Raw genomic sequence first — 65696 nt, 5'->3', positions numbered from 1 at the left:
CCCACCTGTGACCTCCTCCTCACTAACCTGCACAGGGGGAGCAAGCCGCGATGCTGGTGATACGTCGACCAGCAACCAGCTAACTTCAGGGCTCCTTCCTGGGCTCAAATTCCCCTTTTTGGTGGAGCTGAGCTCCCTAGGGGGTGGCTCCTTTCCCGTGCCCTGTCTCCTACCTGGCTTTAGGGCCTGGGGTGGTGTCCGGCTGGGAGCTATCAGGGCAACGGCCGCCAGTGCCTGGTTTGGGAGGCCCTGGGGGAGCGAAGAGGTGGGGAGGCCCTGGGTGCCTGGAGTCTTGGGCAGCAGAGAACCAGCAGGGCCCGGGGAGGGGACCTGCGTTTCATTCTATCTGGGGTGGGAGACTACCGCTGCCCCCTCCCACAGGAAGCCCTGGCACACGTGGAGATTTCCTTCAGATTTGCTTTCTTGTTGGTGCCTGTGAGCTGTGCAGAGGGGCGGGCTCCACGGAGGCACGTTCACAGGCACATCAAAACCCAGTCGGATCAACCTCACCCAAAGACCTCCCCAACATGTACAGGGTCGATGGGAAAGCCGGGCCCCTCGTGTGCTCGGCCAGCTCTCCAGAGCTCTGCGGCCCCCACGGCTGCTGGCCATTTCCTGGAACAGTGTAGACAGGCCATGTCCATCTGCAGAAGTTCAGTGTTACCCTAGAGGGTCCAGAGGCAGGCCAGATCGGGGGTGCTCTCTTGGGGCCTCTGGCTCTGCATGGGCCAGAGGGCCGACTGGGGCAGGGCCTGGCCAGACAGTTGTCCTACGGCTCTGCTGCCCTGAGCTGTGGGCAGGGGCTGAGGACAGGGCCAGCAGGACAGGCTAGTGGGCCCATGCCATGTGTGATGGGGGAATGGAGTGGGCACAGGGTCCCCCAGGAGATAAGGAAGAGGGGATAGGAGCCAGGGTAGAATTGAGACCTCTGTGATGCCTGGGGTGTGTCCCAGGAGGCTGGGTGCCACATCTGGAGATGGGGCCGGGGGAGAGTTGGGGCTGGAGGCCATGGTGACCCAGGCCGCTTGCTGAATGTGGGTTCCTTGCTGACCTGCTGCAGGGTAAAACGAAAGTCCACCTTCCCACCCCACAGGGGCCGGGCCCGAGGATGAACAGGCAGGTCTTTGCAGCTGAGCTGGGCGTCTGTTACTGGAGGTCAAGCTGGTCTCTGGGTTTGGGCGCCCTGGGCTGGCCCAGCCTCAGCACCAGTTTTGTGACTTGGAGGCTTGGCGGGGTGGGGGGGGAGCACCCCGGGAGCACCCCATAGACCCAGGTCTGGGCCAGCAGGACCTCCTGACTTCCATCTGCACCTTCCAGACCTGGCTTTGCAGCTGCTGGCCGTACGAAGGAAGAGTGGACAGCCAGACCCTGGCCTGCAGCAGGCCCTGCGGGGCCGGCTGCGCCTGCTGGAGAACGAGAGCCAGGAGGTGGCCCGCGTGCTGGGGGTGAGTCAGCCCTGGAGCCTGGGGAGCAGGGGAAAGGAGCTCCCTCAGTAAAGAGAATAGGCACAGAGGGGATGTCACAGAATGAGAACAGTCCAGGAGACAGGGCCCCCTCTGCCACAGGGCTGGGATGGGGGCAGCACGGACTTGGGGTCAGACTGCCCTGACAGTGGCCACCTAGCCTGTGTGAAGACACCTTTGTCCGCTACACTGGAGACGCTCAGACGTGGGGACCAGGTAAATACCTCACCAAGTGCCCGGCACAGAGATTGGCTCAGACTGCTCCTCCAACAGGGCTCCGCCCGGGATCTGGGCCACAGAGGTGGGCCATGGTGGGCCCTGGGGTCCAGTCAGCGGCACCAGCTGCCCAGGGTCTGAGCTCAGAATCAGGCCTGGCTTTTGTTGGCCGCCCCCGCTTTAGTCAGAAGAGCTCCCAGATGTGCGATTGTTCCCAACATGGTCAGCGTCACCCCAGAGGACAGAGGCAGGAGTGCACTCAGCCTTGGTGGGAGCTGCAGGTGCAGCGAGGCAAGGCGGGTCCCAAGGCAGCGCTGTGGCAGGGCTGAGGGCAGCTGCTGATGGCAGTGGCCGCGGGGGAGACTTGGAGGGCGAGAGAGCAGCGCGGGGTGGCCCCTGGGCTCTGGCAGGTGCTGGGCTGTATTCTGCAGGTGCCGGAGCCACGGTCGGCTTGTGAGCAGGAGAGGATCAGCCAGGGCTGCAAGGAATCGCCCTGAAGTCAGATGCCCCGAGGCCACTGGGACTGTCCCTAAATTCTATTTCTTTCCTTTAAGGAATTGTCAGCCAGGCTGTTGTCTATCCACAGTGACCAGGATCGGATCATGGTGACGTTTAAGACTTTTGAAGAAATCTGGAAGTTTTCCACCTACCACGCTCTTGGTAAAGCGGCCACCCTCCCAGGGCTGATCCCAGGGCCCCCTCAGAGGACCCGTAACTCACCCTGTGTCCAATCGGGGCTGGAGAATAGGTCGCTTCACAGCGGTCTCTCCAGAAAAACAGGGAGGGCCCAGGGTCCACCTTGTTCTGGGGGTGGGGAGGCGCTGTGCTGGGCTGTGCTGGCTGCAGCCGAGGTGGACAGTCTGAGCTTCCAGGTCCCTTCCCTACCGCTTGGTCCTTACCTCCGTGGGGAGGGAGCTGGGCTCCCACTGGCTCTGGAGGCCCAAGGAGCCCAGACAGGAGGCCAGCAGCCTGGGGTGGGGCCCAGCTAGGGGAGCCTTGTGAGCCCACCTCCATTTGAGGGCCGAGAAGCTGGAGGAGGAGACCCCTTGTTGGCACCCTCGGCAGGTCTTGTGGATCTCTGTCCTGTCTCCTGGGAGGAGACAGTCCTCAGAGGAGCCAGTTTGTCCTCAGTCCTCCCTGCAGGACAGCCGCGGGTACTGTGGTGCTCAGAAGGCAGTGTCCTCTGGCCCTGTCCTCAAATGTCCACACTTCAGCTAGAGTACTGAAGGACTTGCTCGCCACCTGCTGGGCCCTAATGGGAGCAAGGCTGGTGCTGCCTGCTGGCCAGGCGTGGGAGCGTCACAGCACCCTGACGGCAAAGCACTGTCTCCATGGAAACAGATAACATGGGCCAGTAGCGCCAGGCCAGGGCTCCCTGGCCTGTTCTGTGTCCATCCTATTGATGGTCAACGTGGCCTGTAACCTCTGACTTAAGAATGCAAACACAGAGGCACACAGAGGCCCTTAACTTGACCATGGTGGTGGTGGGTGGGTGAGGGTCTGGACATGGCCACTGGCAGCCAGGATGGTCAGACCAGTGGACCGTGCACAGGTAGGCTCCCAGGGCAGGCGTCCCATGCTGGGGCCTTCCCTGGCCCTTCCAGAGCCTTTGGGTGACCAGGCCTGGCCTTGCAGGCTTCACACATCACTGCTTGGAAAACCTGCTGGTGGACCGGGCCTTCTGGCTGCTCTGGCCAGGCGAGGAGGAGGAGACGGCCATCCAGGTGCACGTGGAGGAGGACGCCTTGAGGCGGACGCACCAGAGCCTGCTGGCCCAGGAAGGTGGGTGTCGTGCGTGGGGACAGTGACCTTGGTCTGGGGCTGTGGCAGGAGGCAGCTCTGGAGCCAGGAGGTCTGCTCCAGGCGGTGGCTACCTGGCGCCCCCTGGCAGACCCTGGCAGTAAGCGGCCGGGGCAGCAAAGACCATGGCTGGCCCCCGGGGAGATGAGGTGTCTGGGAAGTGGCAGAAGAGGCTGTCTGGTGTCCCCACCTCCAGCCCTGATTCTTGCTGGGCTTCGAGGCCCGATTCTAGAGGAGGGAGGGTAAAACAGCCTTCCCCACGGCTCTCAGCCTGAGCTGCCTGGCTGGGGCTGGACTCCCAGTGGCCGTCCAAGCAGGAAGTGCTGGGGACCATCCGTCTGGCCTTCGTGATACAGGGAGGACACTGAGGCCCAGAGAGAGTCTGAGTTTGAGCAGGCCTCAGAGGCCAGTGGAGGCAGAGCTGGGGCCCACCCCGGGTGGCTGGCCTCCTGTCTGGACTCCTTGGGCCTCCAGAGCCAGTCCACTGGTTCCTGGGGCTGAAGCAGCTGATGGGGCCTCCCCCCCAGGCTGCCTTCACAGTGGGTCCTGTAGGGGCGGGGTGGTCCTGCTGGCAGAGTTTCAGCTGCCCGGTCCAGCCACCTGGATGACCACTGTTTTCCTTTCAAAGGGCCTTTCTTTGTCCTGTGTCCTGACCACCATGTGAGACTGACGACTGGCCGCCAGAGTGTGGGGAAGGGCCCCCAGGTCCTCAGGAAGGCTTCGGGGCACTCCCTGGGGGACGTGGCCTTGGAAGTGGACTCTTCAAGCCCCATTCCCACCACGTCTGGGGCGGCAGCAGCAGCGGCTGCCCTGGAGCCCTTGATTCCGTTCCATCAGTAGGTACCGGACTCTTTGTCGTGCCTGTGGTGCTGGGTGGTGCGGGGCCTCACAGATGGTCCCTGGGCCTGGCAGGTCGACTGCCCAGCGGGGTGGGAGGACAGGCAAGGTGGGCACCTCTTCTGAGGCTTCCTCTCTGGGCCTCAGGCAGCGCCTCGAGGTGGGCCCGTGGGCTCTCCCTGGCAGGGCTGCCCGGGACTCAGGGCACAGGAGTGTGCAGCACACAGCCCTCATCAGCCCACTCGGGAGCCCTCCAGGGAGGCTCAGGACAGTCGCACCCGCAGGAAGGAGGCCTACGGAGATTTGCACACATAGAAACTGAGTGCAGGTAAAGCTAGTGAGGACGGTGACCCAGAAGATCCTGCTGGCTTGCTGAACGGCTCGTAGACTAGGCTGGGAGCTTCCTAGAAGCCAAAGCAGAGAGAGAAACTCAACCTCCTGATTGACAGCGATGGTGGGGTGGCGGTCAGTGGCCGCTCATGTCTCCTACGAAGACCAGAGGAGTTTCTAGTTTCTCCAAGAAACTCCCCTGTTTGCTGTGCCCAGTGAGGTCCTGGCTGGTGACACAGAGCACGTCCGTAGGCCATCCTCCAGGGTCAGGTTCCAGAGGTTAGATGGAGGAGGATGGTCAGTCTCCACTACAGTGTTCTTGCCATCTGTCTGAGGAGCAGAGGCCCAGACAGGGTCATTTGTGCAGGCCCATGGTGACGGACAGTAGGGTCAGGGCCGGAGGCCAGGCTCCTGCAGCCCCACAGCACTGAGCTGCTCCTGGAAGCAGTGGGGCAGGTGCTTATGGGGGGTGGTCTGCAGGGGTCCAAAGCAGTGATGCAGTCCCTGGGCTGGGTAGTGCCACCGGCCCCAGCAGGTACCTGTGACCAGGAGGTGAGGGTCTGCTCAGCTTGCTGGGGCTGGACACCTGCCCAGAAGGCGCTGCCCCAGCCTGAGGTCCACGGCACAGACCTCCTCTCTCCTCTCTAGGTGGGCCCTTAGGGCCCCCCGGGGCCCCGTTGACGACTCCGTGGGTGGACCTGTGACGTCTGACAGCTCACTGATGGGTAAGAGTTTCCACCGGCCTCTCTTTCCTGGGGGAGAGGTAGCCCATGAGTCATGGGCACCAGCATTCTGGAAGTCTCTGTGTTTGCCCTGACCCCTCCCCAAGCCCAGGGACAAGGCTGTGGTCCCTCCTGTCTGCAAGATGAAGGCTGAGGCTCAGAACTCCAGGGCTGATCCAAACTTCACAGCCCCCGGGAAGGTGGGCTGGCACCTGTCATCGTCCCCAGGAGCCTGGGATGTGGCTCACAGACACCTCAATGAGCTGTCCCCGGTCTCAACACCCTGGAAGACCTGGGAGGAGGCGGCCAGCCTCTGGCTGAACCTGCTGTGGGTGCCAAGGAGACCCCGAGGCTCAGCCTGGCCCTGTGCTGGGTCTTTGTGAAAAGCTGCCTGCAGCTCCCGGGCTCAGGGGCACCAGAGCTCTCTGCTTGGCCCCCAGCGGCTGGCGTTTGCTTGGCTTCTGTGCCAGCTACGTGGACACAGGCCCTGGGGGCAGGAGGGACAGGTCACAGTCTCCCTGGAACCTGACGACCTGGCTGAGCGAGAGTCATGGCCGCCGTTTCCCATGTTTAGTTTAGGGATAAAAGCACCTCTCTCTGAGGTCCACTTAGATGTCCAGCCCTGCACTGCAGGGCCTGAGCTTCCCTTCACCTCCCCCAGGGGCAAGGCATATTTTCTGCCAGAAGTCCCGGCCTCTGCCCACCGGCCCCAGCTCTGACCGCGTGGTCTCCTTCACAGGGCTTGGCCAGGCCTCAGCGGTGGTGGACTTCCAGGGCTCAGGGCCTGAAGAGGTGTCTTTCCATGCCGGCGACCTCATCGAGATCCTGGGTGCCCAGGTGCCCAGCCTGCCCTGGTGCGTGGGCCGGCACGTGGCCTCAGGCCAGGTGGGCTTCGTGCGGACCAGCCACATCAGCATGCAGGGCCCGGTGTCTGAGTGAGTGGACGAGGCCCCCCTTTTCTAGGCTGATCCCCACCACTCCCGGGGGGACCCTGCCACCACATCCACAGAGCTTCCCAGGTGACCACCTGGATGCTGGCCTGGACAGCTCCTTCCCCCTTGCGGGACTCAGGTCACCATTGCCTCTGCCCCAACACCTCTCCAAGATGCTGCCAGGAGGGCATCCTCTGAGAGGGGACGTGCCCATGCACGACACCTCCTGGTGCTTGTCCCACAGGCGACTGGCCCTCAGGCCTGGAGCCAGGGGCAGAGAGCAAGGTGAGGGCCCTTCGGCTGCCTCCCCAGCTCGGGGCCCTTGTGCCCTCCAAGCTTCGGCTGCCAGCAGCGCCCCTTGGCTGGTGACTGTGTCCCTCCAGCCCCACCCAGTGTCCACAAGGCCTCCTCCCCTGTGTCTGTGACTGTTTTCTCTAAGAAGGACACTTGCTGTCATGTTACACCCCCCTCCAGTGGGTCCCACCTTGACCAGTTACATCTGCAAAGACCTCATTTCCAAAAATGTTACCTTCCAAGGTTCCTTGGAGTTTGGAGTTTGGAGGGTCACTCCTTAACTCAGCACCCCAAGTCACTCCCCTCCATGAACCCCTTTCAAGTTTCAGCCTGGACTTCGAGGGCCCTCACGACCCTGGTGCCTCCCATTCCAAGGGCCACCGCTTGCTGAGTCCCCCGGAGTCCAGTTGTGGGGAGGCTGGCTCCTGGCTCCTTGGCTCTCATGGGTTCTGAGTCTTGTCTGTAATGGCTTTTCCCGGGGACAGTCTTCCAGTCCCCTAGCCCCCAGCCCCAGCCAAGGGACTTCCAGGGACAGATGCTGGTCAATTCTGTGTCGCTGCTGCCCAGCCGTGGCAACAGTGAGGGTCCTTGGGGAGTGTCAGGGGGCACAGCTGTGCCTGTCCTTGTGGTCTCTTCCCTGGACTTGGCCTCTCATTGTTAGAACCCAGTTCAGAGCCTGGAGAATGTGGGTGTGAGGAAAGTGTCCTCCACTCCGGTCCTGTCCCCTCTGTGGGCTCACCTCCCACTCCCACAGGTGAGACACACGTTTTGGGTGGCCCTGTTCTGGGCTGGGCGCTGCGACTGACCCATAAGCTATATCCAGAGGCCCATGTCATACAGGCCGTTTAGTCCTGTAGCTACCTCCCCGCTCCTGCCTCCTTCCTGTCCCCTTCCTGGACTTGGTGGCCGCCCTCCAGCCCTGTCCCTGGCTGAGCACTCTGGGACCCTGCAGAGGCTGCGTGAGGAGCACAGTTGGCACAGCAGCTGCAGGGGACATGGAGGGGGGCTTTGAAAGCTGCCGGGAGCCCCCTTCCCAGGCACAGTGGTTTGGCGCTGGCTTCCCGGTCTTCGCTGCCGTGCATGGGGACTGTCTCAAATGAGGGAGTAGAAATGGTCTCACTGTGAAATGTCACTGTCAAAAGACACAATCACAACCAATTCAGCTGAAGATCCAATTGGCTGTGTCCACGAGTCACGCATCAGGTGGCCGAGTCCAGCAGGGGCGGGACAATGGCGTGTGTTAGGTGGGACTAGGAAACCCCGCGGCAGCGGAAGAGCCTTCCCATTGGCGCCAGGTCCCTGCAGGTCACTGTTTTGTAAGGGGTAAGGCAGCGGGGCCTCGTCCTCACCCTGCCCCTAAAACTGGCCCATTGGAGACATGGCCCTCTCTCGCTGGTGTCCTCAGAGGCCAGCGGAGCCGTCCCAGTATGGTGACGCAGAACCGCTGTGCCGGGGCCTTTGGTGGGGTCCTTGGGGCCCTGCAGAGCAGCCCCGGTCAGCGGCCTCCTGTTTGATTGACACCTGCGTCATGGCTCCCAGGTTGGAGAGCGTGGTCTTCCTGGACGAGGGAGAGAGGGTGTTCTTCAGCAGCGAGGGGCACCTTTCGGAGGACACCGCCCAGCGCTTGCTGAGCAGGATGGCGGGCACCGAGGTCTGCTCCGTGCACAGTCTGGGTAGGTGTGGGGCCTGGCTGACTGGGTCCCCGCAGGGGACCTGGGAGGGTGCTGGGTGGATTCCTGGAAGGACGGTGACTGCGCCCACGGTGGAGATAAAGGCTTGGGACTGGGTGAACCGGGTGGCATCCGGCCAGTGCTGAGGCCACCCGTCCCCCACCCTATTGGCACTGGGTTTGCAGGTCTCCCGGTGAGTCCTTGGGGGCAGGTGTTTCTGCTCCCCCCTCCTTTCCCAGCAGCCCCCAGCTGCCCACTCCTCATGCCTTCATGTGGGCAGAGAAGGCCAAGCCCTGGGTGCCCAAAGGTGAGCAGGCGACAGATGGCCGCTGCCTCTGGGCATGTGGGGTAGGCACAGAGAGAGAGGCGTGGCGAGCTGGGGACGCAGGAGGTGCTGAGGCCCCTGTTGCCCAAGGAAGCCTTTCCCCACTGGTCGCAGGCCCCAGCCCAAGGCACAGGCACCCTTGGCCTTGGCTGGGACATGGAGCTTGGCTTGGCTCTAGGGGGACAAGCTCCAGCGGGGTCCCATCCTGGCGTCCTCTGCCCAGCCTTGCCACCCCCCGTGGAGAAGGAGCTGGAGCTCTGCCACCGTGGAGGCTACCCAGCCTGGCTGCTGGGGAGGCAGGCAGGACCCAGGGTGCCCACCTACGGAGCAGTGCCACTTCCCACCCCCACAGACTGCGTGGGAAAGTGTCTCCCTGAGGCCCAAGGTGCAGTGCAGCGGAGGAAGCCAGCCGTCCACACCAAGAGCAGCGAGACTGAGCCACGGACACATGCACGCCCACTGGTGGGCCCTGATGCCCGAGCCCAGCAGAGGCACGCAACCCACGCACACACTCACACCCACATTCATGAGGCACGGGTATACACATGCACATGCACGCCCCATGCACACGCAACCACACGTGTACACACTCACATGTATGCACACACAAACACACTCATGCACGCACACCCGCACGTACTCATGTAGCATGTGCATACGCACACAGACGTTTCTACACATATTTTTCTTCCTGCTCAATGATAGGCATCGAAACACCTTCCCACCCACATTAGGTTGAAGCTTTCTAGGGCCTACAGAAGAATGTCCTCCTGAACAGACTGCCCCTTGACCACGGCCTCTCCGGGCTCCAGCCCCCGACATGGGCTGTCTTTCTCGGGGAGCAGACGCTGTGGGCTGGGTATCACAGTGACCTCTGTGCCCTCCCTGCCGGGCACCCAGGAGCACATGCCTGCCGTGTCAGGTCCAGGCACCCTCAGGTGCCCGTGATTACAGCTCTCTTCATCCCTGCCCGCTGTGGTCCTGGCCAGGGGACGTCAACCCCAGTCTGAGCAGGGACGTGCCCACAGTGGGTGGCTCCGCCCCAGCCTGTGGGACTTAGGGCTGCTGTGGCTCCACCCACCCTGCTCCTCAGTGGCCTCATAGGGCCAGGGCACCCCTCCGTGGCCACGGCCCCCTGTCCAGAGGGCAGGCTGGAGTTCTGCTTGGGCAGGGGAGGGCAGGGGCAGACCACCATGCTCTGTCCTATCTGTAGGTCCTGGGGGACGTGGACTCCTGGCTCCTGAGCCACACCTCTCCCCCATGGGTGTTGGTGGCCAGAGGGTCCCTGCCCTGTGTCCACCTGCCTGGACATGGCCTGGGACCACAGGACACTGTCTGGAGTCCTGATGACCTCTCTTCCTCCCTCCCAGACCGCCTGGCAGAAGCAGAGGGTGTGCAGCCTGAGGAGCGAGGTGGGTGCTGCCCACAGCTTGGGGTCCGGGGTCTTGTGGCCAGAGGCGGGGCCCCGTGGCAGGAGTGCAGGGCAGAGGTGGCAGTGCTGGGCACCAGGTGCTGGGCACCAGGTGCTGGTGGGGGTGCCACTCCTCTGCCGTGAGGGTGCAGGCGGGTGTGGGAGGTTTATGGGGTGGGCCTGAAACCCCCCTTGCACCTCGAGGCGCTGGGCCCCGCACTTCCTCTGACGGATGTGTCAGCCCCACTGGGCCCCACAGGGCAGCCCACTCTCGGCTATGGCTTCCTCTGGGTGACTCAGAGCAGCTGAGGCCTGTCCTGCTCTGTGCCAGGCGGCCAGGTCACACTGCCCGCAGGGAGCGGGGACAAGGAGGGTGGAGCTGGAACATTGCTCTGGAGAGGAAGCCCTCCCCCAGTCAGGTCCCTACAGGTCTCCCGAGGGCCTTCTTGGCTCAGGGACACCCTCTTTTCTCCCCTCTGCAGCTCAGCTGGCTCCCTGCACCCCTCCCCAGGGGTCTGCATGGCAGGGCGGGGGCATTTGGAAATTCCCTGGGAGAACCAAGCACAAACTCACAACGGCTGCCCTGGGGTGCAGACAGGGGGGCCCTGAGATGGGGCCTGCGGGAGGCTGGTGTGGGAGGCTGGGCCTGCATCCTTCCCACCTGGAGCCTCTGCAGACCCTCCTGGCTCCTGAGCAAAGGCCCCATGGGCCCCTTAGCTGCCTGCGCTGGGCTGGCAGTGGAGGCCAGTCATGGGGGCTCTGTGGGGGGCAGATTCCTAGATGATCCAGGGCAGTCGGGTCGGCAGGACCTCTGCCCCTAAACTGAATTTAATTTTTCTTGTTCTAAGTCTTTGCCAACTGACAAAGAGTTTGCTCTGGGAGCCCTTCCCGATCCCTCTTGCCAGAGACGGTCCCTTTCCTGTGGTGGGGAAGGGCAGATGGCCAGCCCTCCTCTCCAGCTGGCTGGTTCCTGGGGATGGAGCCGGCCTGTCTCCCCCGTGGAGCTGCACCCGGCCGTTCTGCCCGTTCTGCATGACGACTTCAGTGGGCAGATCAGTAGTTCTGACTGGCAGTTGGGGCTTCCTGGATGGGGCGGGCCCAGCAGGCTGAGCAAATCACACCTTTGGGGCTAGCCCAGAGGGTGGACAGGACTCCTTATGTGGTTTCTATTCTTTCTGAAGGGAAAGGGACCCGCCAGCCACGGCTGAGCTCTGAAGCATGGGTCTCCCACGAGGGAGCTCTCAAGAGGGCGGAGATGGAGGAAAGAGGGTCAGGGGAAGGAACATGGAGCCACCAGACCCTGCTGTCCCTGGAGCAGCCTGGGGAGGCGTCCCTGGGTGGTGCTGCTCCAGGGACGGCGGGGGAGGGGAGAACTGTGCAGGCCAGTGGCCTTCACACTGGACGCTAATCCCACTGGGCCTTTTTGTGACTTGCAGAAATGCCTCTACCCGGCCTCAACCCCGAGCCCCAGGAGACCCTGCGGACGGTGAAGGATGTTCTAGAACAATGCAAGACCCTCCCAGGCTGCCCTGAGGAGGAGCCCGAGGCCAGGGGTCTCCAGGAGGCTTCTGGCAGTGTGAGCTCCCCCGAAACTGAGGAGCCCCCCTTCTGCCTGGTTCCCGAGGACAGTGGGACGGACCCAGAGGCCCTGGGCTCACTGCTGCAGACCCTGAGTGCCCCTGGGTACCAGGCCTGCTTCCGTGGCCTGTATGACGCCTGCCTGCCGTGGCTGGGCAGCGTGTTCTGCAGCTTTGCCGATGAGGAGGAGCTGGCCGGGCTCCTGGCACGGGCCCGGGAGATGGCCAAGAAGGCTGGCCTTGGCATGGCACTGGCCAGACTCTGCTTCCTCCTGGGACGGCTGTGTGCCCGGAAGCTCAAGCTCTCCCAGGCCCGCGTGTACTTTGAGGAAGCCCTGAGGGCCCGCGGGGGCTGCTTTGAGGACCTCTTCCTGGTGGTGGCCGTGTATGCAAACCTGGCCACCATCTACCTGAAGCAGAAATCCAGGGAGAAGTGTGCCCAGGTGGTGCCCAAAGCTGCGGCCCTGCTCCTGGGCACGCCCAGCCACATCTGCAGCACTGAGGCAGAGGCGGAGCTCCTGCGGTTCGCGCTGCGGAGGGCCATCAGCGGTGGGAGCCCGCAGGCCGAGGCCCGGGCCTGCTTCCTGCTGGCCAAGCACCACACCCACCTCAAGCAGCCGGAAGAGGCCCTGCCCTACCTGGAGAGGCTGCTGTTGCTGCACAGGGGCCTGGGCGCCCCACCCGCCGCCTGGCCTCTGAGCTGCTACCTGCTCCTGGCCGACACCTACAGCAGGAAGTGCCTGCCCCACCTGGCTCTGAGCTGCATCAGGGTGGCCTCACTGCGGACCCCAGGCTCGCTGGCCAGCTCCCTGAGGAGCGTGGACCTGGTCCTCTGGAATGCCCCCCGGCTGCACGGCCAGAGGACGGCGGCTCACAGCCTCCCTGCCCAGGCCGCCCACTACCTCAGGCAGGCGCTGGCCTCCACGGCCACAGGCACGGGGCGGGCCCTTCGCGGCCTGCTGTATGCCAGCCTGGCCCAGCTGCACAGCCACCATGAACAGCACGGGCAGGCCATCGCCTTCATGATGCGGGCGGTGGAGGCCGACGCCACGGCTGGTGCGCACCCCGTGGTGGACCGCCTGGTGGTGCTGGCCTGGTTGCACCTGCTCCACAGGCAGAGCCTGGTGGCCCTGGACATCCTGCAGTCTATCCTGGATGCAGATGTGGCCAGCGAGGACCAGGAGGGTGTGATTGTCAACATGGCAGCCATCGCCCTGAAGAGGACGGGCAGGACCCGGCAGGCGGCCGAGGGCTACTACCGCGCCCTGCGCCTGGCTCGGGGCCTGGGCCAGCTGCGGAACCAGGCAGTGGTCCTGGCCAACTTCGGGGCGCTGTGTCTGCAGGTCAGTGCCATCGGGCTGGCCCAGCACTACCTCCTGGAGGCCATCAGACTCTTCTCACAGCTGCCCGTCGGGGAGTGTGGTCAGGACTTCACCCAGGTGCTCCTATGGACGGGCCACCTGTGCACCCGCCGGGCCCTCGCCCAGCAGGGCAAGTGTTACTACCAGTGGGCCTTTCTGGTCGCTGTGGAGACGGGCCACCTGGAGAGTAAGTGGTGACCGCAAGTGCCACCCGCGTCCCTCCTCCATGCCTCCCCGGCGTGCTTCAGCAAGCCGGCGTCCTGGAAAGAAAACTTCCCATCTTTGTTCAGAGCGCCTGGGTGTGAGTCTGAGGCCGGGGGCCTTGTCCCACCCAGAGAATGCTGAGTGCGGAAACCGCGGGTTCCCACGTCCAAGAAGGCGGGCAGGGGTGGTTCCCAGGGCTACCAGGTGCATACTCGGCCACGTTTGAGCCTAGTGGGTGTCGGAGGTGTCCTTCCTGGATCCAGCCGCCTCCCACGGTCATCTGACTTGCTGGCACAGCGCTCCTTACAGCCTTCCTCTCTCGGAGGTTGGCAGGAGGTTGGCCGCCACATCCCCTCTTCAATTCTGATTTTAGTAATTTCCATCTTCTTCGTTTTCTTTGTCAGTCTGATGAAAGATTTGTTAATTTTGTTAATCTTTTGGAAGAATCAACTTTTGAGTGGACATTGGTGGCACACACCTGTGATCCCAGCTACTCAGGAGGCTGAGGCAGGAGGATCACAAGTTCAAGACTAGTATGAGCAACTTAGCGAGACGCTGTCTCAAAGCAGGGCTGGGGACGTGGCTCAGGTTGAGTGCTCCCGAGCGCAATCCCTAGGAGGCAAAAACCCAAACAAACAAAAGCAAAAACCACCAGATTTTGGGTTAGTTGGTTTCTCTTCTATATTGTTTTGTTATTTCCACTCTATTCTTCATTATGTTCTTCCTCTTTGCTTGTTTTAGAATTATTTAACTCTTCTTTTTCTAGTTTCTTGCAGAGGAAGTTTAGGTTTGGCCTTTGAAATTTTTCTGAACAAAGGCATTTCCCTCTACACTCTTGCTTTAGCTGCACCCCCTAAGTCCTGGTATATTGTGCTTCTGTTTCTGTTCATATCAGAGTGGTTTTAGTTTCCCTTGTGAGCTCTTCTTTGACCCACTTGTTATTTAGGAATGTGTATTTTAATTTTCACATATTTTGGAATTTCCAAACTTCCTTCTGTTACTGATTTCTAACTATATTTCAAGGCAACTGAAGAACATATTTCTCAAAACTTCAACCCTTTTACACTTACTAAGGCTCGCTTTGTGGCCTGGCATATGGACCATCTTGGAGGATGTTCTATGACACTGAAACTGAGCTCTGCTAGTGTTGGGTGGAGTGTTTTGTAAGTACCTATGAGGTCTAGCTGGTTTATGGTGTGGGTGATTTCCACTTCCCTGTTTTCCTCTGGATTACTTTTGACAGTTGGAAGCTCCCCATAACTCCCAGCCCCTGGTTTGAGGAGAGGCCCACAGGCCTGTGGTTTGGAGCCTGCTCCTGGACAGAGTGCAGGCCTTGGGATGCCGGGGCACAGCGGAGTCCCATTCCATGTGCTCCAGGCAGACACTCTGGACTCTGTGTGTCCATCTGTAAGAGGACATCAGGTCAGGATGGAGGCCACCCCCGTTCTGGCTAGGAGCTCGGTGAGGCAGAAACAGGAGGCCTGATGGGACGGGACTCTGGACAGGATGGTCAGGGCTGTCTCTGGAGCCTCCGTAGCCTGCTGTTCCTGGGCTGTCCATGCTATGCCCCTGAGATGGCCATTGGACTATCCTGGCTCAGTTTCCCCATCTGAAGGACCTGGCTTATCGAGGTGTGGAAGAGGCGGACATTCAGCAAGGGGCCTTTGACCCTGCATATGGCCACTGTGGAGCCACAAGAGCGACATCTTCCTTTTGTTCTCCTCAGGCCAACTGCAAGCCGTCCAGCAGCTGTGCCACTTCTATAGCAGTGTCATGCCCAATGAGGCACAGAGCGTCATCTACCATGAGTTCCAGCTCACACTGGCCCGCAGGATAGCCGACAAGGTGTTGGAGGGACAGCTCCTAGAGGCCATCAGTCATCTGTACCTGTCACTGGGCACTGAGCGGTAAGGGTAGCACCTCAGTGTGGGGTGGGGGCAGCATGGAGACCAGGCCCCATTCCTGGGCAACCTCCCTTTGGTGACCGGGGGTTCCTTGGCATCGGCTGATGGGCCTGGGGTCACTCTGTCCATTACTCATGACTTGCGAGTCCCAGCTTGGGCACCCTCCCATCTGCTCTCACCTTCAGACAAGCCTTGCCCCACAGATGCAGGACAGCCATCGCTAGGTCACCCTTCCTGCCATGGTGGCTTTTGTGAGCTGAACTTTGCCTGCCCTGAGTCTTCAGTCACAGGGTGGCTGTGCCCTTGTCCCCCAGACATGACAGTGGCCATGTGTTCCCGAGGCTTTGCACCAGAGAAGCAGAGCCGATTGTTCCACCTGCTTCCCTGGGATAGCATCTTGGGACACATCCCTGTGTGGCTTACACTGACCAGCCCACAGGCCCCGTGGGGTCGCTGCAGTGAACCCCACCTGTCACGTAGGACTCACTGATAGCTGGGCAGGAGCCAGATGTCCATGAGGACTTGGGGGACAGGCTCCTGTCCAGGCGTTGAGTTCACAGCAGAAGAAATGGGCCAATGTTCTAGAGTGCAGCTCTCCTGGGCAGGCAGAGCCGCACCGCCCTGGAGGCCACTGGGGGGGCTCAGCCTTGGCTCCCACTGAGGGCAGAGCCTGGAGCAGGGCCCAGCGACCTGCCTGTGACCAGCCCTCTGTGCTCTGGGGCAGGTGCAAGTGAGAGAACCCCTCGTCTAGGCCGTCTTTGAATTTCTGCCCTGTGCTGAGGGTTCCTGGTGTGTCCAGAGACGAAGCTGCGTGGGCAGGGACGGGAGGAGATGGGAGAGAAACCGGGGAGCCATGGGAAGCAGGCTGCTCCTGCCGGGTGTCTGGCCCAACACCGCTTCCCTCTGAGCAATTTGCCTTTTCCGTACCTGACGACCATCTCCCAGCAGCCCGGGAGGGGCGGGCGCTGCACACGGCAAGGTCCACCCACCTGCAGACCCACCGTGGAGGAGCCCAGGCGGGTCCCAGGGCTCTTGCCTGACATCTGCGTCTGACTCCAGGGCCTACAAATCCGCTCTGGACTACACCAAGCGGAGCCTGGGGATATTCATCGACCTGCAGAAGAAGGAGAAGGAGGCCTATGCCTGGCTGCAGGCGGGGAAGATCTACTACATCCTGCGCCAGGACGAGCTGGTGGATCTGTACATCCAGGTGGGCCATGCAGATGGGCAGCCTGCCGCGCTCACCCGCCACACGTCCACTCAAACCCCAGCTCCTGCCCTGCCGCCCATCCACTCACCCATGTACCCATCCATCTATCCACCCACCCACCTGCCTATCCACCCACCCACGCTCTCACCTACCATCTATCCACACATCCACCCACCCACCTATCCACCCACCTACCCATCCACCCACCCATCCATCCATCCACCTATCTACTCACCCACCACCCACTCACCCACCCATCCATCCACACATCCATCCACTCCCTCATCCACCATCTATCCACCCACCCACCATTGTCCATCCATTCCAGAGCCAATGTTGAGCACCTGCTGTATGCCAGGGGCCCCTGTCCCTCCCTCTCTGCCCTCCTGGCTCCCTGATAGTCTCCCCCAGTGCCCAGCATCTCCAACAATGACCTGAGCTCCCTGGGGGCAGCATGATGGCCCCTCTGTGTTGGAGCCAGGAAGTGCTTAGTCCATGTGCAATCGATGTCCCCTCAGTTGACGCCCAGAAGATCTTGCTTTAGCAGCCCAAGGCACATTTCCTCTGGAACGACTTTGTCATACAAGCTGTTTCTGGGGGCTTCCCAAACGCCATAGGACACAGTGGGGGGCCCCTGAGGCTTTTGTTTTTGAGCACCACTGTGTACCTTCCCTGAGCCAGGCCTGAGGACTCAGGATGAGGAGCTCTGAGAGGAGAACCAGTCCTGCTTTGGGCCCCGGGAGGGGCTCCAGCTAGCTGTGGGCAAGGGGGCTAGAGCCGCCTGGTGGAGGGTGCTCCAGGCAGCAGGACCCCTGGTCCAGAGGCCCAGAGGTTCCAGGGACCTGGCACGTTCTGGGGCTACAAGCAGTAGGGTGTGGCTGGACTCACTGAGCACCTACTGTGCACTAAGTGGTGGGCACAGCTGCGGCCTCAGTCCCCCTTCCCGTGGAGCTGGTGGGTCAGGGGGGCTAAGGACCTGGAGAAGAAGTGGAGACAGAGGGGCAGCAAGTGGCAGGAGCCCAGGTGACGTGGGGTAGGGTGGGTGGGACTGGAGGCCCACTGGGCCGTGTCCTGCCCACTGCCAATGGCTGCACTGGCCAGGGCTCTGGGGCTTTGGCTGGGCAGGCCCCTCTCGGCTCTCAGGGGCTCAGGGCTGTGGCCCCTGGGTCCCAAGAGCACAGCGAGTGGAAGCAGGCTGCGTCTGGGTGGGTGGGGAGGCTGCAGGGCTGAGCACCCTGGGTGCCTGTCGGGTGTGGCCTCCAGAGCTCCATCTTGCAGGTGGCGCAGAACGCGGCCCTGTACACGGGGGACCCCAACCTGGGGCTGGAGCTGTTCGAGGCGGCCGGAGACATCTTCTTCAATGGCAGCTGGGAGCGGGAGAAGGCTGTGTCCTTCTATCGGGTGAGCTGCGCCACCAGTCTGCCCTTGATGGACCAGGCGTAGGTGCGGCTGGGTCAGGTGCCCTCCTGGAGGCCGGGCTGCCCTGGGCACCTGCTTGGCTTCCTGGAATGACCTCGGCACGCCCACCAGGGCAGGGCAGAGGCCCAGCCTTGGTCTCTCGCTGGCACCCGATGGTCTGAAGCAACCCTGGGTGGGAAGGTCTTGTCTGCATCTTACGGATGAGGTAACAGGCTTGGAGGCAGGGGAGGTGTCAAGGGACATGCACATGAGACCTGGCCTCCTCCCTCCCCGCCCCCATGGCTCCTGGGGTGCAGCTGGTCCCCATCCACGTCAGTGTGTGTTTCAAGTGGAGGGTGCTGGAGCCTCCCCCTCAGGCCCTGGTGGCCGGGTGCAGGAGGAGCTGGTCCAAGACTGGGAGGGGGCGAGTCCAGATGGCCCCCAGCGCCCAGTGTAGCTGTCGGGACCCTGTCCTCCTCCCAGGACTCGGCTGTGGGAAGACCCTAAAGCGGGAGGGGGCGTGGGAAGCTCCGGCACCCGTGGGCAGAGGGGCACTTTGCACCTGGGCGCTGCAGAGGCCTGACCCACCTCCCTCTGTGACAGGACCGGGCGCTGCCCCTGGCGGTCACCGTGGGGAACCGGGAGGCGGAGCTGCGGCTGTGCAACAAGCTGGTGGCCCTGCTGGCTGCGCTGGAGGCCCCACAGGAGGGCCTGGAGTTCGCCCACGAGGCCCTGGCTCTCAGCATCACCCTGGGTGAGCCCCTGTCCACTGCCCAGGGCCAGCCAGTGTCCCGCAAAGGGCAAAGGCCTCTGGGCTCCTCTGCCTCTTCCCTGCCAACCGGGTGCAGGCCAATGGGCCCCTGGGGCACTCCTGCTCTGGGCCTCCACGGTCTTGGTCCTCCCTGCCCTGGTCACCTCCCCTGCCCTGGTCAGCCACTACTGTTCTCTGGCTGGGGAAATCCCTGTCCCCTTCCCAGAAGCCCCTCCCTTAGCTCTAGGTGTCCCTCTGCCCAGCACCTCACCGTGCTGAGCCAGGCCTTCCGTCTCCCTGCAGATGCAGGGAGCCCACAGCAGAGCGCCGTGCACTGCCCACAGGCTCCAAGCACTGGCCCCGAAGGGGGAGGACGCTGGGGACCACCCAGGCTGGCCTGCCTGTTTGCAGGGGAAGGCCCGGGGCTCCACTGGACAGAGAATCCCTGAGGCAGGAGGCTCTGCTGGTGACACACTCAGGAAGAGACCGCAGCAGGTCTGCAGGTGGCCTGAGCCCTAGTGCCCAGGAGCATGGCCATCAGGGGTTCCTGGTTACAATCCAGGGAGCTCTGTGCGGGCCTGGAGCAGGGTGTCCAGATCCACCCCTTGGCCCACTCCTGAGGTCCAGGGGAAGCAGGCGTTGTCCACCCCCTTTACAGAGAGGAAAAGCAAGGCCTGGGGGAAGCGACCAGCTGGAGCTGCCCAGTGCTGAGAGGCAGGGTCCGCCCTTGCTCCAGATGGCCCTGTGTCCTGCCCACCCCGCAGGGCCGTGTCCTCACACCCACCCCTACGCCTGTCCCCAGGTGACCGGCTGAACGAGCGCGTGGCCTACCACCGGCTGGCCGCCCTGCACCACCGCCTGGGCCACGGCGAGCTGGCCGAGCACTTCTACCTCAAGGCCCTGTCGCTCTGCAGCTCGCCACTGGAGTTCGAGGAGGAGACGCTGTACTACGTGAAGGTGTACCTGGCGCTCGGGGACATCATCTTCCACGACCTGAAGGTGGGGGCCCTGGGGCCTGGGGTCCAGCCCTCCAGCAGCGCCGAGTGCTCTCCCTAGAGCCCCAGGCCTGGCTGTGAGGAGCCTCTAGAAAGGCAGATGCTGTCCAGCCCCTAGGGTGGCCAGGTCAGCCAGGAACTCATGGGGTACAGGACACTCAGTAGGAGGTGTAGTCAGGGGTCTCCTAGAGGAGGTGACGCCAGGCCAGTCTTGATGGCCAAGTCGGAGTTAGCAAGAAAGGGCAGAGGGGGTGGACTGCTGGGGGGACCGGATCCCCGGAGACCCGCATTGCAAGATCCGGCCCACCCTGGCCCCCGCTCCAGGCCTGCCCAGGTGCCAGCGCCTCTCAGGATCCCTCCCAGGGCCCTGGGGGAAGGTGACCTTCAAGGCACCCCCAGGCTGCGCTTCCCAGAGGGGCAACAGGCTCGGGGAGGGGTGCAGAGACCCCCGCAGCCAGGCTGCCCTTCCAGGCCCTGAGCCGGGCCTCTTTCCGTCTGTCCCCTGCCCTCAGAGCTCCCTGCAGGTCTCGCACCCAGGCCACACTTCACCCCACAGCGCAGGGTCTCTCCCGCCGCGGGCGAGGGAGCCCCAGTTCATGGGCTGAGCTCTCGGGGCCCTGACAGGAATCAGGGAGCTGGGGCGCCTGCCCGCCCACCCCTGCCTGGGCTCCTGTGGGCCCTGCTGTGCGCTGGCGGCACCTGGTGGCCAGAAGTGGTCCCTGCAGCCTCCTGCTGTGGCCAGGTCCTCATGAACTCAGGGGCTGCATCTGGCAGCTCCAAGGGACACTCACGTGCCCACCTGTGATTCTTGGGCCAGGGTCTCTGGGAAGGGGCCTTTACCTCCTCCTGGGTACACCCACCACCTGCCCCGCCCATGGGAGGAAGGAAAGGGCCTGTGGCAGCCAGAGGCCAAGGTCGGGCTGGGCCTGGTAGGGTCAAGGACAGAGAAGTCCCTGTTTCCTTCCTGCGCCTCTCGCCCAGCTGTCACCACGGCCTCACCTCGACCTCACGGGCAACCTCCCACTCCCTCGGGGAGCCCTGTGTCCAGGGGCTCAGGGCAGCTGGTCCCTCCAGTGCACAGCACTTGGCCTGTGGTGCCCCTGGGAAGGGGACAGCAGGAAGCGGAGAGAGAGGGTGCCCCTGGCAGCTGTCCCTAGCCCCGTCTACCCTGGACTCCTCGCAGCCAGAGGGGCCAGGCTCAGCAAGGACGGAGGGCCGGGCGAATCCTGAGCTGCCCCCCGGGCACACCCACGGGCTCGCACACAGGACACGGGCTCGTACACAGGACACGGGCTTGCACACGGGCTCACACACAGGACACACATGGGCACACACACAGGCACACACAGGGGCTTGCACACGGGCTCGCACACAGGACACATGGGCACACACACAGGCACACACAGGGGCTCGCACACGGGCTTGCACACAGGACACAGGCTCGCACATGGGGTTGCACACAGGCACGCACACGGGCTCCCACACAGGGACACACATGGGCACACACACAGGACACAGGGCTCGCACACCGGCTTGCACACAGGCATGCACACGGGCTCGCACAATGGCTGGCGCCTGTTCAGTTGGGACACCTCCTCTTCCAGGAAGCCCTCCCGCCCCAGCCCAGGCTGAGTTGGGGGCCTCCCTGTACCTTCCTCCAGGTTCCCGGCCTGGGAGCCCCAGGCAGCAGGGAGCACCTGCTCACTGCCACACCATCTTTGGTTTTGTCCTCCGGTCCTTGCTCCAGGGGGCAGCAGGGGACAGAGAGAGAAAGGGCTGTGTGTCTTGTCCCTGGCCTGGGGAGCCACAGTGAGAGCCAAGGAGGAGAGGGACAGGCCAGCCCAGGTCTTAGGAGGCCTCTGGGGCAGTGGGGGAGGAAAACCTCGGGGGCAGAGGTGGAGATGGCCAAGGGTGGGCGGGCGGGGTCCTCACAGGTGCTGGGTGAGGGGCAGGAGGCTGGGGCCTGGGGAAGACGACAGGTGACGCGCCCGGCCCCTGGGGATGCTGGTGCCCTGTGGGCACGGGCTGCAGGGGACCCAGCCCAGCCGGGAGGGAGGGGCAGGCGTGTGGACGGCCAGGGCCTCTGAGGGAGGGGCCCCAGGGGGCGACCAGTGGGGGACAGGGCAGGGGAGAGGAGCTCACAGAGCAGCCGTCCTCCGACACCAGGCACCAGGGGACCTGGGGTCTGCCAAACGCTGCTCCAGGCCCAGACTCTGGGTCACACTGGGTGGGCTTGGCCCCACCCCGCCATGGGAGCTGCTGGTCCTCCTGGGGGAGCTTCCAGGAAGCGCGTCCTGTCACGAGGACACAGGAGTTGGGCCACCCGCGGGGCAGAGCTCAGAGCCCCCATCTGCAGGCTCGGCCGTGGCCAGCCGTGGCCCTGTGGCCAGCAGACACGGAGCCCCTGGGTGCCACGGAGGTGGGCCGTGGGCAGGCCAGAGGGTGGAGGAGCCGCGGGCCTGGGGCGGGGACCTGGGGCTGGGCTCCGAGTGGGAAGCCGCCTGCTCACACGGCCACCCCGCCTCAGGACCCCTTCGACGCAGCGGGCTACTACCAGCTCGCGTTGGCCGCGGCCGTGGACCTGGGCCACAAGAAGGCCCAGCTGAAGATCTACTCGCGCCTGGCCACCATCTATCACCACTTCCTCATGGACCGCGAGATGTCCCTCTTCTTCTACCAGAAGGCCAGGACCTTCGCCTCCGAGCTCAACGCCCGCAGGACCAACCTGGTGCCCCGGAGCTTCTGCAGCAGGGCCCCCTGGCTGGCCCCCGGCCACCCGCCCTGACGCCGAGGGACTGGCCCTGTGGAAGGGCCTCTGCCTTCCTGTGGCTTTGGAGGCTCCTGGCAGGCTGGACGGAGGGAAATAGCAATAAATCTTTCCAGCGACCTGCTGGCCTCTCCTGGTGTGGCCTGTGGGTCTCCTTCTCAGCCTCCGCCTCCTGGCCTGTCAAATGATGAAGAGGTGACGGGGGCCAGGCAGGATCCTTTGTCAGCCTGTCCTCCCTCCCAGCGTCTGGAGCTGCCCTGTCCTCAAAATGTCCAGTATGTGAGGAGTTGGGACTGTTATTACCCCAGTTAAAGAAACGTAGGCACAGAGAGGTTGAGTGTGTTACCCACTGTCACACAGCAGGTAGGGGCTGAGCCCCTGAGCCCAGGGCAGTAACTACCACACCACCCTGCTAGCCTGCCTTTAGGCCTTGCTGGTGGCTCCCGGACCTTCTCACTTCTCAGGGGTCACAGGCTAGGGGAGAGAGGCCTAAGTGCTGTCCACTGAGTCCTGTGGCCCAGGACCTTGCTGGGCTGAGCATGGCCGGGCAACCCCAGCCTCCTCAGCCCTGGAAGAAGTGGGCAGTTGGTAAAAGGCTCCCCACCCCTCCCTTTTGGCCACCAGCCTCAGCCCTGTCCCCAGGAACTCTGGGTGCCATGGGCATCCAGGTCCCTGGGAAGGGGACCAGGTAGTGTCTTCACCAACCTTCAGGCAGGGAGACCGAGGCTCAGAGGCGCAGGGTCTGGGGAGGGCCTGCCCCTCCCCACTGTACTGCCTGAGCCCCTCTTGCAAACATGATTTCAAGTGAGGTGGGTTTGGAGCAGACTGGGCCATTGTGAGGTCAGCCAGCCCTCCCTGTGCCCAGAGCCTCTCAAGAAACCTCACTGCCTCCCCAGCCTCCTAGGACGAAGCGGGCCTGGAGAGGGAGGGGCCTGGAGAGGGAGGGGCCTGGAGAGGGAGGGGCCTGGAGAGGGAGGGGCCTGGAGGGGGGGCGGCCTGGAGAGGGAGGGGCCTGGAGGGGAGCTGGAGGGGGGGCCTGGAGAGGGAGGGGCCTGGGGGGCCTGGAGGAGGGGGGGCCTGGAGAGGGAGGGGCCTGGAGGGGGAGGGGCCTGGAGGAGGGGGGGCCTGGAGAGGGAGGGGCCTGGAGAGGGAGGGGCCTGGAGAGGGAGGGGCCCGGAGGGGAGGGCCTGGAGAGGGAGGGGCCTGGAGTGGGAGTGCTGCAGGCAGAGCTGAGTGGAACTGAAGGGCTGCTGACTGGTCTCTGCCAGCCCAGGGGGAGCCCAGCTGAGAGGCCTAGCCTGCTCCACCCTCGGGGCTCCCAGCCTCGCCCACCAGGGGGCAGCAGAGAGCCTCCAAGCCCCCTCAGGGGGCCTTGGCTGGGGAGGCAGGGGGCCTCCTGTGCCCTGTTCTGTGGGACCAGGAGGAGGGGATGGACAACCTGTGCCACTTGGGCCAGAAGTGCTGTCGCAGCCACCCTAAGGACCAGGTCTCTGAAGTCACCGCCCCTGGACAGCATCCACCTCTCCACATGGGCTGGGTCCACAGGCCCAGGTGTCCTCTGCCACCTGCCTGGGAGCACAGGGCCTCAGAGAGCTGGTACCTCTGGGCCTCAGCCCAGTTACCAGGAGATGAAGGCAACATGTGGGGTGCAGAAAGCCTGAGCCAGCGCTGCCCAGCCTGGCCACAGCTGCTGCGATGACCGCAGGACCGACTCCAGCCTCCACGGAACGCTAGACTAGAGGCTGAGTAACTCTGGTCAACTTGTTTAACCTCTCCGACCTTCTGTCTCTTCATCAGTACCAAAGGGAAACTCTTCCTAAGGTCCCGGGAAGAAGGGAGAAAGCGTGAATAGTGAGAGCTGAGCCTGCGTGCAGCTCGGGCCACGGCCTCCTCTGTGGCTGAGGGAGAGAGCTCAGTTGGCTTGGGCAGAGGCCCGCTGGACTTCAGCCCTGCTCTGCCCTTCGAGGCCAGGCCCAGGCAGCGCATGCCCCCTTCCAGCAGAGTGGGCGTGAGGCCACCCAGGGGCCTGTGCCAGGGCCTCTGCAGCACAGGCTGCCTGTTTAGACCCCGTGCCTCCGGTGCGCTCACCGCCCACTGACCACTCCGTGGGCTGCTGCAGGCCAGGAACAGCCAAGCCATGCCCAGGGCCTCAGGGCCGGGGATGAGACCCCACTCCTTCTAGGGCTCCCTGGGATTGTCCTCTGGACAGAGAAGAGCAGCCGTCTGCCAGGGCCACAGAGGAGTCGCAGCCCAGGTGACACGTCTCCTGGCCCTGAGCCTGGACCTCTGACCACCCACACAGACCACCAGCCTGGCCTCCGGGCTCGTGATCCGTGGCCTGGGCTGGGTCTCCTTTCTGAAAGGAGGGACTCCAGGGCCAGGCCATGTGGCCAGGCATCAGGGCCATGCGGACAGCAGGGAGTGGTAAGCACAGGCCGCAGAGTGAGGAGCCCTCCCTGGGGCTGGGGGGAGGTCTGCCAGGGAGAGACAGTCCCAGTGCCCTGCCTGTCCCCAGGACTCAGCCCGAGGCCAGCAGGGCCTCCCCTGCCTCCCAGCGGCTGCCCGGGCCGCCCAGCGCATTCCCCCGCCCCCCCGCCAGGTGGCTGGAGAAGACCGTCCAAAGCCACGCACATTGGACAGCCCCCTCCAGGGCAGTGGCCGGCAGGAGGCCCACTGGGTGGGTCATCAGCACCAGAAGGAGCTGCAGACGCACCCATTCCCGCCACGGCCTGGACGCGGGCCCGGCTGGCCCTGCCTTACCCAGGGTCCCCGCCTGACTGCAGAGACAGGCCTCTGCCCCTCTGGGGACAGCCCTCCCTGGGCAGGAAGGGCCCTGGCTGTGGATGGGACCTTGGTGGGCTCTCTGTGTGAGTCAAGGCTGTGAACAAACCAAGGGAGACCCCAAAAGGACACAAAGACAGAAGGCCCCCGTCTGTGCCCAGTGGGCAGCGGCACGGCCCCTGGGCCTGCTGGTGTCCCACCAGGCTGGCAGAGGACACAGAAGCAACCGCTGACAGAGGGCTCAGGGTCCCCGCCACCCCCGGTCACAGCAGGACAGAGGGAAAGAAACACTCACAGGTGGGCAGCCTTCAGAGGTGACCTTCAGAGATGACCCCAGAGAGTCCCTGTCTCAGGCGCGGGGAGAAAGTCCGGCTCCTGCAGGAGCGCAGGGAGGCCGGCCGTGGCCCCACAACAGAGCTGGACGGCGAGACGAGGCTGTCCCGAGACCTCAGCTCACCTACTGGCCCACGGGCAGGAGAGCCCCGCGGCTCCTCCCACAGGGTCCCCGTCTGCGTCCGCTTCAGAACCAGGTTCTAGGTGGTGTGGGAAGGGCCGGCGTCCACACTCCAGGCCCCACAGCAGGGAGGGGGCCTGTCCTGTCAGCCGCCATCCTCCCTGTGACCAAGGCCTGCCCCAAGCCACCTGTGAAGAGAGGCTCGTCTGGGCTCAGGCTCCGGGGCTGCCTGACCACCAGCCTCACGGTCTGAGCGAGCGGAAACGGGGCGGGCACAGGTGGGCAGGGCAGCCCAAGGCTGGGGCTGGAGGAGAGGAAGGGCAGTTGAGTTGTTGCGGGGCGGGAGGGTTGGGGGGGGGTTCCGGTGGGTGTGTGGTGTTCCTGGGGGCCGCGTGGGTGGGTTCGGGAGAGTTCCCGGGGAGTGTGCGTGGAGTGCTGTTGGAGTTCAGGCAAGAAAGTTTCCTGTATGAAGATACAAGTGCTTTGTGGCGGCTCGGTGATTTGTGCCCAGCCAGACTGCGGCATTTGGTGGCCCGTACGGAGCGGGGAATAACATGGGCAGGTCCAGTGACCAGGCCTGACGTCCAGCGGTCATTGTCAGATGGGGAACTGAGCTGGCCTGGCAGAGCTAGGCTGTGCCCGCTTCCTGCCTCCCCATTCAGAGCAGCCCCGGATGAGCCCAGAGGGTCCCTGCCACCCACCACTGGGCAAAGGAGTTGCCCCCCTGGACCCCCGGGAGGTGGTGCCCGTGCCTGGCGTCTGGCAGACGCTGGGAGCTGGGGCCTGGGGTCCACAGGGCTAGGGCCAGGGGCAGCACTTGGCCTTGCGGAGGCAAATGGACAAGGGCTGAGGCCAGGGTCCTGAGGCAGCTTCAGTTCTGGAAAAGGGTCTCAAATAGGAGACTCATAACCGGTGGCACCTTGGCACCAAGGTGTGTGAGGTCCCAGCCCCCGCCGCCTGACGCCCTCCTGCCAACGTGGGCTGCCCTCTGCGACTGCTGCCTGCGCCAGCGCCTCCCCTCCCCACGCCCCTTCGTGTTCCCGAGGTTCTCCACCCCTCCGTGCCCCTCTGTGTCCCTGAGGTTCCCCCCCCATGCCCCTCGGTGTTCCCGAGCTGCTGTGAGAAGCATCGCCTCAGCACTGGCGCCTGGCGGCTGGTGCCCAGCAGTTCTGGAGGCCCCCGGCTCCCAGCAGAGACTTTGCTGCGTGCTGGCCCCGTGCCCACCGTGGGCCCAGAGCCCACTCCTACCCACAGCTGGGGCAGGTCTCAACATGGCCACCTAGAGGGCAGCCCGTCTGTCCACTGCGGCCTCGTCCACTTTTATTAACCGGTGTTTGGCGAAACGCTTCCTTCCAGCGCTCACTGTGTGAACCGCGCTGCCCTGGGCATCGGGCAGGCGCTGCCTTCCACCCTGGGACCGTCCAAGGCCAGGCTCTCCACTCCCAGGCCGCCAGGAGACACCTCCAGGGGCCTCCCTCTCAGAACCAAGCTCCCGAGGCCACGAGGTCCCCAGGACACCCTCGCTCACTCGAGGCGTGGGGAAAGGGGTTGAGGGAAGCAGAGGCTATTCCGGGCAGAGCAAGGCCGACCAAGGAAGGGAGAGGTTCTCGGGACAATGAGTCGCAGGGTGTGGGCTGCCAGATGAGAGGGCTTTGCGTACGCGTGGCTGTCGGCCAGGCCCGGCAAGCGTCACTGACGAGAAGTAGCCTGCTCCAGGCCTTGGTCCCAGCTCCCCTCCCAGGGCTCTGCTGCCTCATGCTCAGCACGCCCACCTAGCACCACCAGCCAGGGGCAGCCAGGTAACAAGACAGACGTCCTTTCAAAGCTAATCCTGGGTGACAGCAAGGTGAACCGGGTGGGCCCCAGACTGGAGGGACAGCCAAGCCGGGAAGCTTCCAGGAGGCCCACGGGCTCCCCCTGGGTCCTGCGGCCCCCCCTTCCTGCACCTGCCTGGGCGGACGGACGCACTGCCCAGGTGGGAGGGGAGGGGACACACGAGGCGCTCTCCAGCCTCTCCAGGACCCCAGCTCAGGGACACGCCCCGGGCTCCAGCAATCCCACCTGCCCCGTCCCTACAGCCCTGGGGGTGCCCAGCTCCCGGCTCAGCTGCATCCTGTCCTTCCGTCCCGTCTGACCAGTACCCTGAGCCATGTCCTCTCCTGTTCCCGTCCCCCCGGGGATTGTCTTTGCTGACTCCGTGTTCAGAAGAAGGTGCAGAGACACTGCCGAGGTCCCCGTCCTCTCCCTGGTCCCTCCTCGGGATCCCATCTCCTGGAACGAGCGCACCTCCAGCCGAGCGCTGACCTCGCAGGGTTCCACGTCCTGTGTCACAGTGGATTGTGTGACCAGCACTGCAACCCAGACGCAGAACCAGAACCATCCCCTGCACGAGGATGACCCTGCACTGCCCCTCGGAGCCACCCCGTCCCCACCCCCACCTCAGCCCTGGGCCACCACGGCCCCCCACCCCTGTGGGCCGCTGGTTCAAGGTGACGCAGGGGAAGCATGTGATGGGTGACATGCAGGTGTCACTTGGTCCCACAGGGATCAGAAGGCGCTCCTCTCGGGGCTGGGCAGTGGCCCTGGCCTGCACGGGGTGGAGTGGCCACACCACGGCTTGCTTGGGGTCCATCCTGCACACTCCCCTATCGCCCGTCTGGGGCGAGGCCAACGCAGCTGCTGTGGGGTCACACTGGTCTCTGGGGGGGAGATGGCCTCCATCTCCCTGCTGTGAGCCCCCAGGTGCCCCGCTGGCTCCGACTTGTATGGGTGGCTTTTTAAGAAGCCGCCAGACCCTCCCCATCTCCCGGGAGGGTTCTGACTGTGAGGAGACCCGGAAAGCACCGCCGGCCAGCCTGACTCGCCTGCTCTTGTCCCCTGGGCGCTGCCTCCTGTCCTCGAGCTTGGCTCTGCAGGCTGTGTGCTGCCCGTGAGTCACTCCGCAGAGCGCAGGGCCGCGGGGCGCGGGCTGAAGGCTCACTCGCCACAGCTCATACTCAGGCGCCCCTCATTCAGGCTCACGCTCCACAGTCAATCCAGGCCGCTCAGGGGTCCCAGGAAGCCCAGTCGGGCTGGCCCAGGGAGCCAGGGTCCCTTCTCGGGCCTGCAGGTCCAGAGACGCAGGTCCAGGTCCAGAGTGCAGCCCCGGCCCCGAGGACCCCCTGCCTGCACCTGCTCCGGGCCCCAGGCCCTCTGCAGCCCCTCCTCTGCCCACCGCCCTCCTGCGCCTCTCACAAGGGCCTCACGGCCAGACCCAGGCCCCGGACGGCCCAGAGCCGCCCGGCTTCCTCACAAGGTCCCCCGGCAGGGTGGGCTGGGACCTGTCTTCTCGGGCCACTGTGCTGCCTGCTACCGAGGTGACCTGAGAGTCTCTGTGACCCTTGCTGCTCCCTGATGGTCCCCAAGGAGAATGTGCAGGTCCGTCACCACAAGCATCAGCAGTGACACTACTGATGAGCAAGTCGTGAAGCAAGTCCTCCCCAGTGTAGAAACAGAAAGGCACACATGGTTGACAAGTGACAACTGGCTGTGACGTCCTGGGCCAGGCCTCTCCTGGGGTGGGGTCGTCCCCACCTGCCCTACCCTGGGGGCTGACACCCACTGAGCCCTGTGCCGTGGTGTAGGGACAACACATCCACAGGACTTTCTGAGCCTATGGGGACAAGGCATGGGTGCCAGTGGCTCTGAGGTGACAGGGACAGGGATGGGGCCGCAGTGGGAGCCACAGTGGAGGGGCACTGTCTGGCCGTGCTGTGCAGGTCTCTCCTGGGCTCATCACCCACTAGTGACCTCCACGTGGGCAGCCCCTCGCCCAGGCAGAGCTCACGTCCAGCTTGTCCCTGCATCAGTGCCCCCTGGGCTGTCCCGCCATCAGTGCCCCCTGGGCTGCACTGGTGAGCAGTAAAGGAAGCGCTCCTGCCCGGGTCATGGCGGCTAGACTCCTGGGAGCAGAGGTCAGCCCTGGGTCCAGCAGCCCAGGCCCCCCAACAGCTGGAGTGGCCTCTCCCCGCCCCATCTTGCCTCCAGGAAGACTCCCAGGGTGGCAAGGGTGGAAGGACGTCCATCCTGGCCTGGACATGCCTAGGGGACAGGACTGTGGGCTGGACGGTGACAGACATGCAGACACTGCAGTCTCCCCTGGAGCCACACGTCACACAAAACACGCACACGCGTGTGCAGCACACATGTCCACACACAGTGCAGACACACATCGCAAACACATGGCACGCATGTGGCTCCCACATGACCATACAGGAAGAGGCCGTCCCTGAGAGCAGGATGTCCTGGAGCCTGCAGTGGCCTCACCTGGGCACGTACAGGGACGCCACAGAATGGCGTCACGTGGCCCCGCAGGTTTGTGCCCTGCTCCCTCCCTTGGGTGACAGGGTGCCTTCCGCTGTGGCTGGGGGTAGCTGCCATACCCCTGGGTCGGCCCCGGGGGGAACTGGCCGTCCAGCTCCTTCTGAGCAAGGCAGAGCCCAGGCCTGGACAGCGGGGGCAGGCAATCGCGAGGGACCCCTGTGCCCCTGTTGGGTGTCCTCGTCCCAGGAACACGGGCCCTCCTCAGCAGACTCAGAGCTGCAGGGAGGCAGTGGACACCCTCCATGTGGCTCTTGGGCATCGAGAGGCAATGGCCCACCTGCACCCCCTGTCCCTGGGCCGCACCCCACTCCCATCCCAGCAGCCCCCGCGCTTGCTGCCCAAGTCCAGGCCACGTCCATCAGGCACCAAGCAGACACAGCAGGCCCCACCACCCTGGGCTTCCCCCTGACAGCCGTGTGGCCCTGGGCAGTCCACCGGACAGCACGTCCTGCAGGTCCCCTAGACCTCCCCAGAGCTCTGGGGCCTCCCGGTTGGCCAGGAGAGAGGTCATGTTTGGAGATGGGCATGAGCACTGGCCATGTACCTGGGTCCTGGGCAGACCAGGGGTGAGAACCCTTGTCCAGGGGGCTACTCAGGGGAAGCCCAGGGACAGTGGGTCCGGGGCCATGGCCGTCCCAGCCTTGGGAAGATGATGCCCAAACCAGATATTGAAAGAAGAGTGGAGGGGACCCCCGGGGGGCAGGGCACAGGACAGGGAGCCCACCAGAGGACGTGGAGAAGGGACGGGCCGAGAGGACAATGTCACCCCGGAACCTGGCGGGGCGGGGAAGCAGCGGCCCAGAGCCCTGGGAGCTGCAGGGGTGGGAGAGCCCTGTGCCCCTCCCAGGGCCTGCCCCACACATGGCTGGGCCACCCTGCCCTGCTGTGTCCGCACAAGCCCCAGAGCCTGGTGCAGCCCCTGGCGCACTGCTGCCGGTCCTCCCACACGCCTGCCCACCTGTGCCTCCAGGGGCCCTCCCAGGGACTCACGCTGAGGGCCACATGCTACCCGGCCTCTGCCTGACTGTCACTCAGAGCCACCCCTGCACCCCACTGGGCAGCTAGATGTCCACCAGCACCTGGGACCAGGAGGGCTCCATGACTCTCCACTGTGGCAGCCCCCCAGGCCCCTGCCCTGCACCATGCCGCCCGTTCACAGCAGCCAAGACGGGCCACATGAGGGCCACAGCACCGTGTGGGACCACAGCACAGGTCCACTCAGCCTCAGAAAGGGGACAAGCCAGGAAGGCCGTCCACTGGGGGGAAAGGGCCCGGTGCAGGAGGCCCCTGGCCCGTGACCTTCTGGTGCAAGGCAAGGCGCTGATCCCCCTGGACGCAGGGAGCAGGAGCGGCCAGGCAGGGAGGGAGGGGCCCCTCACCCAGCGGCCTTCGAGGTGTCAGGGGACAGCAGGTGGCCACGGTCAGCGACCTCTGCGCTTCACAGTGATGAAAATCAGACTTCCAGTGGGCCACCCCAAGAGAACAGCGAGTGTGTGACGGGCCACGGGCTCCATGTGTCCCGTCACCTTGCACAGTCACCACCAAGACACCCGGCCGAGTCCCGGGTGCTCATCAGAAGCAACGCCACTGACCCACAACGCGGTGGGACTCCACCAGGGCTGCTCGGGGAGCCCAGGGCAGTGGGTCCCCATCACAAGGGCCCAAGAGCGAGGCCAGGTCCCTGGCTGAGCTGGGGCAGGAGTGGGGGCTGCGGAGGGTGAGGACCCAGGAGCTTCTGCCAAATCCAGAGGGACGGGGGACAACACAGCCCCGAGGCTGGTGGCTGGCACTCACTCGGTGGCCCCCGGTGACTCCAGCCAGGCAGGATGGGGAGAAGGCAGCAGCTCAGGGTTGGTCAGCCCCTTGGCCTGGACAGGGAGTGGGAGGAAGGCGGGGCTGGGGACGGGGACCGCAGTCCTGTTGTAAGAGTGGACACTGAGGCCTGGGCTACCGAGGAGGGGAGAAGAGAGAGTGGGCCTCGCGCCCGCTGAGGCTGAGGGTCGGCTTGCAGAGGCTCGGGTCGGGGGCTGGCGGGAGGGGTACCGAGACCCCACAGTGGGGAGGTGCTTCACGTGTAGGTGAATGGAGTGGCCCCTGCCTCACACCACAGACATAACACAACCTGAGCCGCCAGACCCTCGGGGAAGACGGAGGGTTACGTCTGTGACGTTGGGCTGGGCGGGGCCTTCTCAGAGGGACCTTGAAAGCGCACACCACCAGGAACCTATGGGAAAGCCGGTCCCCACCAGCTGACCGCCTGTTTCAAAGAGGACGGTGGAGAAGGGACGGGAGCCCACAGAACGGAGGGGAGCAGGCGCAATCCGTATGTTTGGTAAGGGGCTGTGGCCAGAATATACAAAGAGCTCTCCCAAATCAACAACAGAGACAAACCACTCAGTGGAAAGGACAGACGTGCACATGGTCAGCAGGCTCAGGAAGAGGCTCCGCGCCGCTGGCCGTTAGGGAAACACAGATCAAACCACATCCCGTCTAGTAGCCTGGTCGTCTCGGCAACCACGTCCCTTCCTGGGCCTCAGTTTCCCCTGCTAGAACATGGGTGCGCAACAGTGTGGAGCTGGGGTCGTGGGGTGCACTCTGGGGTCATCTCGGGTCTGTCACCTATGGGCTTGGGGGCCTTGGCGGGACATGTGAACCCTCCTGGCCCTGTTCACTGCACCCTAGAACTGGGTGTAGGGATATTCCTGGGACTTGGACCAGCACTGGGGGAGCCCAGCTGGTGGGTGGGCAGAGCCTGGGGCCGGCTCCCCCCAGGGCCAGGGGCACAGGTGCAGTGGACCTTGCTCCTCCAGGCCCCCAGGCCCCTTGCCCGATGGCAGCCTCAGCCTCACCTCTCTGCACCCAGAGGCCCTGCCTCCAATCTAGGGGCCCGGGGGCAAGTCCCACAAACCCCGCAGCTGGACGGCCATCTGTGGTCCTGGCTTCTGTGGGGGGAGGCCCATCTCTGCCAGGGACCCAGGGCTGCCATCAGCTGTTGGTGGCCTACAGCTTCCAGGCTCTCTGGTGGGCGGATCTGACCTCCCTGTGGCTACTCAAGTCCCCAGTGTCCTCTGGCTGTCAGCTAGGGAACACGGGCTCCCTGAGGCCCCGGGCCCTGCCTGTGGTCCCTGCCACACCTCCTGCCTCCAGCCTCTCATGCCCTGAACCTCTCCCCTGGAAGGGCTCGGCCTCTTTTTATTTATTTATTTATACCAGGGATTGAACCCAGGGCCTCTTCTCAAATCCCCAGCCCTTTGTTGAGAGCCAGCCGAAGGGGCCCCAGCAAACTTCCAGCTGATTGGCTCACCGTGGCCCCAGCAAACTTCCAGCTGCCAGCTGATTGGCTCCTCTGTGGTGATGCTCACTGGGCTGTTTCCCCGCCCTTTCAGACCACGGAGCTGCTTATTGGGGGACTCTTTTGGCTCCGCCCATGCGACCCAGCCAATCGGCCTCAAGAGAGGAGGAGTGGGGGTTGAGAGGCTCCCGGAAGCCCTTGGTGGCAGTTGGGCTCTGAGAGTATTCCTAAAGAGCTCCTGTGGTGCGGTGTGTGTTCTAAAAATAAAGTTCAGTTTCTGCTTGACAAGTGGCTCCTGAATTGTACCCAGCCAGACTGCAGCAGCCCTTCTTATTTTTTAATTTTGAGATAGCCTCTACTAAGTTGCTGAAGCTGGTTTGAAACTTTAATCCTCCTGCCTCAGCCTCCTGAGCTGCTAGAATTACAGATGCCTGGTGGGGCTCATCTGATGAGGTCAGGCCCACCCACGCTCCAAGGAAGAGGCTGTGGTGCCTGTGCACACAGCGTGGAGCAGGGGTCTCTTAGTATCTTGCCCACCGCCCCCTTTGGTACTTAGGGACCCCTGGAAGAAGTTCGGTTCTCATTTTCCAGATAGATGGGAAACTGAGGGTCAACGGCCACTCAGAGCAGACAGACAAGCAACAACTCGGGGCAGGTGACGTCTACAGGGTCCTCCAGCAGAAGGTGGGCAGCAGACCCACGCCCCCAGGGCCCAGCCACCTCCAGAGGCGGGAGGCAGGGGCAGAATGTGGTTCTGCGGAAGGCACAGCCCCCTCACCACTCGAGGGCCAGTCTTGATGGGGAGGGAGCAGAGGCCGGCCCTCAGGAGGCCGTAGGTCCACCTGCCTTTCCTGATCCCGGACCCAGGAGGAGGGCCTCAGGGGCCCAACAGGAGCTGGACCGGGGGTTGCACCCTGTGGTTGTCAGGGATGAACTGAGCACCAGGGTCAAGGTGGCTCACTGCCTCTTGCTGGGACCGGGGGCAAGGCCCCTCAGAGGGCAAGGGTCTGGGCCAATGGCAGCCACCTGTGACCACCGGAGCCTGAGAATGTGACCAGCACTGTGGGAGCAGAGTCCAGAGGGGCTGGAGGACAACGAGGGTCTGGGTCAGGCCGCGCCTGATGCAGAGCCGGGACCCATCAGGAAGAGGCCCGACAGCCCTCTGCTAAGCCAGTTTGAGCTGTGCTTGTCACGGGGGGCCCTGCAGCAGGTGCCAACCCAGCCCCCAGGGGCCCCTGCCGGCTGGTCATTTCTTCTCCCTGCCAGAGCATGGGAACCCAGCAGATGGCCACACTGCGCTGCTCTGCGCCGAGGGCTCCCCGGGGGACAGGCTCTCACCTGAATCCTGGCTTGTCCCTCTTGACCCTCCACTCTTGCCCCCTCTGCCCCCTGCACCCAGCCCCAAGCTCAGCAAGACTCTCAGAGAGGAGGCAGGCCTGGGCCCCAGCACCCTCCCTGGACGCCTGCCCTGGGCCCCTCCCGAGTGCTGCCCACTCCAGGAGCCCCCTGCAGTCCCTGCTCAGTCCCTGCTCCCTTCCACCACAGTGTCCACTGTGCATGGGTAATGGGACAGCAGCCAGATGGACCACAGGCCAGCCTAGGGCAGGCGTTTGGAGCCAGACATCTGGATCCAAATCCTGTGTCTGCCCTTGTGGAACCACGCTGTGCAGCCTTGAGCAGGTTACTCCACCTCTCTGTGCCAGGGCTGCCTCACCTGCAAAACACAGAGCCTGATACCAGCTACTTTACAGGGCTCCTGGGGCAGTGAGGAGCTCCAGCCATGGCCATCACGGAGGGACATGCATGGTGGGCACAGAGAGGGTTCCAGGGACTGTTGGCAGGAGGCCTGGACACACTCGGGAAGGAGGGCTCGGGGTGCCCTCTCAGAGGGAGTCCAGGGAGGGGGTGTCAGTCTGTCCTCGTCACAGCCTCTCCACCCCAGCCCTGAGCAGGGCCACCCTCTGAGTCACCCACTAGCGCAGATGGAGACATCTTATCGCAGGCTGAGGTGTGGCCAGGGACGGTCTTTGAGGTCCCCAAAGTGACGTAAGCCATGACTTCACCCACTGTGGGGTCTGGGCTCGGGAAGGGCCACGTGGAGGAGGCTGGAGACAGCAGCCGAGGCCCCGACAGGGCCCTGCTGTCCTGCCCTGGGCCCGCCCGAGGGACGGTGGCCCCTGGAGGGAGCAGACCTGGCCAGGCTGGAGGGGCCCCGTGGGCTCCTGTGGCTTCCCGGGTCTTGTTTTAAAGAATGTCTCTCTTGGGGGGGGGCGGGGAGCAGGCACACGCGTGTGACGGTCTGCGTGCATCACAAGGCCCCACCATGGCCCGGGGGACAGGGCTGACATCAGGCAGGGGCCTGCCAGGGCCTGGGTATGCTGACTGCAGAGAGGCTGTCCCATGCCTGTGTCCCCTTATGTCCTGGGAGTAAGAGGGCCCCTGACCAGGAAGATCCCCTGCAGACGCCAGGCTCTCAGGACAGTGCTGCCCAGGAGGCCAGGGCTCTGGGAGGGCAGAGGCAGCAAAGGGCAGGAGCAGCAGGGGGCGCCACTGCCCCTACAGTCCGCCCTGGGTTCCCCTTAGGAGCCCGCAGGGCGGGGCCCCCTCAGCAAAGAACAAAGCAAGTCCCTGCGGCCTGCTCAGTGGGAAAGGAAACCAGACGGACTGTGTCCCTAAACCTTCCCTTTGCTAAGTGGCTGTAAGTCAGGTTGGGGGTCGGTGTGGTCGAGAGGAGACAGCACGCACTTGACCTGAGACGGGCCTGGACGGGAACCAGCCTGCGCGAGCTCTGGCCCCCTCCTGCCCGTCTTTCTGATACCCACCTCTCAGGGCAGGTATAGCTCTGAGGTGGATAATCCACCTGGGGACCCTGGAGGACCCGGGGCCAAGAGCGTGCAGCCCCGCCCCCTGGACACTGCAGAGGGTGTGTGAACTCCTGTCTGCAGAGCAGGCCGGAACCGGGGACTGTCTCCCCACCTGCACGTGAAAAGGCTGAATTAAGGGGCTGGGGTGCTTCCAAGGCCTGATTTTCTGTGTCCTGGAGAATCCTGGCAGGGAACAGTGTCCCCCTTCTGGGCTGGGCATCTGTAGGACGCCAAGGGCCCCCAAACAGCCTGCTCTGGGTCCCATGCCCACAGGCACACTCAGAGGCTGGCATCCTGACCCTCTGTCCCTCGGGCCCAAGTCACCCTGTAGAGACGGGGTGCAGGAGCCTGGGTCGGGGTCAAGGGTCGCCCAGCCCAGCCCAGCCCTGAGGCCCCCACCCAGGACGTTCAAGTAGTGGTCCGGAACCGCCACAGCTTCAGAGCAGCGCGAGCTTCAGGTTTTCAGAGGCAGCAATGCATGCTGCCGTCCTTTGCAGAAGGCCCTTTGGGAAGGGGAGGCCCTGGCCCCCCCACTCCAGACCCCTGCCTTGGCCTTGAAGCCCACCTCACCTCACAGGCCACTGCCACCCTGGGGCTCCTGGGTGCTCATGGCTGTCTGATGGGCCACTCCCCTGCCTGAACGCCAGCAGAGCCAAGCCTGCAGGGACAGAAGGCCCCAGAAGTCTGACCCACCCCTCCTAGCGGTGCCCCTGCACCCCTGACCTGGGTGTCCATAAACTGGATGGAAAAAAATCCTCATTTTCGCCAACTCCAAATGAAGACCAGCGTCCCTCGTGGTAAGGCAGCCAAGCCCCTGCCGTCCCTGGGACTCCTCCGCCTAGGGGACGGGGTCTCCATGCACACTGCTGGCTGGGGGCCTCCCGGCCCCTTCGGCTCAGTCAGTGCTGCCTGGAAATCCCATGGGCACCCGCGGCGGCTGGTGAGGTAGGCGGCAGGGCCACTCGCTGCGCTGCAAGGGGCTGCTCTGCGGAGTCTGGAAGCTGCCTTAAAGGAACTGCTCCCCGGCCACCGCCACCATTTGTCTGGGGGTTTGAGAGCATGCTGAGGGGTTCTGCAGGCTCTCCAGGTGGCCAGAGGTGAGGCCCTGGAACTGCGGGTCCGTGAGGCACAGGACCGTGGTCTCCTGCCGCGGGAGGCACTGCCCTGTTTGCTTTCCCTCGGCCTCAGCCCAGGTGGTGGGCAGCTGCCATCTGGGCCTGCACCCCTGCACACCCAAGGTTCAGCTCAGAGGAGGTGCGCTCTGTGGTTCCTGCAGCCTCAAAAGGGTAGCCTGATGTCCTGGTCACCAGAGTGAGCCCCTGTGGCAGGCCCTGGGTCTGAAGTGGCCTTTGGAGAATGCATGAGGGACAGTGAGAAAGGAGCCAGCTTCCAGACCCCAGCACTGAGTGCCAGCAATGTCAGCAGGGACTTCAACGCCTCTGGCATATGGGAAGTGCTACTAGATCCTCCTCACAGAGGGGGAAACTGAGGCCCGGGGCTGCCAGGCCATTCCAGAGTCGCCGAGGACAGAGACCGGCACTCCACCGGATGGGCAGACTGACACACAGACCCGGAAGCCTGGAGGGAAACCACGGTCCAGGACACCTGGGGAAGCTTCCGGCAGCTCTGACCCAGTGTTTGTCCCCAGGGGCAGCGGGGGCCAGGAGGGCAGTCTGCGGCAGACCTGGTGGTGCTGGCCAAGGAGGGCCGGGAGGGGCGGGGAACATCTTGACCTGTTCGCCCCTTTTTGGGGGTAGCCTGCGGTTAGGCCTGGGGTGCTCCCGGAGGGTTCCCTCCCCAGGTCCTCACGCATGGGTTTGTCACTTGGAGTTTCCGGAACAGGCAGGCAGAGTCCCAGGCCGGCGGGGCCTGTCGCGGGGCGGGGCCGGCGGGCGCGGGCGGCCGTCCAGCGAGGGCGGGTCGGGCGGCCGCCTTAAGTGCGGAGGCGCCCGCGGCCGGCAGACTCGCGAGGGAGCGGCCCAGCGCCCCGGGCACGCGCCCGCCTGAGCCGCCGCCCTCGGTGTCCCCGCCGTCGCCGCAGACCCGCCATGCAGACGCGCGCGCTGCTCCTGGCCTCGCTGGCCGCGCTGGCGCTGGCCCGGGAGTCCCCCGCAGCGCCGTGTCCCGCGCGCTGCGACGTGTCGCGCTGCCCGAGCCCGCGCTGCCCGGGCGGCTACGTGCCCGACCTTTGCAACTGCTGCCTGGTGTGTGCGGCCAGCGAGGGCGAGCCCTGCGGGCGGCCCCTGGACGCGCCGTGCGGGGAGGGCCTGGAGTGCGCGCGCGGCGTGTGCCGCTGCCGAGGGTCGCACGCTGTGTGTGGCACCGACGGGCACACCTACTCCAACGTGTGCGCACTGCTGGCGGCCAGCCGCCTCGCGCTGCAGCTCTCCGGGACGCCGGTGCGCCAGCTGCAGAAGGGCGCCTGCCCATCGGGTAAGCCTGCCGGGTGGACGGGGTGCACGGGTGGATGGGGTGACGGGGTGGAAGGCCCGGGACCGAGGCGCAGAGGACCGCCCAGCCGCAGGACCCTGCTCCCTGCGCACAAGGGGCTGCCCTTTAGAAGCGCCCAGCTAGCCCCTGGCCTTCCAGAAGAAAGGAGGAGACGCTGAGGCCCGGGATGCCACCACATGCTCAAGGCCACACACAATGCACCAAAGTGAAACCGGGAGCTCCAGACCCCCTGGTCCCCAGCCCCTGGGTTGGGCTCCTCCGTCTTTTGGCCTGGCACACTGACCTTCCCTGCCCCTCCTGTCTGGCTGTCAGAGAGCTGGCTGTCGCAGTCCTACCTGGTCCTCAGTCTCTGGTGGCTGTGTCCAGGAGGGTGACACCAGCACTTCTTTCTTTCTGTTGGTGGCTCCAGGCGTTTCTCCAGCTGGCTGACTGGGGACCTGGGGGTGTCCCCTGAGTCCCCAAGACAGCCCCTTCTGACTTGCAAGTGGCTCTAGTGCTTCTTGTCCCCCAGATGGCTGCGGGCGCGAGGAAGAGCTAGAAAGCCCTGCCGTCAGGCTGGGCTGGTGCTTGGGGGGTGCTTGCTGAAGCCCCTTGCCAAAGCCTGGGCAGGTGGCAATGGGCGGGACCCTGGGCCCGCAGCCCACAGCCAGCCAGGCAGAGACTGGGTGCAGCCGGGCCATGGCCTGAGTTCCCCCGAGCTCAGGGAGCCTGCAGAGGGCCCTGTGGGCCAGATCTTCGCGGTCTCGGTGGGGAGGCGCTCTGGCAGGAGAGACCTGCGGAACACTCTGGGCTCTGCCGAGCCAGCGCCTTGAGCCCCACTGGGAGGTGCGGATAGCACTGAGCCGCGGGCTAGGGGGTGACCCTGGAGACTGGGCAGGAGGTGAGTGGCCCTAAGGCTCGCCACTGTTCTGAGTCCTCATCCTGTAGGCCAGGACTCCCCAAGTTGTGTCCAGCACTCTAAAAATTAGGGTGCTATAGGTCCGGAAAGGTCGGGAAACAACCCCCACAGGCTTGGATCCGTCAACGTTGAGCAGAACCTGAGGAGAGCTGCATCGGGGTAACCCCAGGCCTCCCACAGGGGTGCTGACAGGGGCCTCCGCAGGGTGCTGACGGGTCCTCCCACAGGGGTGCTGACGGGTCCTCCCGCAGGGGTGCTGACGGGTCCTCCCGCAGGGGTGCTGATGGCCCCCGTGCAGGCTGGCCTCCTCCTGCCGCTGTGGGTCTGGGAAGACAGTTTGGGCAGCAGGTGGACTTGGGGCCTCCTGGGGGGAACTCGCGAGGCTGTGTCCTGGTCTGTTTTGTGCTGGTTCGGTGAGGTCCCCAAGGCTGGGTCACTTACAGGGGACAGAACCTCTCACACTTCTGGGGCTGGAAGTCCAACATGGAGCATGGGCACTGGGTTCTGGTGATCCCTGCAGGGCAGGGGAGCCTGGGCCCACGCGGCCCAGGCAGGGGGCCAGCTGGCCCAGTGGTGAGTGGGTCGTGCGGTGCCTCTTCCCGCGGGGCCTCAGACCATCGGGGTGGGGCCCTCCTGACCTAGGCCCTCAAGGCCCCCCGTGCCTCGCGCTGGGCTGGGAGCAGACTCTTCACACCCGGAGGCGAGGGTGACGGCCAGGCTGTGTGTAGACTGCTCAGGGCACGGAGCGTGGGGTGCAGCACTGCCACAGCTCAGCGATGGACGTGCATCTGGGAAGGTCCCCTGCGCCTCGTGGGCCACCCACCCAGGGGCTTGGCACTGGTCCTTCCAGGACCTTGCTCTGAGGAGCAGAGTCCCGGGGACCTGACGTCTGCCCACTGCGGGGCCACCTCCAGCCTGCGCCTGGGCAGTCGCCATCAGGATGAGGCTCAGGGCCCGGGAGGCAGGAGGAGAGAGGTGCCTGCTGCTGGGAACGCTCCTACTGCTGCCTGGCCCTGGGCTGGGGACAAGGACATGGCACAGACCATTGGGGACATGGGCAGGCTGCTCGGGGAGGCAGGAGGCTATGGATGTGGGGTCTGGGCTGAGCGCTGGTCTGCAGCACCTCTCCCCCGAGTCACCTCCCTTATTCACCCCCAGTCCTCACCTGTGGGTGGACTGTCACCACACCTGCAGAGGAACCCAGAGACGGCGTCCCGAGCCCCGCGTGTGCCAGCTGTGCCCCGTGGGCAGTGCCTCCCACAGCTCCACACGCCTGCTGGACCCCAGGTGTTCTGTCCTATGCCGTCCTGCTGCTGGCATCCGTTCCATCTGGGGGTTCGGGAGGGCTCCCCGAGGGGGCACCTGAGCTGAGCAGCACATGAGTGGTAGCTGCCTAGAAGGGACAGGAGGGCATGGGGCCCAGGAGCACGTGCTGCCCCAGAGCCCACCGGCCAGGGAGCCCCGGGAGCCCAGGGAGCCCAGGGAGCCCCGGGAGCTGGGGCCAGAGGGGCAGGCTGCTCAGGACCTTGAAACTTGACACCAGCGCGTCACTCAGCTTTGGTAGCCGCTCAGGGCTGCGGTCCCATCCCAGGGCCACTGTTCCGGGGGGACTATGCGTGGCTGGCTGCTGTCTCCCAGGGCACGGACCTCAGGATTCAGCAGAGCTGCCCATACAGAGGCCCCTCCGTATGGAGGGTGCTGAGGCCAGACACCCGGATGTGCCACAGAGGCTGGGAAGGGTGATGTGGCGGCCAGGAAGGAGCCGGGCCTGGCCTGGGTCTGCCTAGCATGAGGACTGTGCTCTGGGGCCCTGGGCTTTCCTCTGCAGGGCCGCAGGACCTTTGTACCTGCTGTACCCAGTGCCAAGCTCCCTCCTTGACAGCAGGTGGATGGTCCCTCTTCCTGCTGTGGCCTGGTGTCCATGCCCTCTAGCCACCACTCCCAGGTTACCCTTAGTGCCACAGCATCACCTGCGTTGGGTCTGCACTGACCCTTCTGCTTCCTCTGTGGACTCTGAGTGTCACAGTGCAGGGCCAGCTCTGGTCCCTGCCACATGCAGTAGGTGACATGAAACGAGAGGGTCCCCAGGAGACGTCCACCCCACAGCACCGTGCGGAGGCTCACCGCCTCTCCCTGCCAAGGCGTTTTTCCCATCCTGGGGACACCTGCCAGCGGAGTGACGTGTGACCAGGGCTCTGTGGGAGGCCCCTCCTCCCCTCCTCAGAGCAGACCCACCTGCTGGGTCACCCTGAGCTGGTGGCTTGGCATGGTGTCAGGGCCGGCGGTACTCTGCCCCAGAGGTCCCCGCGTCTCCGGGGGTCTCTGTGGGAGCGCGTCCTGTCCGGCGGCTTTGGAGTTTGATCCTCTTTGCGGCCTCGGGGCTGCAGAAGCTGGAGCCCCGCACTCGGGACCCTTCAGGAGGTGAAGCCCCTGCTTCCTGTGGGCCTCCCTCCTGGGGCCTCAGGCCTGGGTGGCTCAGAGCTGCAGGGCCACCGAGCCCGAGAGCCTCTGCCACAGCGTCCGGGCGCCAGGAGCCAGCCAGGGAGGAGCACGGGGCCGGGAACCCCCTGCCCCTGCTGCTCCTGCACCAGCCTGGGTCGGGGCGTCAGGGGCTCCTGCCCTGGGTCTTCCCACGCCCTCTAGGAGACCATGGCTCCACCCACCAAACAGACCCCTGAGGCGGCTTGCAGGCCCCGTGTGATCTGGCCTCCGCTCCTTGCCCACCATCGCCCTGCCCCTGTGAAGTCCCTAGTCCTGTGCTGTTAGTGACAGATGGTGATGTGCCAGATGGGGTCGGGGAGAGGGAGAGATCAGGGAGTGCTTCCTGGAGGAGGCAGCCCGAGGGAGGCCCGGGAGGCAGGTGGGCCCCGGGAGGCTGGGTCCTTGCAGACAGAATGGCCACGTGGCTGACAGCCCATTCAGGGTGGCCAGCGTGGCCAGGACAGCGGATGGGCCCCATGCAGGGGTGACAACTGAGGGAGGGAGCTCCAGAGGCCCTGGGTGACAGGAGGGTGGCGGGTGGTGGGCCTAGAGTGGCGGTGGGGTGCTGGGGGAGCGGGTGGGAGAGCCCAGGGGACCACGTCTGGAGCCTGTGGAGGGCAGGTGCCCAGTGCAGTGGCCGTCGGTGTTGGTGGTGTCGGTGTCCTGGCGGGCAGGGGCGGCCAGCGGGTGGGGAGAGCTCACTGCAAGACCAGGAGCCCCCTCACCTGCCCAGGTGCCGCCTTCAAGTCCACTCTAAGGGGCCTGAGCAAGGTGCTGGTGGCCTGCTGCCTGGCCCCTGTTGGGCAGTGAGGTCAGGCCCCTGTGTTGGCTCCGGGGGCCCGAGGTCTGGGCCAGCTGCAGCGGGAGGTGGCCAGCCCCTCGGCCAGGCTGAAGGCCTCCTGCGGGCTCACACTGGAGGAGCCGGCCACCAGGGCTTGGGAGGGACGGGGTGACACAGGGACTGTGCACCGGCTTGAGAAGCCCTAAACGCACCTCTGGGGCGTCTTTGTGGGGAGCGTGTACCGTTTGTCTGTGTTGGTCCCGGGCACCCCGGTCTCCACCACAAGCTGCAGCCCAGCCCCCGGTGAGGCCGGACTCGCTGAGTTGCCGAGGCTGGCCTCAAACTTGTGATCCTCCTGTCTCCACCTCAGAGTGCTGGGGACACGGCGCCCGGCGTCACGGCCCCTTACGGGGAAGGCCCGGGAGCCCACTGAGCCGCCCCTCCGTGGAGGGGCAGATCTGCCCGAGCCTCGGCCCCCGCCTGGCCGTCTGGTGCTGGCCCCAGCACCCCAGGAAGTGACCTCCTGCGAGAAGCAGAATCGGACCTTAACCCTGGTCCTTAGTGCAGCAGGAACCCAGAGGACGTGCCCGTGCCAGGCTCTGCCCGTGCTGCCCGGCGCCCACCCGGCCTGTACACGGTGGCAACTTCTCCACAGGGCACTGAGGGACCAGGTGTCCACATCCAGCTGCCACTGTCCGTGGGTTGCAAGCTCCGGGCCTGTTCAGTGTCCTGCACCAGGAGTGTCCTAGCTTCGTCCCCAGGCCTGGCCAGCGGTGCCTCCTCGGGGCCCAGCCTCACAGGCCTTGTCCACTGGGCCCAGCACTGCAGCTGTCCCCCAGGCCTGGCCCACAGCAGTGAGCAGGGAGGGAGCGAATGTTCTGGGAGCAGCCCCCTGGGGCCCCAGCCGCTCTGTGCTTCTGTCCCGCCTGCCCCACCCCCAGAACCTCGGATCCAGCCTGCTCCCCGAGCGGGGGACACAGGGCAGGGAGAGCTGCAGCCCAGACCCAGGGCAAGGGCTGCATCTCCTACAGCCACTGTGACGGCCCTGGCTGGGCCCGGGCGCCACGCGGGCTCCTAGGGTCGGTGATCTTGCTGATTCCAGGGGGGAATCGCTAGTGCATCTCACAGACAAGGAACCGCCCAGAGAGGTCAGGGGACCCACCCAAGGCACACAGCCAGGCCCCTCAACTCCTGACCCTCCACTCTCTGGTCCCTGGCTCATGAGATGGCGTCCAGCTTCCAGGAGAGTCCAACCCTGGCCTGTCCTTGGCTTGGGCCGGCCTGACTCCTGACTGTGGACTTCCATGCTGAGCTGACCCTGCAGAGGACAGGGCCCTACTCACTGACCTGCGCTGTGTCAAGATGGAGCCAGGCCCCTCCATCCCCAGTCAGGGGGTGCTGGTCGGCCCAGGCCACTCAGGCCAAGCACCCTGGGCCCTCCCCTTACAGGAAGCCCTCCCGGCCTCCGGTGGGTCCAGTCATTGACCCTCTGGGCTCCAGTTCCTCCACCTGGGGGCTGAAGGGGTCAGTGGAACTCCCGGGGGACGGCAGGGTGCCCCCAGATGCCTCCTCTGCTCCCTCCCTGGGGGACGGCAGGGTGCCCCCAGATGCCTCCTCTGCTCCCTCCCGGGGGACGGCAGGGTGCCCCCAGATGCCTCCTCTGCTCCCTCCCTGGGGGACGGCAGGGTGCCCCCAGATGCCTCCTCTGCTCCTTCCCGGGGGACGGCAGGGTGCCCCCAGATGCCTCCTCTGCTCCCTCCTGGGGGACGGCAGGGTGCCCCCAGATGCCTCCTCTGCTCCCTCCCTGGGGGACGGCAGGGTGCCCCCAGATGCCTCCTCTGCTCCCTCCTGGGGGACGGCAGGGTGCCCCCAGATGCCTCCTCTGCTCCCTCCCTGGGGGACGGCAGGGTGCCCACAGATGCCTCCTCTGCTCCCTCCCGGGGGACGGCAGGGTGCCCACAGATGCCTCCTCTGCTCCCTCCCTGGGGGACGGCAGGGTGCCCCCAGATGCCTCCTCTGCTCCTTCCCGGGGGACGGCAGGGTGCCCACAGATGCCTCCTCTGCTCCCTCCTGGGGGACGGCAGGGTGCCCCCAGATGCCTCCTCTGCTCCCTCCTGGGGGACGGCAGGGTGCCCCCAGATGCCTCCTCTGCTCCTTCCCGGGGGACGGCAGGGTGCCCACAGATGCCTCCTCTGCTCCCTCCCGGGGGACGGCAGGGTGCCCACAGATGCCTCCTCTGCTCCCTCCTGGGGGACGGCAGGGTGCCCCCAGATGCCTCCTCTGCTCCTTCCCGGGGGACGGCAGGGTGCCCACAGATGCCTCCTCTGCTCCCTCCCGGGGGACGGCAGGGTGCCCACAGATGCCTCCTCTGCTCCCTCCTGGGGGACGGCAGGGTGCCCCCAGATGCCTCCTCTGCTCCCTCCTGGGGGACGGCAGGGTGCCCCCAGATGCCTCCTCTGCTCCCTCCCTGCCCCAGGCTGCTCTTTCCTGTGTCTGGTTTGACTCTGGGTCTTGCAGAGTTGTGAGGCCGACCTTGAACCTGCCGCCTTCCGCCTTAGCTCCCGGCCCTGGGCCACGCCTCACCAGGAACCTCCCAGGTGCTAGCACACGCCCTCTACCTAAGGAACCCCCTGGCCAGTGTTGGGCCTGCCCCCGCATGTGGACCGCTAGCAGACGCCTCAGACGTCCAGCGACCCAGGGAAGGAGGGTGCTGGTTATCCCCTTCACAGATGAGGAATAGAGGTGTGAGGGGCTCGGGGGACTCTGGGGTCTTGCCATGGGGAGCAGCAACGCTGGGACTCACCCCTAAGCAGCCGGACACAGGGTCTGTGTCCTGGCTGTGTCCCTTAGGAGCTAGAGGGCTAATGCACACAGGTGTGCACTGTGCAGCTCCCCGGGAAGCAGGCCACATGATCTTTGTTAATGGCTCCAGAATTGTGCAGTGCAGAACCTGTGCAGTAGGGCAAGGTGGTCCTGCATGGTGTCTTGCTCGTTCACTTTCCCACTCGGGGCCTTAGTTTCCCTGTCTGTTCCTGGCAGTTTTGACTGCCCTGAACCAGTACAAAGTCTTCAGTTCAGGGGCTGCCACCATCCCTCAGTGCTCCTGGAAGCCTGCCAGGAAGGAATAGTGGAGGTGGAGCCCTGAGACGGGCTTCTGTCCCTGAAGGCTCTTTTCCCAGTCTCCCGCGGTCCTGGCTGTGCCCCTTCCTCTCCAGAGGCCCAGACAGACACCTGGCTTGGGCTTCACTCTGTCCAGCTCCTCCCGACCAAACCTCCAGGCCTTCCCTAGATTCCAGTTTAGTTTATTTTTGAAAATAAAAGCAGCAGCAGCTGAACGGCCGGGCTCCAGGCGGGCGTGGGGGTGGGGTTGTCAAAACCCCAAATAAACAGAGCCTCTTCCCAGCCTGCCTCCCTCCACTGACTCATCCTGACTCATCTGTGTGGGGCCGGCTTAAAGGGCCAGCCTGGCGGCAGGGGTCTTGGGCTGGCCAGGCCGGCAGCGCTCCTTGCCTCCCAGCCTCCGCCCTGGGCCATGACGTGGGCCAGCTGCGCTCTCGGGGCAACGGCTGGGCCTCCCTGGTGTGGTGGGTGGCCCTCCTGGTCCTGGAGGAGCCCCAGGCAGAGCACCCCGTCCTCCTTCCCTCTTTCTGTGCATTTTGGGGGCTCTCTTGCCCTGAGTTGGTCACTGCTGGGGTGTGGGGTGACCCAGACCCGTCTGTCCCCAGGGGCTCATGTGGGGGGCCAGGTGGACGAGGGCTTCTCTGGAGAGTCCACGCCGGGCGCAGGAGGGGTGAGCGGGAAACGGGCAGCGCGGCCCACCCCTCCCTGCCCTGCTCCTCCCTGGCCCATGCGGACTGCTGGCCTGGGTGGGCAACGGGCAGTGCAGCCCACCCCTCCCGTGCTGGGTGAAGCCCCGTCGTCCTGCGCCCGTGGCGTGGTGCAGAGGTGCTGGGCCCCAGGCACAGAGGAGCAGGGCCACTGTCCACGCCGTCCAGGCCTCTGCTGAGTCGGAGCAGAGCCAGCAGCCCGGGCACGTGGGCCCTGCCCCGCTCTCCCACCCCCTCTCCTGTGGCCATCCTGCAGGGTCAGCCAGGGGCCGGAGCGGCCTGCAGAGGCTTCTGACCGGGGTCAGCTCCTCTGCAGTCCAGGATAAAGTCAGCGGGGAGGCCGCTCGTCCTGAGCGTCTGATCACCCCTGCGGAGTGGACAGACGTCCCCACCCTGTGCTGTCACACGGGGCCCGTCCCAGTTGCCAGAGCCCAGCGTCCAGGGCTGTCTTCAGGGCACAGGCATAGATGGCTGCGTGTGCTGTGCCCACCCTCCCAGGCCTGGCCTGGGCACCCCTGGACTCCAGGCCTCGCCCCTGAGCTTCCCGTCACACTGTGCTGTCTTTGGGGGGTCCTCCCCTGGCGGGTCCCGCCAGGGGCTTAGGTGCTAGGGAAGCGGAGCCAGGTGGGCGGAGGGAGCCCCGGGGGCCCGGGCTGTGGCCAGGGGCCTGGGGGGAGCCTCCACCAGGAGAAGGCTGGGGGTCCCTGGGGAGGCAGGAGAAGTGGGGGTGGTCCTGCAGGACGGAGGTGACAGGACACACTGGGGAGGGGTGACATCGGCCTCAGTGTCGGGGTGACCGAGTGCCTCTCCCCGAGACAGCCTGCTGCGCACAGGCCCAGACGCAGGGGCCCGCAGGGGGCCCTCCCTGCCAGATGCTTGGGTACCCCTCGGAGTGCCCGAGAGCCCGGTCAGAGCCTCCTTGCTGTGGGCATCTTGCGGGAGAGCAGATTCCTCGTGGGTCCCTGCCCTGCCCAGAGCCGGGGGCATGCAGAGGAGCTGCGGGCCTGGCCACCCACTGTGTGGAGGGTCAGGGTACTAAGGTACTAAGTACAGGGTACTGGGTACTAAGCCTGGGCAGCCCCACCCCAGGCAGTGGTGAAGGGGTCTGGGAACCGGGGACCCGTCAGAGCTGCTCCCGGGAGGACAGTCCAGGGCCCAGGGCCACCGCACCTACCAGCTTGATCTGTGAGGAGCCCGTGGGGGTTGGCGTCTCCCCTCAGGCCCTGGCCACCCCTGACAGGTGGCCTTCTCTCCAGGCTGACCAGGTGGGCTGGACGGTCCAGAAAGCCAGGTGTCCTCTGGTCTGCGGTCCCCACCTCCAGTGACCTGGGGCTCTCAGCTACACACCGTGCTTTCTGGGCTGGGCCTTAGCTGAGGTGGCTGGGTGGCCATGTGGTGGTGGCCCCTGGCAGGGAGGGTCACAGTCTGCGAGTCACCCTCACACCTGTCCCTGCAGGCCCAGGGGCACCTTCAGGCCAGGTGCGTCAGGAAGCACTGAAGCCACAGAGCTGGAAGCAGCTGCCCAGCCAAGCTGGGGCCAGGCCAGAGCAGGGGCCCTGCCTAGAAGCACAGGGGCCAGGGACCTGGGGGTGTCAGCAAGGCCAGTGCAGGAGACCAAAGCCGTGGCCTGTGCCCTGCCCCACCTGCCCGCAGCCTGGGCCTGGTGGGCAGCAGCCCGTGGCGAAGGGCAGCAGAGACCCGAGCTGGTGAAGGGTCAGGGAAGTTCACAAGATGCCCAGCCAGCAGGACAGGGCTGTGGCCAAGAGATATGAAGGTGTGGCCCTGTTCACTCAGGAATCGGTCACTGTCAGTCCAGCAAGGCCACACTGGAGCTGGGGGGCAGTTTTGAAGGGACTGCCCAGGGCTTCCACTGTACCTCACCAGCTCCCAGGCTTAGAGGACCTGCAGAGCCTACGAGGAGGTGGAATGGTTATTTCCTGCAAGCACACAGCTGTCACGTCAGAGAGGAAGGGCACAGGGTACTGAGCCCAGCGCTGGCCCCAGTATCAATGCTGTGTCACCCAGGGCAAGTGTCTTAGCCTCTCTGAGCCTCCTGGCTAGCTCAGCAGTGTCCAGGGAGGCGATCTGAGGATGCTCAGCTTGCAGAAGCCTTCTTTACCTGTCCTCAGGGTGAGGGGTCACCTTCCCAAGTGTCTGAGGTACCCCAGGCTCTGCACAGGCAGAGGCTGGCCCCGACAGGGGGTCTCAGGTGGGGCTTCCTCCTCCCTGGGACAGTCAGGGCTGCTGGGAGCCGCAGGGCTCCTGACCACCGGCGGCCTCTGTCAGTGCAGGTCTCCACCCGCTGACCAGCCCGCGGTACAAGTTCAACTTCATCGCCGACGTGGTGGAGAAGATCGCGCCAGCCGTGGTCCACATCGAGCTCTTCCTGAGGTGCGTGGGCCTGCTGCACCCGGTGGCTTCCTGATGTCCCCTGGGTCCCTTCTGTCTGATGGGGCCCAAACTCGGCTGGATTCCAGTGGCCAGGGTGAAGCAGCAGGGGATCGGGGTGGTGGGCTGCCTGGGGCCCCGGGGGCCACACCAGGCTACAAGCGGGGTCCCCAAGGGGGTTGGCAGAGTGGCTTTGCCTAGGACAGCCTGGCCCCAACCAAGGTGGCCGGCCAGTGTGGCAGGGGCAGGAGTGAGTGGGAGGGAGGGAGGGTCAGGGAGCACAGGTCCCCTTGGGGTCCTGCCAGAGCCCCCTGCCCCAGCTTCCCGCCCCAGCATCACAGGGCCCTCAGAGCTGGTCCCCAGCCCTGCCCAGTCACTGGCCACTGCGTCCAGCGCAGTCCTGGGGAGAGGAGACGGTCCCTCATGAGGTCTCTCCAGCTCAGAGCGCTCGCTGCCTTGCTCTTGGCCCTGGGTGAGGCCGGGGTCTGGCGGGAGCCCGTCGTCCTCGTCCTCATAGGGATGGGAGGAGAGGGCCTCTGTTGGGCCTGGAGTGAGTGCAGGTGCCGCGCTCCACACCCGCCGTCCCTGGCTGTCCTGGGACAGAGCCAGGTCTTCTCCGCGCTCCCCGCGGCACCCAGGCTTGGCCAAGTTTCCCAGCGCAGCCCTGGGGGTGTCCACCTCCTACGGGAGGGAGATGGACACTCACGGGACTCAGTGCACATGAGACCGTGGCCCACGCGACCAGCGGCCTGCAGAGTGCCCTGCGTTGGTGGACAGTCCCAGCCCACGGAGCCCCAAGGAGTCCCAGGAGGGGCCTCTGCTGTCCCCATTCCAGGAGGCGGAAGCCCAGGCCTGAGATTGCCGCGAAGCTGGAGGCCCCACTGCGGCTGACCCGGGCTCCTGACCCCAGGGTGGAACCCGTCTCTGTGCAGAGGCTGACCCCCGGCTGCCCTTCCCTGGGGGCCCTGAGACAAGTCATCGAGGAGATTACAACTGGGTGGACTAAGTGGCCCTTCGCTGTCCCTCTGTGTCTGGACAGCACACCAGCTCTCTGCAGAGCCGGGGGCACAGCCCCACGCCACTGATCACCGACTGCAGGTGGCCTGGGCGGTTGGCAGTGCCAGTCCCTCCTTGGCCTTGGAGGCAGTATCTGAGTGGATGGTGACCCCTGACCCAGGTGTGGGCACGGGGAGGAGACCACAGGGCCCCCTCGGGCCCTGTCTGCAAACCCCACGTGCTGGGCGCAGAGGCTGTGCAGGGCTTCTGGAGGTGAAGCAGCTGGGCAGGACGGGGCTATCACAGCCGGGAGTGGACAGTGCCAGGCTCAGAGTGCAGGGTGGTTGAGCAGCTGGACACAAACTCACGCTCTGCCCATCGCCGTGGGCCTGACCCGGGCAGGGCCGGGCTTCCCTGGGCATGTGCAGCGTTGTTTTCTTGGCTTCCGACAGAAGGGTCAAGACCACGTGGCCTGGCCGCAGAGGGCTGGTCACCGCTCTGGAGCCCGGAAGCCCAACATCAGGGTGCGCCCGTCTCATCCCTCCTGGGCTTCGGGAGAGCCTGCTGCAGGCCTCTCTCCTTGCTGGTGGGCAGCAGCCCTTGGCATCCTGGGCTGTGCTGTGTTGTCCAGTCCACCCACTGGCCCGTGCCCCCGTGTCCCTGCATCAGATGGTCCCTGTGTTTGGGGCCCCCCGGCTCTAGCGTGACCTCATCTTAACTTCATTACAGCAGCAAAGACCCTGTTTACATGAGGTGCTGGACTAACGCTTGTGCCCATGCCCACACCGGCCGAGTGTGCGGGCCTGGCCCACTTTGGAGCTGCCCGGTGGCCTTGCTGCTGTCTGAGGGGCTATTTCTGCACCTTGCAGAAGCCCTTGTGCCCCTGAGATGTGCCAGGCCTTCCTCCTGGTGTTTCCTCTCCTGCCTGGTCCAGGCCCCAAGGGCCTGGTCCCCCTGCCCCCGTCCACTTAGCAGCCCCAGGGACTGTGCACTGCTTGCACCCCCGGGACGCCCCACCTGCCCCAAGCTGCCTCTGCTGCCCCTCCGTCCCCTCTGGGTGGGTGTGGCCCCGACACAGACAGCCTGTTTCCAGATGGGGCGACTGAGGCCTGAGGCTTAGACACCTGCCTGACGGCTGCAGCTAATCAGCAGGCCTGGCGATCAGGGTCAGGTCTGGCTGGCTCCAGGGCCCTGTGTGGGCAGACAGTGCCTCCGTGGGCCGCGCAGGCCTTCGTGGGCATGGTGCTCATCGCAGCAAATTGCAGGCTGGAGGTGACCATCCCTTCTTTATGGCTGTGAGGTAGGCCCAGCTCATGGCCAGGGCATGACCTGTAGGTGACACAGCCACCGTCTGCGCAGCCCGGGGACTCCACGCCGGTGCTCTCACCCACGTGGGCTCTGCTCCCGGCTGCCTGCCCCTGCCCTGGCAGAGGAGGCCTGCCTGAGCACCACCTGTGCCTGCACTCTGCAGACACCCTCTGTTTGGCCGCAACGTGCCCCTGTCCAGCGGTTCGGGCTTCATCATGTCGGAGGCGGGTCTGATCGTCACCAACGCCCACGTGGTGTCCAGCACCAACTCGGCCTCAGGCCGGCAGCAGCTCAAGGTGCAGCTGCAGAACGGAGACTCCTACGAGGCCACCATCAAGGACATCGACAAGAAGTCTGACATCGCCACCATCAAGATCCACCCCAAGGTGAGCTCAGGGACGGCAGGGGCACCGTGAGGCCGCCTCTTCCTGACCCCAGGCCTCTGGACACCCGGCCCAACGTCCCCAGGACAGCTGGGGAACTGAGTCCTGAGGGCCACCAGCCATCCTCCCAGGGTCACTGGCCAAGTCAGAGCTGGAGCCTGGGTCTCTGGAGCCCTGCCCTTCCCGGCCCCAGGCGCAGGACCGAGCAGGACTGCGTGACTGGCCAGGTCGTGTGGCGAGCAGCGGGACCAGGTCCTCGCCACTCCCCAGGACGGGGCTCCATGGGTGCACCTGGGGCCTGCTCCTGCAGATGCAGCTGTCCCATGTGTCCACTGAGGCCAGATCCTTGGAGACACCCACCCTGCCCTCCACAGCATCTGCCCCTGCCTCTGGCTGCCCAGCACAGCTGCCCCGGCACAGGGACTCTGTTTCTGATGCTGGGCACGAGCCGTGCTCACTCAGGTTGTCCCTGCCTGGAATCTCAGACCAGGAAACTGAGGCTAGGGGAGGGCGGGTAACTCTCCCAGGACCGTGGCCAAGGGTGGCAGGGTCAGCCTGCTGAGCCGAGTCGCTGGGCCTCCCCTGGGCTTGTTCGTGGTGCCCAGTGTGGTCGTTAGGCCGCCTGGGGGTTCCCGTGGCCTCCTCCACGACTGTCACGCAATCACTAAGCCTCTGGTGGGCGCCTGCACATGGGGCTTCCCTGGTGCTGAGTTGGGGTCTGGCCCCTCCCCTGGACACAGGTGGACAGCATCATGGTGACAGGTCTCTGGCAGGACCTCCTGTGGCCCTGCCGAAGCAGGCTGGAGCAGCGGTGCAGACAGTTCCGCGCCTAAGCCTGCTCACCCCCAGCTGCTGAGTCTGGGGCGTCACCTCTCTTTAAAGTCAGGGAACCTGAGTCCTGGCAGGAGCAGGCTCGAGGACAGGAGCCGGCCCATCCCGTGACACGCCAGGTGGTCATGCTGTGGGCTGGGGCCCCATGGTCTCTGTCACCGCTGGGCGACTGTGCTGATGTCCAGAGGGGCTGTCGGCCAGGCCAGGGTGAGGTCACTGTGCCCAGCAGTGAGCGCAGGCAGAGGGGGCGTGGCCTGAGGACCACAGCTGGCCCTGCCCCGGGGCCCAGGCGGGAGGGAGAGCCAGACGGTGCCGGCTGGGTCTCTCCACCTGGTTTCATGGCACTGTCCTGAGGGATCAGCCAGTGTGGACCCCAGGTGGGCAGAACAGATGCTCTCGTGGACACCTGTGCCCATAGGTGCTGCCCGAGCCAGTGAAACCCAGCACTGAACCCCTGGCCAGCACCTCCTGCCATGTCCCCAGGAGGAAGCCCCCTTGAGCCTGGTGGCCTCGTGGTGCCAACCCAGTGGTGGCTCTGCCTCCCAGCTGGCCAGCTTCGGTCTCGGGTGCACACAAGCCACCCTGGCCCTCTGGCCTCTCAGAGGTCTGCTCTCTGGGTCCCCGCCTTCCGGTGGGTGGCCTGGCTCCTCCTCCTGAGTCCCTACATGCCATGGATGGAAGCTTCACGGCCAGTACCAGAGCACAGGGGTCCGTGCCCGCGCCCACCGGGGTCTCTCCACGTGGCTTCTGTCCACGTTGCCCCCCTCTTCTCCACGGACAGCTGTTACGAAAACTGCCCCCAGGAAGGTGTCTCATTCGACATGGAGGCCCTCAACAGGGCTAGAAGGGCAAGGGGAGAACAGAGGCCAGGAGGAGAGGCCCAGAGATGAGGAGCCGTCCTGCTCCCTCCAGAGCTAGGCCCATGTGGTCTGGCCATGGGCAGGCAGTCCCAGGTGGCCCTCCCCAGCCTCCCCAGCAGTGACGTCTCAGGCTACTGGGGCAGACCAGACCCTGGAATTGACGTGGACGCCCCTGAAGGGCTGCCTGGCTCTTGCCAGTCACCTGCCCTGTGTGTGCACCTTGGCACTTGCTCACGGGCACTCGAGGGCACCCCTCTGAGCCTCCCTGCAGCTCCTGAGTGCAGAGCAGTTGGACTTGGCCCCCCTGCCAGCTCCCAGCCCACGGGTCAGACAGAGGCTCTGAGCCCCACGTGAAGCTAAGAGAGGGGCACTGGGGCTGGCGTGGGTGACTACGTCAGCTCACCCCCGGACTCGGGTGCCCTGTGCGTCTGTCAGGAGGTGGGGTGTCGGGGGGTCCTCAGCTGGCTCTGGCACCTGCAGAGCTGTCCACCCCAGGCACCACTGGATTTCCAGAGGGTCCTGTGGCTATTAAGCCAGGAGGCTCAGGAGCTCAGAGGCTGTGCCCAGCTGGGCCCTCTGTGCCTTCCCGTGGTGGGCCACGTGGCCAGCCCTACTGAGCCTCTGTTCCGTGGCTCCAGCTTGGGTCTGGCGCTGTCCTGGCCCTGATCCATGCGGGGGCCTGGCTCGGCCTCATGGGGCCCTCCCTGTACAGCTGCCCCCGGCTTCCCTGGGACCACCCAGCTGGGATCTCAGCTCAGGTCACCTGAGCCTCCCTCTCTTTTCTCCCCGTCCCCCCAGAAAAAGCTCCCTGTGTTGCTGCTGGGTCACTCGGCAGACCTGCGGCCTGGTGAGTTCGTGGTGGCCATTGGCAGTCCCTTCGCCCTACAGAACACTGTGACGACGGGCATTGTCAGCACTGCCCAGCGGGACGGCAGAGAGCTGGGCCTCCGGGACTCAGACATGGACTACGTCCAGACAGACGCCATCATCAACGTGAGTCCCAGAGCGGGGGAGGCCGCCAGCCCTGGCACACCCTGTTCACACCCAAGACCTGGCTTGCTCCTGTCCCCGGAGAGGTTCCAGCTCCTGACTGCTGCCAGAAGCAGTGCTGACCCGTGCCTTGTGCCCAGGCCACCCTGGGGGTTCAGACCCTAATGGTCCTTCAGCGACGGGGAGGCCTGGCCACGACCCGGACGCCTTGTCCCCCAGGCAGCGTTGCATTCTGCCATGCTGGGTCATGCCCGGGCTGTGCCCAGCTGGGCCCTCTGCCTCCCTGTGGTGCCTCCCCCTGCATTCTCAGGGCTCTGCCCGGACAGTGCGGCACACGCCCGCTGCGCCTGCTCGACTCTATAGGGACCCCAGGCCAGGTCAGCAGGACCGGGAAGGTGCCCTGCACTGCATGCCCCCCTGGTGCCCCCGCCCGCCAGTGGTGCAGACACCAAAGCAGGGGGCCTGCGTGGAGAGCGCTGGTGAACAGAGGAGTCCTCCGAGGGCTGTGGGTGTGGCCTCCGTGGCCTCAGCTCTCCTGTGGGTGAGGCAGGGCTGAGCCGAGGCTGCGGCTGGGCAGAGGGGCGCTTGGGGCTCAGGCAGAGTAACACCTGTTTCCTCCCCTGCAGTACGGGAACTCCGGGGGACCCCTGGTGAACCTGGTGAGTGTCTCCTAGATCCAGCGTCTCTGGTTTCCAGGGCTTTGCTCACGGGGGGCACAGCCTCAAGGCAGGGACAGGACCCACAGTGGGGCCCCAGAACCCGCACACCTGACAGACAGGAGCACGGCTGGGCCGGAGGCCAGGAGGGGACTGAGCCCCAAGGCCCATGCTGCCCCATGCCCCCAAGGGCCGTGGCTGCCACCAGAGTGAGCTGCCCGAGAGCAGCGCCCTGCGTGCGTGGGGCAGGAGACAGTCTGGGCGATCCTCACCCTGGGCCTCCCTCCCTCAGGGTTATATTCAAGGTACATCCCACCCCTGGCCAGGGTGCTGCCCCGGCTGAGGGGAGTGAGGTCCTGGTGTCTGGGGAAGGGGCGGGGGAGGCTCAGGGACAGAGGGTGTGTGGGGCTGCCCTGGCCCCTCCCTGCCCCCTGCTTCCTAGACACAAAGACAGCGCCCGGTCACAGCTCTCCCTTTCTCTTGGCATCCGGGTCCAGGGGCACTACCGCCCAGGGCAGAGGGTGGGGCGGGGGGCAGGCTCGGCTGCAAGCTCCCAGGACGGAGCAGGTCTCTCTGGAGACAGCAGAAGGGGGCGACCCAGGAGCAACCCCTCAGGCCAGTTGGGGCCACTCCAGAAGTGTCTCTGTGGGGGCATCGAGGGCCCCCTCTGGAGAGGAGGCTGTGGGCACCGTGCCTGGTGGGCAGCAGTTTGCCTGGGCTCCCTCGTGTGACCACCCTGCTTTGACGGCCCTGCCAGGATGGTGAGGTCATTGGCATCAACACGCTCAAGGTTGCAGCTGGCATCTCCTTTGCCATCCCCTCGGACCGCATCACGCGCTTCCTGTCAGAGTTCCAGGACAAGCACATCAAAGGTACGGTCTCCTGGGGGGCGGGGGGGCAGGGGCACCCCCAGGGCCAGGCCCTGCCTCCCGGCTCCGGGGCCAGCGTCGGAGCAGGTGCTCTGTGAGCAGTGCTCACCACTAGACATAGTCCCCTCGCCCTCCCAGAGCCAGGGGACGCCAGGACAGCTCCTCTGTGGCCTCTCGGGGGCCTCCCTGCCCCTCCACTTGCTGCCGTCCAGACACGTCCGGTGGCTCCGGAGTTCTGGCTCAGTTCTCTTCATCAGCTTGGACTTTCTGGTTCCTCTTGACTGGGCTGTTCCTTAGTTGTCACAGTTTGATGCTTTCTTCCTAATACCCACCCTCCACCCATCCACCAGTCCACCTGCCCACTCACCTGCCCACTCACCTGTGGACCTGTCCATCCACCTGTCCATTTATCCTCCCACCTTTCCACCCACCTATTTGTCATCAGCCCACCCACCCATCCATTCACACATCCACCCACCCACCCACCCACCCATCCATCCATTCACCCATCTATCCACCCACCAGCTCACTCATCCATCCACCCACCCACCCACCTGCCCCCCCATCCATCCATCCACCCACCCACCCACCCACCCATCCATCCATTCACCCATCTATCCACCCACCAGCTCACTCATCCATCCACCCACCCACCCACTTGCCCCCCCACCCATCCATCCATCCACCCATCCACCCACCCACCCATCCATCCATCCACCTGTCCACCCACCCACCCCCACCCATCCATCCATCCATTCACCCATCTATCCACCCACCAGCTCACTCATCCATCCACCTGCCCACCCACCCGCCCCCCACCCATCCATCCATACATTCACCCATCCACCCACCAGCTCACTCATCCATCCACCTGCCCACCCACCTGCCCCCCATCCTTCCTTCCTTCCTCTTCCAGCCGTTTACCTGCTATGATTCTATTCATCTATCCATCCATCTATCTCTCCCTTCCTTCCACCCTTGCATCCATCCACTCATCCACCCACCCCACTCTCTCACCATCCACCCACTACCTAGTCTATCCATCCTAACGTCCGCGTGCCCATCCATTTTCCCATTCACCTGTCCCTCCTCCTCTCCCTTCCTCACCCATCCCTCCACCCGCTGCTAACTATTTCTTCCACCTGTGGGCCATGGAGACCTCTTGGTGGGGTGCCCTCTGTTCCAGGGGAGCACATGACCCTTGTCCTTGGAAGTCACCTCGGGTCAACTTCCCTCTCCTCATCCCCGTCCCAACAGGGCTGCCCACTCCACCCTGTCCACTCCTACGTGGCCATGAGCACCCCTCTGGGAGAGGTCTTGCCCAGCACAAGGTGGCTGTCCGAGTGAGATCACCCCAGTCACCTTTGGTCGGTGGTGGTGCCACCTTCCAGGGGAGGCACACTCCTGAGCTGGGCCCTTTCCTGGTGGCCCAGTTGAGCTTCTCCATCTCACGCTCACCTCCTGGCCGACTCCCAGGCCTGGGCACCCGGCACCCTCGCCCTCACCTTGCTCCCTGTCCCCCCGCCCCTCACCAGCACTCCACTGAGCAGGGCCCTCTCTGCTCGCCCTCCTCCACCATCCTGCCCGCCAAGCACAAGGACCCCACGCAGCCTGAGGACTGGTCAAAGGAAGAATGGCCACCGGACCCTGCGTTCGTTCCTAAGTGCCCTTAGGTGAAGACAGTCTGGGGCTGGGCAGAGGCTCTTTCCCACCAAGCCCAGCCTCCTCCTCTTGGGCAGTGGGCACCATCTGAGCCCCAGGCCTCTTCTTGGCTGCCAGGAGCCTCAGAGCTAGACCAGGCTGCACCTTGGTTCCTTGGTAGCTGGGTTCTCCTTCTCTGAGCCTTTCCAGTTAGCTGTCCTCGGCTCTCTGGGTCCCCTGGCCTGGGCCACCCCGGGGGTCAATGGCTGTGCCTGTGGGTGAGGTGTGGGCTGCCTGTCTTGCAGGAGTGGGGTGGTGGCCTCTCCCTTCTGGCCTCTTCCTCTCCTTTCTTGGAAAAGGACCCGCCAGCACTTGGCTTTGTTTCTCTGTGCTATGGGGACTGTCCTGGTCAGCACTGACCTCACCTGGCCCCTGAGAAACCTTCATCCCTCACCCAAGGACAGTGCAGACCACCCCCTCCCACAAAGACCCCCCAGATATCTTAGCTGAGAAGCGAATCTGTTGTTTTAAAATTCTTCCAAAGTTAGTTTGTTTTTTCTTTCTTTTTTCTAAATAAAAATATGAAATGATCCAAACCCATTTAAAGTTCTTTAAAATGATCACTCTTTTTATTAAATCAGGATGCTAAGTGCACTCTTGTTCTTGTCCAGGGTTGCAGATGCCCGGGGCTTTCAGGTCACGTGACCACTGCACTGTGGGGGGCAGGGCATCCTTGGCTGTGAGAGCTCAGGAAAGCTGCGGGGTCAGGAGTGGGCAAGGTGGGGACAGGCAGAACCTGGGGAGGTCCTTCCCAAGCAGACTAGGGAGGGTAGAGGCAGCCCCCACCCACAGAGGCAAGGCTGGAGCAGGAGGGCAGGGCAGGCAGAGCCGAGGCCCGGGGCTGGGCAGGGGTCTTGTGCCTCTTTCCTCCTTCAGGGGGAGGGGGCAGCTGAGCCCAGGCCAGCCTCTCCTCCTGAGCTCTGGACAAGGTCCAGCTGAACTTTGGCTTTGTCACACACAAGGCCGGGGCAGCCAGGGCAAGTGTCCAGCTGCCTCTCCCTGCCTAGCCCTCCTGCAGGCTGGGCCAAGCCCTCAAAGAGCATGTCCCATGGGCCAACAGGTGACCTGGTGTCTCAGAGATCAGGAGGAAGGCAGGTGGGAGGCTGTAGAGGACAGGGAGCAGGAGACCCCTAGGAGGTGGCATCTGGCAGAGGGGCGCCTGCTCAGGAGATGGGGGAGGCCCTGTCTGGCCGTGAGCAGGACATGTGACATCCCAGGGGTGGGCCAGCGCAGTCTGTGCAGGACTCCGGGCCAGCGTGGGGGCTGGAGAGGAGGCCCTGGCAGCGGTGGGCCCCTGGGCAGGGGGCTGTGCCCGGGAGCTGGGGCCTGGAGAGGCTTAGAGAGTCGGGGTAACGGCAGGGCCTCCCCTGGCTAGGGGCAAGGTGAGCCGCGGAACAGCAGGTGCTCTCAGTGCCCTGCCCGGTGGCAGCAGTCAGGGAGACCTGATGGGTGGGGGTCTGCTCCAAGGTGGCACCAGCAGGGTTTCTAGAAAGGTGGAATGTGGGTGGGAGCAGGAGGGGCTGGGGCAGAGCCCTGGGAGCCGGGCAGGAGGGAGCCGGGGAGCAGCCCCTGTGCACGGAGCCCTCCTATGGAGTGCGCCCTACGTGTTTTGGGTTGTGGAGGTGACATTCCCGCTCAGGGACTTTACCGTATCCTGCTTCTGAAGCTCGTGTGCCCAGGTCACGGGGCCCTCTCGGGCTCCATCTCCTCGCCATTCGGCGGCCTCCCGGTGCTCTGGGCTCCCTCTGAAGGGCACCCTGGGGCGACAGAGCCATGGGCTGAGGAAGGAGCGCAGCCAGGCGCCCAGCTCCTCCGGCCAGCGGCTGACGCCCTTGTTCACAACACCCTGCCCCTGGCCCCGTGTCCCTAGAGAGCTGCCTCCATGGCTGGGCTGCTGGCCCTGCTGGAGGGGCAGCAAGGGGCCCTCCTACCCAGTGACTGTCCCTGGCTCCCAGGTGACCCCAAGCTGGGCTTCTGCTGGGAAGGCACCCTCCACCTGCAAGGGACCAGGCCCTGCCCCCGCGTGTGTGCGGGAGGCTGCACCTTACCTGCTTTCAGCGTGGCCTCGCGCCGTGAACCAGGCTGACCTGCAGCCAGGGCCCAGGAGGGAGCCACTAGGGTGGCCCAGGTGTTCAGACTCGGGCTTGGCCCATCCCCGTACAGCCTCCTGGGCTTAGACTTGAGTCCACAGACTCACCTCCCCACGGACCTCTCCCCAATTGTAGGAGGAGACTCCTGCCCACGCCCCCAGCCGCCCCTCAGTGAAGGGCAACCCCGTCCTTCCACACCTCCAGCCCTTGTCCCTCCCACCAGCAAGTCCTTGGGCCTACCTGCAGGACTACCCACACCTGGCCTCTGGCCACCAGAGCCCTTACTGGCCTGTCTCCCTGCTGACCCCAGACCCTCTCGCAGCTGGGGGGCTTCAGAACCCCAGGCAGCCTGTGCCATGAGCCAGTTGAAAACCAGAGCCAGCAGACACCACCCACCAGGTGGCTTGTAAAGTCGTCCATCTTGGGTGAAGCGTCTGTTTAAATATTTTGCCCTAAAAATAAATAAATAAATAAAATAAAGCTTCAGGTTGCTTGTGCTCCTGGAGGGGCTGCAGTTTCCCTCGGGTCGGCACAGGAGCCTGGTACGTGAGCTGCAGGGGTTCTCTGCTGCCCTGGCTGGCCTTTTTCTTCTCTTAACAGTGTCTTTAAAGAGCAGAAATTCGGTACAATTGGATGAATCCAGCTTCTTTGGGACTAGGTCACGCATCTAGTGTTGTAGCTAAGGGATCTCCGCAGCCCAAGACCAGGATTCTCCCCCAGAAGTCCTACTTTTTGAGGTTTCAGACTTGGGGCTAAAACATATTTCAAAATAAATTTTTATATGGTGCAAAGTAGAGAGAGAGGCTTCAGGTCGGGTGTGGAGCCCCCTGCCCCCCCGTGTTCTTCCTCCAGCTGTTTTGGCTCTTCTCGTCTTTCACTCCCAAACCTTCAGGGTCAGCTTTTCACTCTGGTAACCCTCCGGGGTCTGGGTCGGGCTTGCATTGACCTAGAGATGAGCCTGGGGAGAACTGGCTTGCTGTTCTCACTGTTGGGTCTTCGGACCTGCCATCCCAGTCTCTCCCCGTCCATTGGGTCTTCTTTGGCCCTTCTCAGCAGCGGCCATGGTTTGCAGTGTCCAGGTCAGTCGCTGATGGTTTGTAACAGGAATATACAAATAAAATGCTGTTGGCGTGTTGGTCCTGAGACAGCTGCCTCCCCAGATTGGTAGCTCCCTGGTGGCCAGTCACCTTCCCGCCACTGAGTCGAGGACCTGAGAAAATCAGCCAGAGGAGGGGAGGCTCACTGTGAGTCGGTTCCAGAGAAGTCAGTCCGTGGTCAGATGGCACCAACATTTTGGGGCCTGAGGTGAGGCAGAGCATGGTCAGGGGGCTCATGGGGAAGCAGAGCTGCCCACCTCATGGAGCAGAGCGAGAGGAGGGCACAGGGACAGACACACCCCCTGCCGTTCCCACCACCTCCGAGAGTCCATACAGATGACTGCACCCGTGGGTTAGTCCACTCAGGTCAGAGCCCTGAGTGCGCCTTACTGGGAGCCCCACCCCTGGACAGTGCTGCCCGGGGACCACGCCTTCAACCCAGGAGTCGCTGGGAGCGTTAGGTCCAACCGTGACACTGGTGCTCACTGTCACTTTTTGTAGAGTCTACTAGATTGTTTACATAGATGGCCTTACAGCCCGAATGTCACAGTCAGACCTCTTCATGTCCAGTCTGAATGTCCTTTCTCTCTTTTTCTTACCTGGGAAGAATTTCTGGTAAAATATTCACGGGAAGTGGTGAGAGTGGACATCGTTGTCCAGTCCCCTGTCGTCCAGTTCCCGTCTTAGGGAAGGACAGAACGTTTCCAGGCGTGTTGGCCTCGGGTAGTTGGTGACCCCTTCTGCTGTCTCTGGGTCCGTGCCATGCGGCCTCTCCAGCTCTCCCTGGTGACAACGGTGTCTCTTCTTTTCCCCAGTCATGCTGCTAAAGATCTATCGGGTTTTGGGTGGCAAAGAATGAGACTTGGGTTTGCGTTTATCTTCTCCATTGTTTCTATTTCATTGATTCAGACTCTATTTCTTTCCATGTGCTCTCTTGACGTCTCATCGGCCTCTGTTCCGTGTTTTTCGGGTGGAATCTGGGCCCTGACTTGAGGCCACCCCTTTTGTGACATACACACTTAAGTAAGCTGGTTCCCCTGTAAGAGCTGCCTTATTCCCACAAAGCTTGATGTGCTAGATTTTCATTTTTATGCAATTGAAAATACTTTCTCATTTCCCTTTTGATTTCTCCTTTGAAACTATCTGAGAACTTTCTGGGTTTATTTCTATTATTGATTTCTAGTTCAGTCCATTGTGGTCAGAAAGCTTTTCTGAATTGAAAATGTGAAACGAATTGCGTCTTGTTTGATGGTCCACAGCATGTCACTGTAGTCTCTGGGTCTGTGACCTGCTAAATCGCTGGCTGGAGCAGCAGGGTGGCGGGGCCACCTCAGTGGGCCTGGCACGTGGCTAGTGCTCACCAGGCATTTCACTGTGTATGGGGAGGTCGGTTCAGTTCCAAGTAAGGACACTGGAAACTGGCAACGTGGGGCTGGGGGAGGGCCCTTGGGGTTGGGTGTGGAGCTCAGCAAGGGCAGTCGGTGTTGGAGCTGATGGGTGGAACAGAGGTGGAGTGGACGTGAAGGCAGTGGTGTGGGGCACCTCCTAGCTCTGGGGAGTATTTGAGAGGACAGCTGCAGGAGCCTGGCCACGTGGGGCCAGCTGCTTCAGGCAGGGTGGCTCCTGCTGCTTCCTGGTCCCACGGGGCACCTCCTGTCCCCTGCTGGTCCTCTCGGGGAGGGCGGTGGCTTTTCAGCAGCTGTAACCCAGTCCTGCTCTACTCATTTCCAGACTGGAAGAAGCGGTTCATTGGCATTCGGATGCGGACCATCACTCCCAGGTGAGGGGTGCCCCCTCCCCGTGCCCTGCTCCGGCTGCCCCCGTCCTGGCCTGGCCAATGCTCGGACTCCTCCTGTGCTGCTCTGGATCCTCCTGGGGCTGCCACACAAGTCACCACAAAGTGGGGGCTAAGCACAGCCGAATGTGTCAGCTCACAGTTCTGGGGACCCGAAGTCTGCTGTCAGGGTGTCAGTGGGGCCCCTCTGAGGGGCTCGGGGAGGAACTTTGCTGTTTCTTCCACTCCTGGTGGCTCCGGGTGTCCTTGGCTTGCGGCCACATCATGCCGATCCCTCCAGCTGTGTCCATGTGGCCTCCTCTGTCTGTCTGTGTCCGAATCTCCCTCCTGTTTCTCTTACAAAACCCCCAGTCCCTGGACTTCGGAGTCACCCTACATCAGGATGCATCATCTCAGGATCCTTAACTGATCCCATCTGCAAAGACCCTGTTCCAACAAGGTCGCACCCTGAGGTCCTGGGAGTGCATGGATCTGGGGGATGCGCTTCTGCCTCACAGGCCACCCCTCTTTGCAGAACCCCAGCTTTGCCTTCCTCCCGCTGTTTGGGGACCCCTCCCCACCTCCTTGGCCACGAGCCCCTGGGGGCAAGTGTTCCACCCACCTCTACTCTGCCCTAATGGCAGGCCTACCGTGATCAGTGCCCAGAAATACCCAGGCGGGACGGAGAAGTGGGCAGAGGAGGGAGACAGGGTCCACCAATCAGGTCCGAGGGTTTGAAGCCGGATGATGTCCAGGCATCGAGGAGCTCTGGGAAGAACTGGGATACCCACCCCACCACACGGTCCCCAAAGGACACTCTCCCTGTTTCAGGGGGTTACTCCAGGGGTGCAATTTGGAGGCCCTCTGTAATGGAGACCACCACACTGGTGGGCCTGCTCATGTGTCCTTCCTGTTCCTCTGTCCCCTGCCCGTCCTGCCATCTGTCCAGTCTCCTCTGAGCATCCTGTGACGGACGTGCCGAGTGTCTGTCCATCTCTCCTTTCTGCTCCCCACTGTCCTTCCTCCTTCCATCACCCATCACCCCCTCCCCCCGCCTCCTTCCTCCCGTGCACCCTCCCTCCTCCCCTCCAGCTCTGCCCTCTACATTTCTAATGGGGCTTTGCATTGAGATTTTCGTGGGGGACACGGAGTGCCCAGGTGGCAGGACAGGGCAGTGTGGCGGCCCCCGGGAGGCTCCTTGTCTGGCCTGGGCAGAGGGTGGGACAGCTGCATGCCGAGGAGCTGGTTCCAGGGCTCGGAAGAGGCTTCACAGGGAGCTCTCCTTTCAGTTTGGTGGAGGAACTCAAGGCTGGCGACCCTGACTTCCCGTCGGTCAGCAGTGGGATCTATGTGCAGGAGGTCGTTCCAAATTCGCCTTCTCAGAGGTAGGCTCTGCCAAGAGGCCGGGAGGCTGCCTGGGAGGTGGGGAGGCAGGGAGGAGGGGAGGCTGCCTGGGAGGCGGGCGGCAGACCCTGGGCCGGGTCTCCTGCACTGACTTCAGGTGGCTGTGCGCTTCCTGGCAAAGATGGCCCACGTGGCCTGGGGTGGGGCAAGTGGAGAATGCTATTCCGCACCCACCGGTTCCCTTCTGGGGAAGGGACCTCGTGGTCTGCTTGCTGCTCTTTCTCACTGACATGGCTTTTGCTCAACTGCTGCTGTTGAACCCCACCATGTCCTGGCTGAGCCCAGGCCCCTGAGAAGACTGCCCCTGTGTCTCTCCCTTTGGCAGAGGGGGAATCCAAGATGGCGACATCATCGTCAAGGTCAACGGGCGCCCCCTGGTGGACTCGAGTGAGCTGCAGGAGGCCATCATGAAAGAGTCTCCACTCCTGCTGGAGGTGCAGCGGGGCAACGATGACCTCCTGTTCAGCATTGTGCCCGAGGTGGTCGTGTGAGGCGGGCCACCCCTCCATCATCAAGCGCCAGGGTCAGGCCCTGCAGATGGCAGGGATAGAGCCTCTCCAGGACCAGGACGAAGGACCTGTGGTCCTCAGCAGGGCCACAGCCTCCCAGCGTCCAGAGGCAGAGTCCCAGGCTGGGCCTGGCTGGAGGACCAGATCTCAGCCTTGATCCCAAATCCCAGCACCACAAGGGAAGCCCCATGCTCCCCTGGTGCACCTGCTCTTGAAGGTCACCTTTGAAGTTCTTTGGAACCTATAAAACTCCTGCAGTTCCTGAAGTCTACCCTCTTCCTCGGCTTCCTGCCTCTGCACCTGTCCATCCCTCTGTCTGAAATGTCCCCCTTGACCCTCTCACCACCCACTTCAGGTCCCAGCTCCCACGTCTGCTCCTCCCCCATGAGCACCTCCCTCACCCTGTTGTCCAGTTTCCTTCTGCTGCAGTACCCCCCCAACATGGTATGACAGGGGCTGCCCGCCCTGCCACCTAGACTCTCCAAAGGGCAGGCTGTGCCCATGACCCCTGGCAGGGTCAGGGTCCAACAGGGACTGGCCTGGAGCAGGTGCCAGTGAACAACCCTCTGCTGAGCCGAGCCCTGCACTGGCCACGAGGTGACCCTCCCAGGAGCACAGGGAGCAGAGCGTGATGCACACACTCAGCTGCTGCCTGGAGAAGTTCAGCCCCAGGTGGCCGAGGGGAGAGCCGCCCGAGTGCAGGACTGAGCCGGCCTCGCCTTGCCCACAGAGCCTGGTGGAGGCAGTGGACTCCGGTGGACACCTCCTCCTGTGTGTGCCTCCGGGTGTGTCTTGAGCTTCGCTGCACAGCTGCCCGCCCCCTGTGTGTCTCTCTACTGTACGGAAATTAAAGTTTACAGGCACAGAGTGGTCCATCTGAGGGGTGTTGGGGCAGCCCACGCCGAGCAGTCGGCACTTTCCTGGGGACGCCGTGTCGCACACCTTGCTAGGTGTAGGAGCCTAGACCGAGGCAGTGGCCTCTGTGATAAGGACAGGTTTCTACAACAGCTAAGGATTGGGACATGCCTGTCCCCAAGACCTCTGGTTCTGCCAAGGGTCTCAAGTCAGGCCACGGGGTACAAAGCCCAGCTCCTCTGCTGACTTCCAGCCCCAGGTCTTGGGCAAGAAAAGCCCTCACCCAGCCTTGGCCTCTAGCAGTTTCCAGAACCAGGGCCGGGGTCCTGCCGGTGCCCTGCATAGGCACGTTCCAGGTGGTGGGCAGAAGACCCCTCCCCTCCTCAGACTGTCCCCCCAGGGGGCAGACACTGACACCCAGCCATGTGGGTGAGGGCAGCGAGCTGGCGGAGGGTGGTATCTCCTCCCACGCCCACCACGCACACTGCTGGGGGCCACCAAGCCTCTGGGCCTTCCTCCTGAGACCAAGCAGTGCTGTGGGGTGGGAGGCAGAGCTCAAGTGGCCCTGGTGGCCCTGCCCTCTGAGCCGCAGCCTCCTCAGCTGTGAAGTGGAGTTGATGCTGCGTC

At 64.3% G+C, this 65696-nt stretch overlaps 2 protein-coding genes across 2 annotated transcripts in view; both read left to right on the top strand.

Moving 5' to 3' along the window:
* The window catches only part of Sh3tc1 (SH3 domain and tetratricopeptide repeats 1), a 40345-nt gene extending 18047 nt beyond the window's left edge, over positions 1 to 22298 (top strand). The window contains exons 2-16 of the mRNA XM_077110198.1: positions 1318 to 1445; positions 2234 to 2339; positions 3315 to 3461; positions 4108 to 4315; positions 5295 to 5371; positions 6108 to 6303; positions 8134 to 8267; positions 9960 to 10001; positions 11437 to 13125; positions 14869 to 15049; positions 16106 to 16256; positions 17535 to 17657; positions 18258 to 18408; positions 19208 to 19404; positions 21928 to 22298. Coding sequence (XP_076966313.1) covers positions 1318 to 1445; positions 2234 to 2339; positions 3315 to 3461; positions 4108 to 4315; positions 5295 to 5371; positions 6108 to 6303; positions 8134 to 8267; positions 9960 to 10001; positions 11437 to 13125; positions 14869 to 15049; positions 16106 to 16256; positions 17535 to 17657; positions 18258 to 18408; positions 19208 to 19404; positions 21928 to 22185 — 3788 coding nt within the window. The 3' untranslated portion in view covers positions 22186 to 22298. The remainder of the gene's footprint in view (positions 1 to 1317; positions 1446 to 2233; positions 2340 to 3314; positions 3462 to 4107; positions 4316 to 5294; positions 5372 to 6107; positions 6304 to 8133; positions 8268 to 9959; positions 10002 to 11436; positions 13126 to 14868; positions 15050 to 16105; positions 16257 to 17534; positions 17658 to 18257; positions 18409 to 19207; positions 19405 to 21927) is intronic.
* Positions 22299 to 37899: 15601 nt separating this feature from the next.
* On the top strand, positions 37900 to 65067 carry Htra3 (HtrA serine peptidase 3). The gene is made up of 9 exons (XM_076864245.2): positions 37900 to 38353; positions 48650 to 48749; positions 51214 to 51436; positions 53923 to 54117; positions 54741 to 54773; positions 55528 to 55642; positions 62259 to 62307; positions 63591 to 63686; positions 64031 to 65067. The coding sequence occupies exons 1-9, from the start codon at positions 37969 to 37971 to the stop codon at positions 64194 to 64196; spliced, it is 1362 nt and encodes a 453-aa protein (XP_076720360.2). The 5' UTR covers positions 37900 to 37968; the 3' UTR covers positions 64197 to 65067.
* The last annotated feature ends 629 nt before the right edge of the window (positions 65068 to 65696 follow it).

This window comes from Callospermophilus lateralis, chromosome 8, assembly GCF_048772815.1.
Source record: "Callospermophilus lateralis isolate mCalLat2 chromosome 8, mCalLat2.hap1, whole genome shotgun sequence".
Lineage (NCBI taxonomy): Eukaryota > Metazoa > Chordata > Mammalia > Rodentia > Sciuridae > Callospermophilus > Callospermophilus lateralis.
Note: the sequence above shows the minus strand (reverse complement) of the source record. Positions and strands in the feature narration are given on the sequence as shown.

What these genes read in the sequence shown, in the direction of transcription:
- Htra3 (XM_076864245.2), top strand. Translation starts at nt 37,969, where the DNA reads ATGCAGACGCGCGCGCTGCTCCTGGCCTCGCTGGCCGCGCTGGCGCTG. An exon ending in CCAGGACAAGCACATCAAAG is followed by an intron (nt 55,643 to 62,258) that starts GTACGGTCTCCT and finishes ACTCATTTCCAG; the next exon opens with ACTGGAAGAAGCGGTTCATT. An exon ending in ATGCGGACCATCACTCCCAG is followed by an intron (nt 62,308 to 63,590) that starts GTGAGGGGTGCC and finishes CTCTCCTTTCAG; the next exon opens with TTTGGTGGAGGAACTCAAGG.